This window comes from Artemia sp. Qi Xiang Cuo, chromosome 6 (assembly GCF_049724085.1).
Source record: "Artemia sp. Qi Xiang Cuo chromosome 6, ASM4972408v1, whole genome shotgun sequence".
NCBI lineage: Eukaryota > Metazoa > Arthropoda > Branchiopoda > Anostraca > Artemiidae > Artemia > Artemia sp. Qi Xiang Cuo.
Genome location: NC_142799.1, coordinates 40089980 through 40162068, shown reverse-complemented (window position 1 = coordinate 40162068; position 72089 = coordinate 40089980). Strand labels below are relative to the sequence as shown.

Sequence of the window (72089 nt, the reverse complement as noted above, 5' to 3'; positions counted from 1 at the left end):
GTAGGGGAAGGTTACATGGGTGAAATAATGATTTTGCTAAGTCTAGTGGTGAATATATGCAAACGTTACAGGCAACGTTTATGAGCCTATTATCATTTTGCATCATAAACTATATTTATGATGTAAAATGAAAATATAGACTATATATATATTTTACATCGTAGACTATATTACTCGTAACTAAAGTAGTTAAATATTATTGAGGATCAAAGAACATAATAAAAGTTTGATTTTTTAGACCAAAGGAGGTCTAAAACTCCCTTGATTATACTTATACTCAATATTATGTCCGCCAAAGTACAAAAAACAAGCAGCATGGTACAACAAATGTCTTTGTAACCAAAATAAAGATTTCAACGCCATCTTAGTTTGGCATTGAAATTTATTTCAGAAAATGTTTCATGATTACCAAGAGGAATAAGTACCTTTAATTATAACAACGCATGCGAATTGTCTGACAAGGTTATATCGTTGGAAACAATCAGAAAAATATCAATCCCAAAGGTGTATGCGTGATGCTTATTGACCTAAACGGTCTAAACTATATTGGCGTTGATCCACTTGGAACAGTTATTGCTTATGCAAAGGTCGTTCAATTTAGATTGGTTTAAAAAAAGACGGCAATTTGAAGTAATCTATAGATAAGTAATATTTCACTTCATTTCGTGTCTTGCTTCTTTTCCTTTTCTGCTGTCTTCCTTTAGCTACCGTCGCATTACATTATCATACAGAAAGGTAACAACATAAAGGTAGGAAAAACAAGAGGTATTGCACTTTATGCTGGTACATTTGTAAAAGTTCCGTTCGATTTTGGATCAAACACATGAAACACAAGGTTTGATGAGATGAAATAGAATTATGAACACATATGTGTCCTGAATTTTTTAATTATTAAACAAAAACTTCCTGGATATCAAATATGGTCTCCAAAAAAATTCCCCTCCTCTTTCCTATAAGATGTCCATGGGAGAGGATATCCGGTCTTAATCCTTGGAAAAGCTTAGTTTTATTAACAACGGAATTTTATTTTGAATTTGGAGATTAAGTACAAAATCAATGGTTTAGGATAAATTTACAAATGACACGACTTGAAGCAATTTTTATCACCAACCAGACATAAGAAATTGTGCATTGTGCTTGATACCACAGGGTCTTGTCGATGCAACCCGGATTTTGAAACCGAAAATCATTCTTCAGATTTATATTAAAATAAATGAATGCCTGCTCTAGCAAATTCATTGGGCTCAAAACCTTTTCAATGAGGTCTAATGAAGTATTTCCTCCAAAAATCTGTATTAAGCAGAAATTTAGCCAAATTAAAGCTGAATTCGAAGTTTTACTTCAGCAGTGCTATTACCTATCAGTAGTTACTATGTAAAGGGTGATATGGCTTCAATGCCAAAATAAAAAAAAAAGAAGTCACGTGCTAACATTCCAGTTTGATGGAACATTATGCCATTGATTGTACCAATAAAGAGTTAAAAAGGCATAATCGAAGACATAAAAATTGCAGGTAACCTATTTCAGGTATGATAATCTTGGTCATTATGCTGTGGAATGCCCTACTCTCCTAACTCACATAATCGTAGTAAAAAAAATTTACGATTCGAGGAACGACTGTCACAAAGGGAAACCTGACAATTCAAGAAATAGTCGCTACTACTATCACTGGCTACAGGATAATGGAGGGAGAAAAAATCAGCTAAATAAGAAAACCACTTTGGAAAGGAGCCCTGATAATAAGAAAGTATACCTATTAACACAATCACAAAAAGCACATGAAAAGTTAAATTAGAAAATATTAGAAATGGCTTCTTGATTCGTGTAGCAGTTAAACTTATATACAAAGTAATTTGACCAAGAGAAATGAAACTGACGATTCAGATACGTTCACGATATTATATTTCTATGGAGATTAATTAGCACGCCCATCAGTTTTGGTGAGAATAGAAGCCGCAAAGTTAGAGGGCACTGTCAAAAGAAAAACAGTAAAGATAGTTATAGTATACACTCTTAAGGTAGAAATTTCTTGGGGGGGAGACTTCGGATATAAAGGGAATATCCTATCCCTAGATATGACTTCCATGACAATAGGGGTGGGTTTAGAAAATCGGGGGAGACAAGAATAGTATTGTCTGAAAACCCAGTCCTTCACCTTACACCTATAGTGAACTCCACAACTACACACCCGTGGGGTAAGAAGACAAAGCATGAATACCCCATCCTTCATACCCACGCCTCTCATATCCCCACTCCCCAACTCCCATTATACAATAAACCTCAAAGATGGCAAGTCAAGCCCAAAATATTCAAGCCTGAATATTTTTAAAAACCAGACGTCAGACGATGCTATCGAACATCTTCATGGCTTATGATGATCGGAAGCTCATTGTAGGATTTTTCTGCTCAGCCTGGTAGAAACCGCCACCATGTTGGCCTAATAACGAGGTGACGTGGGTGACTTTCCATAGGGAAAGTGATGCAATAGAAGCAAATGGGGGAGAAGAGGAAAATAAGATATAAAAGTTAATAGTGGCTTTGATGGGTAGTTTTTATTTTAACTTTACACCAGGAGGAATGTGGCAGTGGCAATTACTCTTTGGCATTGACGTAGCTTGGGACTTATGGTAGGGGGGCTGGCTGAGGTAGCCGACCAGCTGATGGAAGGTCACAGCATGATGTCAATTTTTAGTAATCTAATTTAGGATTTATTAATTTTTAGTGAATTCGACAAACCTTGGAGGCTACCAAGCAATTTTATGAGAGCGGAATAAGTGACACCTCGTTATAACTATGCTATTCCCTACCCTTATACAAAGTGTAACGCCTTCCTATACTTTGCAGTAAAGTTCACAATTGCATGTCTAGTTAGACATGCTGTCATATCGATGTTCTCATTTTGAATGTCTGGACTGCAATAATTGATTTGTTTGTCGAAGGGCGGGCCAAAATTCTTGTCGCATTTGGAGAAAAGTTGATTTATTTCCAAGAAATTGGCCCTGTTCTTGGGTGAGGACTCCTCTTGTTACCCTCTTAAAGGCAAAACCTAATGTATAAAGGTCTTTATTACATATATAAATTTTAACAAACAATTTCTATCTTCAATTGTATCCTACTATTGTTGTTTTAGAACTTTCTGGTAGAGGACGCCTGTTTCTACATACTTTTGATGCGAAATAGGTTTTTTGGCACACTCGAGATAGAGTGAAGATTCTGCATGTTTTTTTAGCCCTTCGTCTAGTTTCTCCCTGTTGGTCACAAATATTTTGTGTTGGTCACAAACTCCTGTCTTAATGAAGTGCTAGCATAAAAAGCAGTGGTTCTTAATCTCCTCTGTGTTTTATTCCAGTCAGCTAAATTGTTGACAGTATTTGGACAAAAACATCTCAAATTGCTTCTTGTTTGTTATTAGCAGTTTCTGGTAAATCAAACGTAACTACTTCTGATAATACACCTAAATCAGTTGTTCGCCCTTTGGCAGCTGGATGGAGATATTTTTATTGTGCTCGTACTTCTTTTGCTTCTATTTCACTTCTCGGGGGATCCTCTTTCGATGTGATTGGTGTTGCTCCAAGCGATGCAGAAGAACTAGGACTTACATTTGGCACCTTTTCAATATCGACAGGTGTCGTTGAAATTGAGTTTTAATGAATGACCCAGATTTTAATATTCTTTATGATATTAACATTTTAATTTTAGACTTTAACATTTTAATGAGTAACTTAAAATTTCTTTATGTTTTACTGAGAAAAAGAACGCTGTATATAAACCTGACCCCTTCAAAACCAAACACCACTTGTCTAAGATTGCTAGTGCAACTAATGCTATTGGTCAAGATTTTCAAAATAGATAGCCAACTGAATATAATTAGGGCTGGTGATGGAAAACACAAAGGTACGGTAAAAAAAAAACTTTAAATCATAATTAGAGTAGAAACACTCTTAGGCCAATAAAAAAATTAGTACTTGTCGGTTAGTTAACACAAACTCGAGAATTTTGATCGCGAATGACGCGAACATGAGACAAGAAACTGGTCAAGCAACTTCTTTATACCAGAGAATTAGCTTTGGCTGGGATGGAAAATAAATTGTAGCTGCATTTTATTTAAGTATTTAGTTGGTATTTAGGTTAGGATAGGTTAGGTTACGTTACGTATTTAATATATACTATGCTTTACCCCCACACCCCCTAATGCGCAAATATGTTGCCCAAGTTTGTTTCTAAACTATTATATTTTCATCATATTTTGTTTTATTTCATTAGCATTCACCAGACTTCGCTTCTCGAGTGTGTATTATATAACCGACAACTACCAAAAAATCAAGCAAAGAAGTACTGTTTGACTGAGTGGACATCATCCAACCAGAGGTGCCAAATAAAATTATAAAGAATTTTATTTCAGCTAATCTTTTGTTTCCAACACAATTAACAAAAATGAAATGTAACTCCCCGTCCCGTATACCTATATGGTCCTATATTCATAATGAGGAGTTTAAAAAATAATTTTCTCGTATCTTCCTGCTCGCCAAAAATGAAGCGATAGACACCGACAGATTCAACCAAGGGTCATTAAATTCGGCAGCTCTAGTGATTCAAAAAGGCGCAGCCATTGAATAATCAAAAGTGATTGGAGGGCAACTAACCCCCTGTCGCGCCCATCATTACCCCAAACACATGAAATCAAAATTTATAGATAACCATTTGGTTCAACGTAGTTGAAAGTCAGGAAATTATGTCTTTGAGGATAAAAAAAAACCACAGCTTCCAGGACAAGGGTTGTAAGTTATGCCCTGAGGGCATACTCGTATAAGGTTTGTATAGAAAGGATGATCGTATAAACTTCAGAGGGGGCTCATTGGATTGGTAATCAGAATTACTAGTGCCTTTTTAAGATTTAGAGTAATCAAAGGGTGAATACCCACCCCCATCGTATTTTCCCGAAATGTATCTGATAGAAATTTTGAGATGGCCATTTGTTGGCGTAGAAACTTCAAAAAATGCTCATTCGATTGGAAATTGAAAGGGCTAGTGTTCTTTTTATTGGTCAAAAGTAATTGAAGGGTGACAAGCGCCTCCCCTTTCATGCCCATCAATTCCCAAAACACATCTAATCAAAATTTTGAGATAGTCATTTAATTCAGCGTAGTTAAAAGGTCTGGAAATCATGTCATTAAGGATGACACCCCTCCCCCCACAGCCCTCAGTGCAAGGTTAGTAAGTTATGCCCCGAGGGCATATAAGGTTTTCATTGAAAGGGTGGTCGTAATAACTCCGGAATGGGCTCATTTGATTGGAAATCAGATGTTCAAGTGCCCTTTTTGTGAGTATTAATTAAAAACACTTTTTCCACAAAATAAGTTTTTCAAAGAAAATTAGAGAACTCCATTAAACAAAAATGAGCAAAAATACATTAAAATAATCTACCAAGCGTGAAACTACCACAAATCAGCATCGATAAATAAATGAAACCCAAAACGATCAGAAATTACAATAAATAACCGAGTCAAACTCAAAACGAGCGGAAATTAACATATTATGGGCTCAAAACCCCTATGCCTGCCCAAGGCCAGAACATAATTTGCACTTTACTAAAAAATATAAAAAAAAGTTTTTTCTTTTTTTATTTTAATACGTCAAATAATATTATCATTTTGATTACTAAATATCAGTAAATGTATATTAAACTGACAATGCACATTCATTTGTATTTTTTTCAGTAAAGTGCGAATTATGTTCTGGCCTTGGGAAGACATTGTTGTTTTGAGCCCAACTTATGTTAATTTCTGCTCGTTTTGAGTTTGACTAGGTTATTTATTGTAAAATCTGCTCGTTTTGGGTTTCATTTATTTATCGATGCTGATTTGTGGTAGTTTCACGCTTGGTAGATTATTTTGTTTTATTTTTGCTAATTTTTTGTTTATTGGAGTTCTTTACTTTTCTTTAAAAAACTTATTTTTTGGAAAAACTATTTTTAATTAATTTCTGCTCATTTTATATTGACATTGTCCTTTCAGAGAAAAAGAAAATAATACTTTAAATCTTTTCGTTTTTTTTTAGAATTTATAGTTTGGCCTGCTATTTGTATGCTGGAGAAAAATTTTCAGCAAATTTTAACAACATACACCCTCTTAAAAATCTAGACACAAATAGTAGTGTTTAATTTAGTTTCATACCTCCTCCAGTTGATAGGAAGTAGAAAACTTGATATTATTCACAAAAAAATATGTTTACTTTCTTTGATGGCTTGTATGCACTTATGCTATTATCATTTGGTCAAATCTTAAGAGCAGAAGCAGCCCCGAAAGTTTGAACATTAAGATGTCGGTCGCTTTTAGGATAATGCTAATATGCTTAACCGGTACTTGGTATTAATACTGGGCATTTTGGTTTAATCTTAAGGCAATCTTTAGTTTTTAAACGTAAAGGCAAATGGGAAGGTGGGCGTGGGAAGGGGATTAGTTTTCCTCCAATGACTTTTGAATATTGAAAAGGGCATCAGCCCTTTCTATTTTCAATCGAATGAGCCCTTTTCGAAGTTCCTACAACTCCTTTGATACAAAGTGCCCTGGTCTAAAAAAAAAAAAAAAAAAAAAAAAAAAAAAAAATACATTATACCCACATCGATCTTTACTATAAGAATGTCAACCCTTCCAATCACTTTCGACTATTAAAAAGGCCACTAGGCCTTTTGAATTCCAATCGAATGAGTCTTTTTCAAGTTTCTACGAAAAAGTAACTTCATCCTCTAAGAGAGTTTCAGCCTCTAAGACCTAATTTCCAGAACTTTCAACTACGTTACACAAAATGGCTATCTCAAAATTTTTTTTTCATGTGTTTGGGAAAATGGTGGGCGTGAGAGGGGCGTTAGTCTTTCTCCAATCACTTTCAACTATTAAAAAAGGCACTAGCCCTTTCAATTTCCAATGAAATGAGCCCCTTTGAAGTTTCCACGACAACGCTTTCAATAAAAAACTTATATGCCCCCAGGGGATAACTTACAACCCTCGCCCTGAGGGCTGGATGGGGGGGGGTATCATCTTCACATACCTGATATCGAGAACTTTCTATTGCGCTAAACAAAATGGCTATCTGAAAAATTTTTATTGAATGTTTTTGGGGGACTGGTGGGCGTGAGGGGGGGGTTAGTTACGGTCCAATAACTTTCAACTATTAAAAAGGGCACTATCCCTCTCAATTTCCAATTGAATGAGCCCCCTTTGAAGTTTTTACGACAAATCTATCGTTAAAAACCTTATATGCCCCCAGGGCATAACTTACAACCTTTACCCTGGGGACTCTCAGGGGTTTGTCATCCTTAAATACATAATTTCCAAAACTTTCAACTACGTTGAACAAAATGGATATCTCTAAGCTTTTATTGAATGTGTTTGGGGAAATCGAGGGTGTGAGAGGAGGGTTAATTACTCTCCACTCACTTCTGACTATTAAAAAGGGCAATTTCAATTTTCAATCAAATGAGCCCCTTTTGAAATTTCTACAACAGCTTTCTATATATACCTTAAATGCCCCCAGGGCACAAATTACAACCCTTGCACTGAAAGCTCTGATGGGTTTTTATCCTAAAAGACCTAATTTCCAGAACTTTCGACTACGTTGAACGAAATGGATATCTCAAAATTTTGATTGGATGTGTTTGGGGAAACAGTGGGCGTGAGCTGTGGGTTAGTTGTCTATTTCAATAAAAACTTTATATGCCCCCAGGGCATAATTTATAACCCTTGCCCTGAAGACTATGGGGAGAGTGTCCTGCTCAAAGGTATAATTTCCTGAACCATAAACTTCGTGGAAAAAAATGGCTATCAAGAAATTTTGATCGGATATGTTTGGGGAAATGGTGGGCGTGGAAGCAGTATTTGTTGCCTTCCAATCACTTTCGACTATTAAAAAGGGCACTAGCCATTTCAATTTCCAATCGAATGAGTCATTTGTGAAGTTTCTACGACAACGCGTGCAGTAAAAGCCTTATATGCCCCCAGGGCATAACTTACAACCCTTGCCCTTATTGCTGTGGGGGAGTGTCCTCCTCAAAAACATAATTTCTATCTGGAAATCCAAAACACTGAATAAAATGGCTATCTAAAAATTTTGATTGGATGTGTTTGAGGAATAGGGCTGGGCGAGAAAGGGGGGCTTGTTGCCCTCAAATCACTTTCGAGTATTAAAAAGGGCACTAGACCTTTGAATTTCTAATCGAATGAGCCCTTTTTCAAGTTTCTACGACAAAGATTTCAATAAAAACTTATATACCCCCAGGGCATAACTTATAACCCTTGCTCTGAAGACTGTGGGGGGAGTGTCCGGCTCAAAGGTATAATTTCCTGAACTTTAACTACGTGGAACAAAATGGCTATCTCAAATTTTTTTTTGATGTGTTTGGGGAATTGGTGGGCGTGGAAGGGGTGTTAGTTGCCTTCCAATTACTTTCGACTTTTAAAAAGGGCACAAACCATTTAAATTTCTAATCAAATGGGCCCTTTTTAAAGTTTCTACGACAACGCGTTCAATAAAGACTTTATATGCCCCCAGGGCATAACTTACAAACCTTGTCCTGAGGACTGTGAGGAGGTTGTCATCCTCAAAGACCTAATTTCCAGAATTTAAAACTACGTTGAAAAAAAATGGCTATCTCAAAATTTTTATTGGATGTGTTTGGGGGAATGATGGGCGTGGTGGGGGGCTAGTTGCTCTCCAATCACTTTCGACTATTAAAAAGGGTACTAGCCCTTTGGATTTCCTATCGAATGAGCCTGTTTTGAAGTTTCTACGACAACACCTTATATAAAAACCTTATATGCCCCCAGGCCATAATTTAAAACCCTTGCCCTGAGGGTTGTGAGGGGGTGTTCTTCTCAAAAACGTATTTTCTATCTGGAAAACAACTTCACTGAACAAAATGGCTATCTCAAAATTTTGATTGGATGTGTTTGGGGGAATGATGGGCGTGGGGCGGGATAGTTGCCCTCCAATCACTTTCGACTATTAAAAAGGGCATTGGCCCTTAGAATTACCAATCGAATGAGCCTGTTTTGAAGTTTTTACGACAACGTCTTCTATAAAAACCTTATATACCCCCAGGGCAAAACTTAAAACCCTGCCCTGAGAGCTCTGGGGGAGTGTCCTCCTCAAAAACATATTTTCTAACTTGAAATCAACTACGCTGAACAAAATGGCTATCTCAAAATTCTGATTGGATGTGTTTGGGGGAATGATGGGCGTGGGGTGGCTAGTTGCCCTCCAATCACTTTCGACTATTAAAAAAGGTACTAGCTCTTTGAATTTCCAATCGAATGAGCCTGTTTTGAAGTTTCTACGACAACGCCTTCTATGAGAACCTTATATACCCCCAGGGAATAACTTAAAACCCTTGCCCTGAGGGACGTGGGGGAGTGTGTCTTCCTCAAAAACATAGTTTCCATCTGGAAATCAACTACGCTGAACAAAATGGCTATCTCAAAATTTTCATTGGATGTATTTGTGGGAATGATGGGCGTGGAGGGGGGGGGGGATAGTTGCCCTCCAATCACTTTCGACTATTAAAAAGGGTACTAGGCCTTTGAATTTTCAGTCGAATGAGCCTGTTTTGAAGTTTCTACGACAACGCCTTCTATAAAAACCACCTTATATGCCCCCAGGGCTTAACTTAAAACCCTTGCCCTGAGGGTTGTGGGGGAGTTTCCTCCTCAAAAAGATACTTTATATCTGTAAATCAACTACGCTGAGCGAATTGGCTATCTCAATGTTTGAATTGGATGTGTTTGGGGGAATGATGGGCGGGGGGGGGCTAGTTGCCCTCCAATCACTTTTGACTATTAAAAAGGGCGCTAGCGACTCCCATATCCAATCGAATGAGCCCTTTTCGAAGTTTCTACGACAACTCCTTCCATACGAAGTGCCAGGATGGAGAAAAAAAACTAAAAACACATTGTGCCCACGTCGTTCTTTACTTAGGCACCGCTAGCGCGCTGCCTATGAAAAGTGACCGGAATGCAACCACCCCCACGTCGTATTTTCCACAAATGCATTTGGAGGGGGCTCATTGGATATATAATCAGTGGTTCTAGTGGTCTTTTGAAGGTTTAAAGTGATCAGAGGGCAGATACCCCCACCCCCTACACCTCGTATTTTCTCGAAATACATCTGATAGAAATTTTGAGATGGCCGTTTCTTGTCGTAGAAACTTCGAAAAAGGCTCGTTCGATTTGAAATTGAAAGGGCCATTGCCGTTTTTAATAGTCAAAAGTGATTGGACAGCAACAAGCCTCCCCCCCCCCCCCCCCCACGCCCATCAATTCTCAAAACACATCTAATCAAAATTTTGTGATAGCCATATTGTTCTACGTAGTTGAAAGGTCCGGAAATCATGTCTTTGAGGATGACAGCCCCCACATCCCTCAGCACAAGGGTTGTAAGGTTTGCCCCCAGACAAAATCCCCCAGAGTCTGGGGGTAAGACTTGTAAGCTATGCCCTAGGAACATATAAGGTTTTTATGGAAGGGGTGGTCGTGTGAACTTTCAAAGAGGTTTCATTTGATTGTAAATGTATAGTTAAAGTTCCCTTTTAAGAGTCAACCATGATAGAAAGCCACCAGCCCCCCCCCCCCTCCCTGACATCTTTTTTTCCTAAACAGCTTTCAATTGAAATTGTGAGATAGTATTTTGCCACAAATAGTCCAAAAATCATATAACAATATCTTTAGGCAGAAGTGCATCCAAGATTTTTGTTCGGGGAGGGTTTTACTATTTTTTTTAGGGGGGGGGGTATACAAAAAACCTCAAAAAACGCATACAAAATTTGTTTATGTCCATTTTTGTTACGTTTTTACGAGTCAAACAAACATTTCGGGGGGGGGGGGGGTCAAAACGGGTAACCCCCCCCCTCCCCCCTGGATACGGCCTTATCTTTAGGGTGGACACAATCCCTCAGAGCCCATGGGTCAGGGTTGTAAGTTATGTTCCGGGGCATTTAAGGTTCTTATGTAACGGGTAGTCGTATGAACTACGAATCGAATGAAGCTCGTTTGATTGGAAGTCGGAAGTTTTAGTGTCCTTTTTAAGAGTCAAAAGAGAATGGAGGGCAATCAGCCGCCCCCCTCAAGCCTATCGTTCCCCAAAACATGTCCGATTGAAAATTAAAAAAAACTATTTTGTTCATCATTGTTGAAAAGTCCTGTAATAATGTCTTTGGAGATGTGAACCTCCCCACAGTCCCCAGGAAAAGGGCTGTGAGGTAGGCGTTTCGCTCATTGTTACACATGTTAAAGAGAAAGATATGTGTGTTTGAACTTTACTTTCCAAGAAGATGAAGGACATTCAGGTGAGCCTTTCAGAGAATGTTGAGAGGAGTGTCGAACTAAATAAAAACACGTTATGTGTATACGCATTGTCAAAAGGGTGTAACAGAGGAATAACTGAGTATATTAATTTGAAAAACTCAGGAAATGATAAGGATGATGATCAAAAAGGTGATATTTACATGCAACCAATACTTCTGCAACTACCACCACTATACTCCATTTACAATATTGAGGGGAAATTTGAACTAAATCAAAAGATGCTATGTGCATGCACACTGTCAAAATAGCGTATCTCAAGAGTTGATTTGGATATTAAGTTGGAACTTTCAGAGAATGCTTAAAGGGGAAGATCATCTCCCCAAAAGACAATGTGTGCACACACTAATGCTAATACTACTGTTACTGCGACATTTACTATTACTACGGCTACTACTACTGCTTCTATTGCAGCTACTTGTAAAGTTAAGAGCATTGAAATGAAAATTTCAAGAAGTATATGAACATACAGGTTATCAAAATGACATATCAGCAATATCATAGCAATGGCTAATTTTATTAAATTGAAACTTCCAGGACTTAATGAGAGGGATGTTCTACTGATCAAAAGGCAATATGTTAATACTGCTGCTGCTAGTAGTACTATCGCTATTCAATTCTATTACTAGTAATATCAATACTACTACTGTGACTACTATTACGACTATGCCTAAGGGCATGAAGGTGAAAGTTTCAAGGAATTTTTAGGTGGGAAAGTGAATTGAGTCACAACACACCTTCAGCATGCTGGTTGTCAAAGACGTATAACAGTAATATCTTTGGAGCAGTTTGGTGTGTTAAGTTGAAACTAACAGGGCTTGTTGTGAGGAATGGTGAACTAACCACAAGAACATATTTGTACCCTAATGCTACTTCTTTTATTCATACTATTGCTACTGTTACTATTATTACTACTTCTATTACTACTACAGCCACTAAAGCTTAGACTATCATAATTAATTTTACTGCTACTACTGCTACTACTACTGCTATTAAAACTAAGGTTATTAAGGCGAACATACACCAACTGTATGGAGCTAATTCCAAACACAGTATACCACCACAGATTGTCGAGCAGAATTATCAGAAATACTTAACGAAAGGTTGATGATATAAAGTAAAACTTTCAACGTGTCTTGAAGGAGAAGTTGAAGAAACCAAAGGTGCTCTGCACACACTGCTACTGAAGCTCAGACAAACAGGCAAACAGGCAGAAAGAGACAAAAACACATACAAACACACAATGTCAGACAAACAGGCATGCAAATAGACGTAGATGCAGGCAAACAGACGCTCAGACACACGGGTACAGAGAGCGAATGAGAGAGAGAGAAAGAGCTCTCTCTCTCTCTCTCTCCCTCTCTCTCAGTGCCTGTGTGTCTGAGCGCCTGTTTGCCTGTCTCTGCTTCTGTTTGCATGCCTGTGTGTCTGACTTTTGTCTCTGTGTGTGTATTTTTGTCAATCTTTATTTCTCTCTCTGTCTCTGTCTCACTCTCTCCCCCCCTCTCTCTCTCTCTCTCTCTCTCTCTCTCTCTCTCTCTCTCTCTCTCTCTCTCTCTCTCCCTGTGTCTCAGAGCGTCTGTTTGCCTGTCTCTGCGTCTTAGTTCAAAAATTTCTAATTCATAAAAAAACAAAGTTCGATAAGATGGGGGGGATGGGGGTCCTAGTGGTGAACATAGGGTCCTGGAGGGAAACAAGAGGACTCAAGCTCATGCGCAAGCCGTGGTAATGGAAAACTGGTGGTCTTAGGACCATTATATTGCAAAAAGGATACCTGGCCGGCTTTAGTCATTACAATTTTTGGAGATCGAAACAAGTTTCATTGGCCATCAAAAGAATATGTCTATCCAGCAGGCTTCTCAAATCACTGGTATGTATATTCTCGGAATGATGCCAAAAAAGGCACCCGGAAACAAATCACTGATAGTATTTACCATATATCCAACTACAATTGAGAAATCAATTTTGCAATTAACTTGTTATGATATAGCAATGCTTAACACCAGTTAGCTAATGGCCAGAAACAATGCATTGATTGCCTAGAATGTATTTCTAAGAACATAATATCATCAATGACTGGTTGGCTCAGTTGAATAACGTGTCGTTCTTTTACCATAGGAAATCTCGGGTCCCACGTTCGATTCCTACACCATTCATCAACTCCATGAAATCAATGGAAAAACTGCTTAAAAGCTAAATAATATATCGCTGGAAAAGAAAACACGTCGTCATCTATAACTATAGTTAACAATAGCACCATCTATGTCTTTGGTTAGTTATTTGGCATTCAAATGTATCCATCACGGGCAGACTTGCGCAAGATACCTTCAATAATCAATAATCAAATGAATGATCTTATCACCGGAAGCTGATTTAACGCTATGTGTATCATAGGAATGGTGGGATATGTGTGATCGGGGCTAGTTGCCCTCCGATCACTTTGACTCTTGAAAAGGGCACTAAAACCTCTGTTTTCCAATCCAAAGAGCCTCCTCTTAAGTTTATACGACCACCCTTTCCATAAAAATCTTATATGCCCCGGAGGCAGAACTTACAACCCTTGGTCTGAGGGCTGTTGTGGCGTTGCCATTTCAAAGACATAATTACTGGACCATTCAACTACACTGAACAAAATGGCTATCTCAAATCTTGAATAGATTTTTTTGGGGACATAATGGGCGTAGTGGGGGGATAGTTGTCTTCCAATCCCTTTTGACTATTAAAAAGGGCACTAGACGTTGCCATTTCCAATCGATTGAGCCTCTTTCGAAGTTTCTATGACAACTCCTTCTATACGAAGTGCCCTGGTCTAAAACCAAAAGGGGGGGTATCTACCCTCCAGACGCTTTGTATCTTAAAAAGGGCACTAGAGCTTATGATTATCAGTCCAATGAGCCCCCTCCAAAGTTTATACAACCACCTTTTCTATAAAAACTTTATATGCCCCCTGGGCATAGTTTACAACCCTTGCCCTGAGGGTTTTGGCGGGGTTGTCATCCTCAAAGACATAATTTCAAGACCTTTCAACTACACCGAACAAAATGGCTCTCTCAAAATTTTAATTGGATGTGTTTGAGAGAATGATGGGCGTGGGTGGGTCTTTTACCCTCCATTCACTTCTGACTATTATAAAGTGCGCTAACCCTAACAACTTCCAATCGAACAAGCCCCTTTTGAAGTTTCTATGACAACCCCTTCTATACGAAGTGCACTGGTTTAAAACTAAAAAGGGGGGGGGTAGTTGCCCTCTGATCAATTTGACTCTTAAAAAGAGCAATAAAACTTCCGATTTCCAATCCAATGAACCTTCTCTGAAGCCCATACGACCATCCTTTCCATAAAAACCTTATATACCCTTGGGGCATAATTTACAGTCCTTGCCCTGAGGATTGTTGGGGGTTGCCATCTTCAAAGACGTAATTACTGGAACTTTTAACTATATTGAACAAATTGAACAAATGGGGGGGGGGGGGGTTGCCCTTCAATTACTTTTGATTATTAAAAATGGCACTAGACGTTGCAATTTCCAATTGAGTGAGTCCCTTTCGAAGTCTCTACGTCAATTCCTTCTATATGAAGTGCCCTGGTCTAACACCAAACAAAAAGGGGGGGGGGGTGGTAGCTACCCTCTGATTAATTTGTATCTTAAAAAGGGCACTAGAGCTTCTGATTACCAGTCCAATGAGCCCCTACAGAGTTTATACGACCATACTTTCAATAACAAACCTATATGCCCCCAGGGTATAGCTTACAACCCTTGCCCTGAGGGCTGGAGGGGAGGGGTTGTCATCATCAAAGACAAAATTTCCGGACCTTTGAACTACATAAAACAAACTGGTTATCTGAAAATTTTGATTGGATGTGTTTGGAGAAATGATGGGCCTGGGGAGAGGCTCTTTGCCCTCCAATGACTCTCGGCTGTTAAAAAGGGAACTAACCCTTTCAATTTCCAATCGAATGACCTCCTTTTGAAGTTTCTATGGTAACTCCTTCTACGCGAAGTGCCCTGGTCTAAAAAAAAAAAAATAACAGATTGTGCCCACATCGCTCTTAACTTAGGCAGCGCTATAGGAACTGTGATATTTTTACTCTTGAGCTTACTCCTGTCTCTATTAAATATGCAGTACAGAAATAAGACTGTCAGGTTGCAGGCAATTCAGGAGACCTCGTAATATTTATTTTGCTTACATGATCGGAAGGACTGCGAAAAGATCTAATTCTTTCATTCTACCGCCTTTTGACCTAGCGCAGCCTAGGTTGTTTTGGATTAAAAGTAGCTAGTAGATTTTCCTTACACGCAAAATCCATTGTATCTAACAAAGAAGAAAGGAAATAAAGTGTTTGACACCCTTCTTGGTTTGGAAAAGGCTGAGTATTTATTTATGTTTGCTTCCAATTATTTATTTTTAGTAGCGAAAAGATTGGACGGATTTCAAACACAACAATTCTTGATGGTAAACCGACGAGTTTCTCATTTCTGATTCAATGGGCTGCAACACCAGTAGAGATATGTTGCCACCAGAAAATTTACCAGTCAACAAGAAAATTGCCTTAGATGAAATTCTACGATCAAATACTGATATGTGTTTGAAAGGTAAAATATAATTCTCATGACTACAAACTTCTATTAGCCAACGAGAGATCACAAAATTGTCTAAATAGTTTGTATTATATATACTTAATTAAACAAACAATAAAAAATGTTGAATCTAAAATTCTACTAACTATTATATTTTTAAACTAACTTTTAAAAAGGGAGATTCAATAATAATATATGCGTCAAAAGATTCAACTTTTAAGATGATTTCAAATATATAAAATTCCTCAAGATTAAAGCTACTCATCAAAAACTAAAACCTGAGAAATTTGCTTGATTTTCAAAAAAAGAGAAAAACGCCCCCAAGAGGGGCTGTAACTTTGATGAAAACTATACCGGTAAATTCAGCACACCATAGAAAATAAATGTAGAGGCTTCTAAATTTGATCAAGAAAAATGTGAAATTTTGTAGGTTTTTTCGAGAAGAAAAGAAGACGGATACGTGTTTATTGGTTTGTTTGTTGTTTTTTCCAGGGGTGATAGTATCGAACCAATGGTCAGAAGAAAGCTCTTTAGAAAGAACATGGAAAGTTCGAGTTGCCTTTTTGTATAGGAAAAGAGATTATGCCTCAGAAAAAGCTGTATTTTCGGTAATTTTGTGGCAGAAACAGACAGCTTTGGACCAAAGGGTGCCTAAGAATCATTGAGTGGAAGACCTGAGATAGCCAGTCGGTTTTAAATTATTCAAGAACTATATATTTAACTTTCAAGTTTCAGAGACGGTAGTACCAAGTGGTGGTGCATTCGTTCCTTAAGGTGCATGTAGACCATAGGAAATAACTGGTTAATACATACGTGTATTTTAAACATTTATTTATCCAAGTCTATTCTCTTAAGGATTGATAAAATTATGTAAAGTAGGGAAGAATAACGCATAGGATATTATTAATTATTGACGGTTGATCTTTGTATTGGTGGGAGGGAGTGTACTTGAAGCCTCAAAAATATGCTCCAACGGCTAAATTTCCTAGCTCTCCGAAAACCTTCGGGTAAATGAATAAGGGGTTTTGAGGACAGGGAGGTACAAATTAGTTTGCAATCCCTCCTGATTCTGTGGGAACATTTCTGAACTACATTTGTAATACTAGTACTAGGGGAGGGGGTATAACGCCCTCTGATTCCGGTAAGTCAAGTGCTGATTGCCGCAAGGCAATTGCTATCAGTGGTCTCTTATACTCAGTTCTTAATGACCTTTTTTTCCAGAAGCATTTCCCTGTACTTGCAGTACAAGATTTGTTAAAAGAATTTGTTTTGAAAACTGTGGATACGATGGATTCGTATTTAATTTTTGATGATTCAAGCTTTTTATCCTCCTATCAAGTATTTTGTTAGGTATTTGTTCTCAGGGATGATGTCATTCTCAAAGCATTGTTTTACTGAATTAATTAAAAAAAAAAAATCCGAAAAATAAGTTTTTCAAAGAAAAGTAAAGGCCATTTTAAACTTAAGCTCAGCAGATACAAATACCTGTCGAAATTCAAACTCAAAACGACCAGAAACTACTATTAAAGAATAAATGAAACCCAAAACGAATAGAAATTAAATAGAAAATCATAGCAAAAAAACATACAACAAATAATAATACAAATGAATAAGTATATCTTAAAGCGAGTATTGCTTAGATTTAATATTAATACCAAGCTTAAAAAGAGATAGAATATTTTCCTATTGAAGCATAAATAAACCCTAAAGCGAACATAAATTAAATAAACAATCAGCGCAAACGAATATACAATATACACTAATGTGAATGCTTCAACCAATTTTAAAACGAATGAAACTGAAATTGAATACGCAAATCAATCTTGAAATGAACAAAAATCACCACAAACAAGAGTTTGGGCATCACCTCCTTCTCTCACTGTAAAAGTCTAAGACTTACTGCGTCATTGGCGCTTTACTGAAAACCAATTTTATGAGAAATATTTTCTTTTGTACTTAATATTTAAAATAAACATTAAAATTATAGTAAAATTTTGGACTGATGAGCTTTCAGCAATTAATATCATTATACATCAAATATTCAGTTTAATTTATTAGCTCTTTTTAAAGTTGTTCACGACGAATATAGTTTCACTACAAACAAGTGTTTAGATACTGCCTTCTTCTTTAACTGTAAATAAAAATCAAAAGCCTACTGCGTCATTGGCGCTTAACTGAAAACGAATTATATTACAAATATTTTCTTTTCCAGTTCTTACAGCATTGAAAATAGAAATAAAATTACAGTGAAATGAATTCTTAGACTGATGGATCTTTCAAAAATTAATATCATTATACATCAAATATTTAATTTGATGTTGTTTATACTTTCCAACACTGTTCAAGACGCGTATAGCTTTCAGTAAAGCGCCAATGACACAGTAGGTTTTAGACTTTTACAGCGAGAGAAGGAGGTGATACTCAAACTCTTGTTTGTAGGGATTTTTGTTCGTTTCAAGCTTGATTTGCATATTCAATTTAAGTTTCACTTATTTTAAGATTTATTTATTCATTTTCATTAATATCTATTGTATGTTTGTTTGCATTGGTTGTTTATTTAATTTCTGTTCGTTTTAAGTTTCATTTATACTTCAATAGGAAATTTGTTTTTTCGTTTTAAGCTTGATTTTCATATTCAATCTAAGCATTACTCGCTTTACGATTTATTTATTGATTTATGTTATTACTTGTGGTATGTTTTTGCTATGATTGTTATTTAATTTCTGTTCGTTTTGGGTCTCATTTATTCTTTAATAGTAGTTTTTGGGCGTTCTGAGTTTGAATTTTAACATGTATTTGTATCTGCTGAGCTTAAGTTTAAAATGGTCTTTACTTTTCTTTGAAAAACTTATTTTTCGGAAAGTTTTTTTTTTAAATTAATTCTTGTTCGTTTTTTATTGCAAAAAGTTTCAAGTTTTTAAAGATTCCTTGTTTCAAAATCAAACTTCTTAAAAAAAAATCAAATGTTCATCAAAGTATCAAAACTGGTATCAAAGTAACAATATCAAAGTGAAAAAATGGGTTTTTGTCAACCTCGGAGTTTTTATTATCTGATGTTTGAACTATTTTTAACAAAATGGCTATCTCATTCTATTTTTAACAAAATGGATATCAATTTTTATCGGATGGGTTTGGGGAGAAAGGGCGTGGGGGGGGGGAGGCTAATTAGCCTTCGGTCTCTTTTGACTCTTTAAAAGTGAATTAAAACTTTCTATTTTTAATCAAATGAGCCCTCTCTGAAGTTTATACGAACATCCCTTCTACAAGAAGCATATATATCCCCAGAGTATAACTTACAACACCTGTCCCTTGGTCCTGGGGGGTTGTGTCGACCACGGAGTTTTAATATCTAATGGTTGAACTATTTTTAACAAAATTTCATCTCAAAATTTTATCGGATGGGTTTATCCATCCGATAAACCTAAAGGCGTGGTGGGCGATAGGGGATAGTTGCCCTCCGATCTTTTTTCACTCTGAGAAAATGAACTACAACTTTTAATTTTAATTCAAATGAACCCTCTCTGAAGCTTATGCGAGCATCCCTTTCATAAGAACCACATACGGTCCCAGAACATAGCTTACACTGCCTGCCCCCCCGGACCCTGAGGGGATGTGTCGACGCCGGAATTTTTGTTATCTGATCTTTGAACTATTTTGAAAAGAATGGATCTCTCAAAGTTCCTATCGGATGGGTTTGAGGAAAATAGGGTGTGAAGAGGAGGGGCTAGTTGCCCTCGGATCTCTTTTGACTCTTAAAAAGTGAACGAGAAGTTTCAATTTCCAATCACTTTTCATCTCCGAAGTTTATACGAGAATACCTTCCATAAGAACCATATATGCCCCATGAGCAATACTTACAACGCCTGTCCCGGGCCCTGGGGGTGGGGGGGGGGGTGTCGACACAGGAGTTTTTCTTATCTGACCTTTGAACTATTTTTAATGAAATGGTCATACGTAAAGGAGTTTTTGCTATATGATCTTTGAACTATTTTTAACAAAATCGCTACCTAAAATTTTAATCAGATGTATTTGGGGAAAAAGGGCTTGGGGGACTAGTTGCCCTTCGATCACTTTTGGCTCTTAAAAAAGGGCACTAGAACTCTCGATTTCCTATCTAATGAGCCCCTTTAAAGTTTATGCAATGATCCCTTCTATATAAAGCGCCTCTTGAAAAAAAAAAAATGGAGTGTGGGGGGAGGCTAGCTGCCCTCTAATCACGTTTGACTCTTAAAAAATGAATTACAACTTTCAATTTCCAATCAAACAAGCCCTCTATGAAGTTTATATGAGCATCCATTCCATAACAACCATATATGCCCTCAGGGCATAAATTACAACGCCTACCCCCGGGCCCTGGGGGGCTGTGTTGACACCGGAGTGTTTAGTTATCTAAACTTAACAAAATGTCTATCTCGAAATTTTTATCTGATGGATTTAAGGCGTGGAGGGAGGGGGGGGGGGGGTTAGTTGCCCTCCGATCTCTTTTGACTCTTAAAAAGTGAACAAGAACGTTCAATTTCCAATCAAATGAGCCCTCCGAAGTTTATACGAGCATCCCATCCATAAGAACTATATATCCCCTTAGAGCATTACTCATAACGCCTGGCTCCGGGCCCTGGGGGGTTGCGTCGACACAGGAATTTTTCTTATCTGACCTTTGAACTATTTTTAATGAAATGTGTATTATAAAAATTCTATCGGATGGGCTTAGGGAAAAAGGGTGTGTGGGGGGGGGGCTAGTTGTCCTCGGATATCTTTTAACTCTTAAAAGTTGAACTAGAACTTTCAATTTCCAATCAAATAAGCCCTCTCTGAAATTTATACGAGCATCCTTTTCATAAGAACCATATACTCCCCCAGGACAACACTTACAAGGCCTATCCCCCGGGCCCTGGGGGAGTTTTTGTGATCGAATTCTTGAACAATTTCCAAAAAAAACTGGCTATCTCAAAATTTGTAGCGGATTGGTTCGGGGAAAAAAGGGCGTGGGGGTGCTAGTTGCCCTTAACTCTCTTGACTCTAAAAAGTGAACTAGAACTTTCAATTTTCAATCAAATGAGCCCTCTATGAGGTTTATACGAGCATCCCTTTCATAAGAACCATACATGCCCTTAGAGCATAACTTAGAACGCCTTCCTTGGGCCCTGGGGGGTTGTATTGACACCGGAGTTTTTCTTATCCGACCTTTAACAAATTTTAACAAAATGTCTATCACAAAATTTTCATTAGATGGGTTGGGAAAAAGAAGTTGTGTGGGGGGGGGGGATAGCTGCCCTCGTATCTCTTTTGACTATTAAAAACGAGCTCAAACTTTCAATTTGCAATCAAATGAGCCCTCTCTGAAGTTTATACGAGCATCCCTTTCATAAGAACCATATATGCCCCAGGGTATAACTTACAACACCTGCCCTCGGGCCCTGGGGGGTTATGACGACACCTGAGTTTTTGTTATCTGACTTTTAACCAATTTTTAACTTAATGACTATCTAAAATTTTTATTTGATGCATTTGGGGAAAAACGGGCGTGGGGAGGGCTAGTTGCCCTGTAAGAAACTGAATTAGAACTTAGAATTTCCAATCAAATGCGCCCTCTCTGAAGTTTTTACGAGCATCCCTTCAATAAGAACCATATATTCCCCCAGGGCATAACTTGCAACACTTGTCCTTGAGCCCTGGGGGGCTGTCTTGACGCCGTAGTTTTCGTTATATGGTCTTTGAACTGTTTAAAAAAAAGGCTTTCTCAAAGTTCTTATCGGATGGGTTTGAAAAAAAGGGCGTGGCGGGGGGGGGGGGCGAGGTGATCTCCAATCTCTTTTAACTCTTAAAAATTGAACTAGAACTTTAAATTTCCAATCAAATGAGCCCTCTTTGAAGTTTATACGAGCATCCCTTCCATAAAACCCATATATGCCGCCAGGGCATAACTTACAACGCCTGCCCCCGGGCCCTAGGGGGTTGTGTCGACACTAGAGTTTTTGTTAGTTGATATTTGAACTATTTGTACAAAATAGCTGTCTTGAAATGTTTATTGGATGTATTTGGGAAAAAAAGTTTTTTTTTTTTTGGGGGGGGGGGGAAGCTTGTTACCCTCCAATACCTTTTGACGCTTAAAAAGGGAACTAGAACTTTCAGTTTTCAATTAAATGAGCCCTCTCTGAAGTTTATACGAGCATTCCTTCCATAAGAACCATATGTGCCCCCATAGGCATAACTTATAACCCTTGCCCTGAAGACTGTGGGGGGAGTGTCCTGTTCAAACATATAATTGCCAGAACTTTCAACTACGTTTAAAAAATAGCTATATCAAAATTTTGATTGGATGTGTTTGGGGAAATGGTGGGCGTGGAAGAGGTGTTAGTTGCCTTCGAATCACTTTTGACTATTGAAAAGGGAACTAGCCATTTAAATTTCCAAGTGAATGAGCGCTTTGTGAAGTTTCTACGACAACCCTTTCTATAAAAACCTGATTTGCCCCAAGGGCATAACTTACAACCCTTGCCCTGAGGGCTCTTGGGGGTTGTTATCCTCAAAGACCTAATTTCTTAAATTTTCAACTACGTTGAACAAAATGATTGGATGTGTTTGGGGAAAATGTGGGCGCGAGAGAGGGGTTAGTTTCCCTCCAATCATTTCGACTATTAAAAAGGGCACTATCCCTTTGAATTTTCAATTGAATGAGTCCTTTTTGAAGTTTCTACGACCAATCTTTCCATAAAAATCTTATATGCCCCCAGGGTATAACTTATAACCCTTGCCCTAAGGGCTGTGGGGAAGTGTCCTCCTCAAAAAATAATTTCTGTCTGAAAATCAACTACGCAGAACAAAATGGCTATCTCAAAATTTTGATTGGATGTGTTTGGGGATCTGTTGGGCATGGAAGGGATGTTAGTTGCCTTCCAATCACTTTTGACCCTTAAAGAGGGCACTAGAACTCTCGATTTCCAATTGAATGAGCCCCCTTTGAAGTTTCTACGAGAACCCCTTCCATATGAAGTGTCTCTAGGAAAAAAATAAATAAATAATAAAACATTGGAGCCGTATGGCCTTTACTATAGGCAACGCTACAGCGTTGCCTCTGATAAAACTCAAAGTTTGCTAAATTCATGAATTGAGAAATGTTATGTTGTCAAAATTTACATAAGATGTCTGGGGGGTATTTAAAAAAAGTGTTATTTTTGACATTTGAAATGTTTAATTATTTAAATTTGAAGTTTAGAGGGTTAGAAGGAAAAAAATGTGAAATGTTTTAAGTACGAGACAAGCTGATATTCTTGGAATTTGAAAGGCATAGTTATTTAAATCTGAATTACAGAGAGCTGAACAGAAAAAAAAATCAGTCATTTTTCAAAATCATAAATTAAAAAGTGTTATGTATTCCAAAAATTGACATCAGAAGTCTGTAATTAAAAAAAAGGTAATATTCTTGACCTTCGAAAGGATTAATTATCTAAATATAAAAGTCATTAGTCTAGTAGGGAAAAATGGGAACTTGTGAAAGTCATAAATTTGGAAGGGTTATTGTTATCAAAATTTAACTTAAGAAAACCGAAATTTTGATAAACTTATATTCTTGAAATTTGAAAGGTTTAGTTATGTAAATCTGAAATTCAGAGGGCTAGAAGGAATAAAAGGCAAAATTTGTTAAAATTATGAATTAGGAAGTGTCATGTGGGCAAAAAATGATACAAGACCTCGGAAAATTTGAAAAAAAGGTGATGTTCTTAAGATGTGAAGGGCTTAGCTGTTTAAACCTCAAATTCAGCAGTTTAGAAGGATCAAAATACAAAACTGTTTGAAATTGTTAACTGGGAAGGTTTTTGTTGTCATTAATTAAAACAAACTTTTTCCACAAAATAAGTTTTCAAAAAAAAGTAAAGAACTCGATTAAACCGAAAATGAACAGAAATGGAATCAAATAATCTACCAAGTATACAACTACAACAAATCACTATCAATAAATAAATGAAACCCAAACGGAATAGAAATTAAAATTAATAACAGTCAAACTCAAAATGAGCTGAAATTAATATGAGCAGGGCTCAAAACCCCTATGCTTTCTAAGAACCAGAATATAATTTGTACTTTACTGAAAAAAATTCAAATGAATCTACTGAAAAAATGTGCATTGTCAATTTAACATACATACGCTGATATTTATTCCTTAAAATCCTAATTATTTTTTGATTTCTTAAAGTTATAAAAGTGGAAACATTTAAAAGAATTTTTTTCAGTAAAGTACAAATTATGTTATGGCTTTTAGAAAGCATAGGGGTGTTGATCCCTACTCATATTAATTTCTGCTCGTTTGGAGTTTGACTCTGTTATTTATTTTAATTAATTAAGAAAACTTTTTCCACAAAATAAGTTTTTCAAAGAAAAGTAAAGAACTCCATTAAACAAAAAATTAGCAAAAAGGAGGGCTAGTCGCCCTCCAATCACATTAGACTATTAAAAAGGGCACTAGCCCTTTGAAGTTCCAATCGAATGAGCCTTTTTTGAAGTTTCTCCGACAACACCTTCTATAAAAACCTTATATGCCCCCAGGTAATAATTCCAGATAGATATTTCTATCTGGAAATCTACTAGGCTAAACAAAATGGCTATCTCAAAATTTTTATTGGATGTGTTTGGGGGAATGAGGGGTGGGGGGGGGTTTAGTTGTCCTCCAATTACTTTCGACTATTAAGAATGGCACTAGAACTCTCAATTTCCAGTCGAATAAGCCATTTTTGAAGTTTTTACGACAACCCCTTCCATATAAAGTGCCAAGCTCTAAAGGAAAAAAATAATAAATAGTACATTGTGTCAGCATCGTTCTTATATGCCCTCAGGGCGTAACTTAAAACCCTTCCCGAGGGTTGTGCGGGAGTGTCCTCCTCAAAAATATATTTTCTATTTGAAAATCAACTATACTGAACAAAATGGCTATCTCAAAATTTTGACTGGATGTGTTTGGGGAAATAATGGGCATGGGGGGGGGTTATATGCCCTCCAAACACTTTTGAATACGAAAAAGAGTACTAGCCCTTTGAATTTCTGATCGAATCAGCCCGTTTTAAAATTTATACGACAACGCCTACTCTAAAAACCTTATATGCCCCCAGGGCATAATTCCAGCATAATAGCCCTTTGAAGTTCCAATCGAATGAGCCTTTTTTGAAGTTTCTACGACAACGCTTTCAATAAAAAACTTTATATGCCCCCAGGGCATAACTTAAAACCCTTGCCCTGAGGGTTGTGGGGGAGTGTCCTCCTCAAAAAACATTTTTATCTGAAAATCAACTACGCTGAACAAAATGGCTATCTCAAAATTTTGATTAGAGGTGTTTGGGGGAATAATGGGCGTGGGGGGGACAAGTTGCCCTCCAATCACTTTCGACTATTAATAAGGACACTAGCCCTTCAAATTTCCCAATCGAATGATCCTGTTTTGAAGTTTCTACGACAATGCCTTTTATAAAAACCTTATATGGCCCCAGGGCATAACTTAAAACCCTTGCCCTGAGGGTTGTGGGGGAATGTCTTACTCAAAAACATACTTTCTATCCGGAAGTCAACTAAGTCGAACAGAATGGCTATCTCAAAATTTTGATTTGATATGTATGTGGGAATGATGGGAGTGGGGGGGGGGGGCTAGTTGCCCTCCAATCAATTTTGACTATAAAAAAGGGAACTAGAACTCTCAATTTCAAATCGAATGAGCTCCTTTTGAAGTTTCTACGACCCCTTCCTTACGAAGTGCCCTGCTCTAAAGGAACGTCAACTTCGTGCCGATGTTGGCACGAAGTGCCAACATCGTTCTTATATGCCCTCAGGGCATAACTTGAAACCCTTGCCCCGAGGGTTGTGGGGCAGTGTCCTCGTCAAAAACATGTTTTCTATGTGGAAATCAACTACGCTGAACAAAATGGCTGTCTCGAAATTTTGATTGGATGTGTTTTGGGGAATGATGGGCGTGGCGGGGGGGGGCTAGTTGCCCTCCAATCACTTTCGACTATTAACAAGGGCACTAGCCACTCCAATTTCCAATCGAATGATTCCCTTTCGAAGTTTCTACGACAACTCCTTCGATACGAAGTGCCCGGCTGAAGAAAAAAAACACATTGTGCCCACATCGTTCTTTACTTAGACAGCGCTGGCGCGCTGCCTATGATTTTTGTTTGTTTTGGGTTTCATTTATTTATTGATACTGATTTGTGGTAGTTGTATGCTTGGTGGATTATTAATAAGAACCATAAGAACCTTAATACCATAAGAAACTTAATAATTTAAAGCCCTTGCCCCAGAGCTCTGAGGGCTTGCACCAACCCTGGAAGCATTGTTATGTGTTCTTTGGACTATTTTAAACAAAATTGCCATTGCACAATTTCAATCAGATGCATCTGGTGAAAAGAGGGGTAGTTGGCTGGGGAAGAGGGGGGGGGGGTTGGTACGTGACCTCTGTCACTATTAATTCTTAAAAGGGAACTAGAACTTCAAATTTCAACCAAATGATCCACCTCTAGAGCTCATAAAACATCCCTTCTATAAGAACCTTAAATGCATCAGGGGCATAACTTACAACCCTCGACCTCAGGCTCTGGTGGTTTGTATCAACCTCAAAAGCCGTTTTATATGATATTTGGACTATTTTGAATTAAAGTATTATCTAAAAATATCTATTGTATAGATCGCAGGAAAACCCAACGTGTTTATGTGTATGTGGGAGGGGGGTAGCTGCGCTCTGATCACTTTGACTCTTAAAAAGAGTCAAGTGATATAATTACGAATCCAATGAGTCCCCTCCAAAGCACATACAAACAATCTTTTTATAAGAGCCTTATATGCCCCAAAGATATAACTTATCACTTTGACTCTTAAAAAGAGCACTATAACTTCCAATTTCAAATCTAAAAAGCCCCATCTGATGTTTATGCTACTTCCCATTTAATAAAAACATTATATGCCCTCATGAAATAACTTACAACCCTATCCCCAGGGTGCTGGGGGGTTGTCTCATCTTTAAAGACATTATTATATTTTCTTTTGACTAATTTGAAAAAAATTACTATCTCATAATTTCAATGTCATGCGTTTGGTGAAAAAAGGGGGTGTAGAAGAGGAGGAGGCTAAATGTAGTTCATCAATTTTGACACTAAAAAAGAAACTATAACTTCCAATTTTCAATCAAATAAGCCTCTTCTAAAGTTAAACAACCATCCCTTCCATAATAGCCTTAGATACCCCCTGGGAAGAACAACCCTTGCCCCTAATCTCTGGGGTTTGTTTCAACCCCAAAAGCCTTGTTATATGAAATTTAGACTATTTTGAATAGAATGGCTATCTCAAAATTTCTATTAGATACATTTCGGGACAATACGACATGTGTGTCTGTGTGTGTGGGGAGGGGGGATTACCAATTCAATGAGCCCCCTCTGAAGTCTGTATGACCACGCTTTCTATAAGAACCCTATATGCCCCCAGGGCATAACTTACAACCCTTGCCCTGAGGGCTGAGGGGATTTGTTATCCTCAAAGACATAATTTTCAGACCTTTCAAATACGTTGAACAAAATGGCTATCTTAAGATTTTGATTGGAAGGGTTTGGGAAAATGATGGGCATGGGGACAAACCTTATATGCCCCCAGGGCGTAACTTATAACTTTTGCCCTGGGGGCTGTGGGGGGTTTGATATCCTAGAAGACATAATTTACGGACCTTTCAACTTCTTTGAACAAACTGGCTATCACAAATTTTTGATTAGATGTGTTCGGGGAAATGGTGGGCGTGAGAGGGGGGTTAGTTGCCCTCCAATTTCATTCGACTATTAAAAAGGGCACTAGCCCTTTCAATTTCCAATAGAATGAGTCCTTTTTGAAGTTTATACGACAATGCTTTCTAGAAGAACCTTATATGCCCCCAGGGTATAGGGGAGAGTCGGGTACGTTGGGACGCGGGGCCGTTGAGACACGTGTACTTTTGACAGAAAACTTCAAGCTAAAAATCTTCCGCTACTCACACCTTAAACGCCATCTCTTGGACTATCTGTGGATGTAGTATAGTGGTCGCATGTGCAACTTTCTATCACAAAATTTAGGTAAGTAGTTTTTATGTGGTTTTATAAAAACATTTTTAGTTTGCGAAATTTTACAGTAATCTTAAGTAAGGAGCTTCTAGAAATTTGCTTATAGCCCATTAGGTAGAGAAATTTATGAGCTTTTCAATGGTATAAATTTTGTTGTGTTCTTCTGCCATCTAGTGGTTGATCTAATTTTTTTCTTAAGTTCGTACTGTTAGGGTACTCTTTGACACGTGTTCCAGGGTACACTGGGACAGGTTCAGTTCAATGCCTCCCAGGGTACCCTTGATTGCTTTAGCCTAGAGAACTTTCAAGAGTATGCTTCTTGTCTTATGTTGACTTCTTTTTTTCGTTTTTCTACTCTCGATGGGCCTTGTGTTATTAGGTAGCTACAACAATCCTAAAAAAAATTCCCAAAATCAAATATTTTACAATCCAGGTCAATTGTATCCCCCTCAACACGTAAAATAAATTCCACTAGTTTAAAATAAATTCCAACAATCATTTAAAAAATGAATTCAAATCTATAATCTAAAAATTCATAAGAATCCTATACTATTTCTACATTCCCTAAAATTTTACTCCATTCTTTTCATAAGATAAACTCCACTAATTCAAATCTAAGTCTTCAAATCTAAGACCTCAAATCTAAAACATACAATCTAAACGTTTTATAATGCCGAAAACAAGGAAAGCTGACCCGTCGCTTTACGCCTGGAGTGAGGAGGACATGAAGAAAGCAGTACAAGGTCGCCTTTATGGGATGCCACTTCGAGCAGCTGCTGAAGTTTACAATGTCAAGCGGTCAACTCTTAGCAGATATGCCACTGCGTTTCGTGACAGAACGGATGAAGAAAAAGAAGAGTTTAGTTACACTCCCGCCTATGACAACAGGCGAGTATTTACGATTGAGCAGGAGCTTCAACTTGAAGAGTACATCCTTCAAGCAGCCCGAATGCACTATGGTCTCTCCGGGAAGAGATCCACAGAGCTTGCTTGGCTTATGGCCAAACGAAACGGACTTGCATATCCGTCAAGCTGGGACAAAGAAAAGTCTGCAGGCAAAAACTGGTTGTATGGCTTTCTTAGAAAACATCCTTTGATTTCGCTTCGAGGGCCGGAACCTACAAGTATCCAGAGAAATATTGGTTTCAATCATGTTGCTGTTGACACTTTTTACAGGAATCTCGGAGAGTTGTATTCAAAATACAACATCCCTACTAGCCGGATCTTCAACCTCGATGAGACTGGGCTCAAGAATGTCCAGACCAAGGGTCAAAGAGTGCTGAGCCCGAAGGAAGTAAAGCAGCTTGGTGCTACGACTTCCCAAGAGAGAGGAAAGTGGTTACCATGGTGGGCACTATAAATGCCATGGGATGATTTATTCCAGCCATTCTGATTTTTCCACGAGCACGTTTTGTAGAAAGGCTTCTTGATGGAGCCTCCCCCCCCCCACAGACTGCTGAAACAGCAAGTGGCAAGCCTGGAAATGCTTGGATGACAAAGGATCTGTTTTTGCTGTATTTGGAGTACTTTGTATCGCATGTCCACCCATCTCCTGAGAATCCTGTCCTGATTCTGATGGACAATCATGAAAGTCACACCAGTTACGACGCAATTTTTTTGGCCAAAGAAAAGGGAATGCATTTACTTACGTTCCAGCCGCACACATCATCCAGGTTGCAACCTCTCGACGTTTTGGAGACCGTGGATTGTCAGTTTAATTGACATATACTGATATTTATTCCTTAGAGTTTTAATAATTTTTATTTGTGAAAGTAAAAATAGTAAAAACATTTATAACGTAGGAAAGACCGGCTATAACTGGGACTAAAACTCTTCTTATGGGTAATTCTCAAGTCCTGATGAAGCTACCTAAACACTTCAAAGACCAACTGATAGCATAAACATTTTAATTTCTCCAGAAATTTTCACTGATTTTTAGTGCTATTACTTTTTTTGAAACTTGCAAAAGTCTAGAGTCAGTCATTTTATCCCAGTTATCGCGATACCCTACATAACTGGGACATAATGACGGGGTAAACTGGGACATAATGTTTCTCAAGGGTAGGCGTATGTTTCTATAAATTTACGTTTAATGAATTTTACTAGATATTTGTTAAAACACGTCACTGAAAGACTCTTTCGGTGGAACTATGGAAAAAGTTCACTCAAATCACCCTGAAAAGAGAATTGCTTGGTATCTCTGTCTCTTCCTCCTAACGCAACTGACGTTCTCAGCTTAAGAACTACGCAGTTTTTCTCTCCTACAGATATCTCTTCAGTCCAGACGAATTTTTGCCCTCCATTGCGTTTTTCTTGTCCCATATGGTGATTTCTTCCCCCACTTCTTCGGCTACTTATCCTACAACGTAACACAATCTGATCTTGGATCTAAGCTTGACAAGGAAAAAATCAAAAATGCTAATTGAAAAGTCTTCTTCTTCTTTGTTGCTCCCAACATGAAGCAATTCATCAGAACTGTCACTATATTCGACAGGTGACACCTCACTAAGTTCTAAGTCTTGCCCGAGGTCCTTTCTCTTAACTTTTTCCCCTTTGTCTTGATTTCTTGCATCTTCACTTTTTTTAATCCTCTTTGGTTTTCTTAGTATCTACTTTTCTCTTTTTTTTCTTCTTGCTCCCTAGCTACTTCTTTGATTATCCCCTTCACGGGCGTGCTTGTGAGGATTAAGTTGCTGCCTCTTTTCCTTCCTTTGTTTATTGTTTTTCTAGGACTTGCCTTAAGAAGAGGTTCATCTTTTCCTGAAGAAAGGACTGCTATCTTCGAACAACCAGAAACATCACCGGTGGCCTAATTTTGGGGGGTCTCGTCTTCCTTCTCTTCAGAATCCGTGATCTCTGGTGCCGGCCAATAAGTTCATACCGGCCGGCAGAGATATATATATATATATATATATATATATATATATATATATATATATATATATATATATATATATATATATATATAACGATAAATAAAAGTTCAAATAGGGATAAAAACCTTTTAATAGACAGTGATGATAGAAATTCACAAAAATACCAGATATTTCGGTCACATATACAGTGACCGTCATCAGTAGTAAAACTGATGACGTAAAACTGAGTAGTAAAACTGAGTAGTAAAACTATCATCACTGTCTATTAAAAGGATTTTATCCCTATTTGAACTTTTATTTATCGTCATGGAAAGGCAGTGTGGTCTCCGGAATTATTATCTATATATATATATATATATATATATATATATATATATATATATATATATATATATGTGTGTGTATATGTGTGTATATATATATATATATATATATATATATATATATATATATATATATATATATATATATATATATATATATATATATATATATATATATATGTGTGTGTGTGTGTGTGTGTGTGTATATATATATATATATATATATATATATATATATATATATATATATATATATATATATATATATATATATATATATATATATATATATATATATATATAAAAGTCTATATATAGGGCGTAACTATACACCTTGTCATAACTGAGACACAATGAGACTGTGCTAGACATGATGTCCCAGTTATCACTATGCCAGTTGTCCGAGTACTCCCTGGTGGCAACGTTTTTGGACTTATTTGCTTTTCTCAAAGACAGCGCTAGTAAACTTTCAAACTCTTAGCACCTTCTAAACCTTGATGAATACACTATCACTTGAAAACCGTATGGATTTTCTACCTTCAGGCGTTCATGAATGGCCAAGCATTGAAAATTTTGAAGATAACTACAAAGCCACCATAAAAACTTACTTTTTCAAACTTGATGAAAAAAAAACTTTCAGTCATCTTTATTAAACTTCACTCACATGTGGGCTGTTAGATGGCAGTTCTTCAGTTGCATTTTCAGAATTTTATGGAGCCTTAAGACACTAAAAAGTTGAATATCCCAGTTGTAGAGGTGTCCCAGTTATAGCCAGTTTCCCTTATTCTGTTTTCATTACAAAACTTAAAGGCCTTTGCCCTGAGGACTGTATGTGTGTGTGTGTGTGGGGGGGGGGCTGTCATCCTCATAGACATTGTTTCTGGACCGTTTAACTACGCTGAACAAAATGGCTATCTTAAATTATGCTTTCTAAAAGCCAGAATATAATTTGTACCTTACTAAAAAAAATTCTAATGAATGTGCATTGTCAGCCTAATATACATATGTTGATATTTATTGCTTAAAATCTTAATTACTTTTTGATTTCTTTAAGTTATAAAATTAATAAAAAAACATTTAAAAAAATTGTTTCAGTAAACTACAAATTATAGTACAAATTATTTTATATCCATTTAATAAATACCTTACATACCCTCATAATTTAAATTAAAACTCTATCCCCAGGGGTATGGGGCGTTGTGTCATCCCTAGGGACATTATTATATGTTGTTGGGATTATTTTGAAAATAATCACTATCTCACAATTTCAATCAGATGTGTTTGATGAAAGGGGGGTTGTAGAAGAGAGGGGGAGGCTAAATGCCTTCCATCACTTTTGACGCTTAAAAAGGAACTAGAACTTACAATTTTCAACCAAATGAACCTCTTCTAAAGTAAAACAACCATCCCTTCCGTAAAAACCTTAAATACCCCATGGGCATATCTTACAAACTTGCCCTTAATCTATAGGGTTTTTTTAACCCTGAAAGCCTTGTTATATGATATTTAGACTATTCTGAATAGAATGGCTACCTCAACATTTCTATTAGATGCAGTTGAAGACAATAGGACACGTGTGTGGCGGAAGGGTAGCTGCACTCCGATCACTTTGACTTTTAAAAAGAGCACTAGAGCGTCTGATTACCAATCCAATGAATCCCCTCCGAAGCTTATATGACCAAGCTTTCTATGAAAATCTTATATGCCCCCAGTCCATAACTTACAACCTTTGCCCTGTGGGCTGGGGTGATTTATTATTTAATATTTGTTATACATAATTTCTAGACCTTTCAAATGCGTTGAAGAAAATGGCTATCTAAAAATTTTGATTGGAAGTATTTGGGGAAATGATGGGCCTGAGGGCAGGGGGGGGTCATTTACCCTCTGATCACTTTTGACCAATAAAAAAGGCACTAGTCCTCTCAAATTCCAATCAAATAAGCCCTTTTTGAAGCTTCTACGACAAAACTTACTATGAAAACCTGTATATGCCCCAAGGTCATAATTTACAACCCCTTCTTCTGAGGGCTATAGGGGGGGGGGATTTGTCATCCTCAAAGACATAATTTTCAGACCTTTCAACTACTTTGAACAAAATGGCTAAATTAAAATTTTGATCGGAAATTTTTGGTAAAATGATGGGCGTGGAGGGGAGAGGAAGGTGGGGTGATTCTCCCTCTGATTATTTTTAGCTATAAAAAGGGCAATAGCCCTCTAAATTTCCAATTGAATTAGCCCTTTTTGAAGTTTTTACGACAACGCCTTTTATAAGAACCTTATATGCCCCCAGGGCATACCCTACAACCTTTGCCCAGGGGGCTTGGGGGGGGGGTGTCATTCTAAAAGAGATCATTTCTGGACCTTTCAACCATGTTGAACAAAATGGCTATCACACAATTTTAATTGGATGTGTTAAGGGAAATGGTGGGCGTCAGAAGGGGGTTAGTTGCCCTCCAATCACTTTTGACTATCAAAAAGGGCACAAACCCTTTCAATTACAAATCGAATGAGCCATTTTTGAATTTTTTACGCCAACGCTTTCTATAAGAACCTTAAATGCCCCCGGGGCATAACTTATAACCCTTGCCCTCAGGGATTTGGGGGGTTTGTCCTCCTCCAATACATGATTTCCGGACCTTTTAATCTCATTGAACAAAATGGTTATCTCAAAATTATTATAGAGTGTGTTCGGGAAATGGTGGGCGTGGGGGAGGGGGGATATTTACCCTCTGATCACTTTCGACCAATAAAAAAGGCACTAGTCCTCTCAAATTTCAATCAAATGAGCCCCATTTGAAGCTTCTACGACAAAATGTTCTATATAAACCTTTATGTGCCCATGGCATAACTTACGACCCCTTCTCCTGAGGACTTTGGGGGGAGGGAGAGGTTTTCATCCTCAATGACATAATTTCTAGACCTTTCAGCTACTTTGAACAAAGTGGCAGTATCAAATGTTGATTGGAAATGTTTGGTGAAATGATAGGCGTTGATTCTACCTCTGAATATTTTAAACTATAATAAGGGCAGTAGCCCTCTCAATTTCCAATGGAACTAAGCCCTTTTGAAGTTTTTACGCCCTTTTGGAGTTTATATTAAGCTGACGTTCTCAGCTTAAGAACTACGCAGTTTTTGTCTCCTACAGATATCTCTTCAGTCCAAACGAATTTTTGTCCTCCATTGCGTTTTTCTTGTCCCATATGGTGATTTCTTCCCCCACTTCTTCGGCTACTTATCCTACAACGTAAAACAATCTGGTCTTGGATCGAAGCTTGACAAGGAAAAAATCAAAATGCTAATTGAAAAGTCTTCTTCTTCTTTGTTGCTCACAACATGAAGCAATTCATCAGAACTGTCACTATATACGACAGGTGACACCTCACTAAGTTCTGAGTCTTGCCCGAGGTCCTTTCTCTTAACTTTTTCCCCTTTTTCTTGATTTCTTGCATCTTCACTTTTTTTTAATCCTCTTTGGTTTTCTTACTATCTACTTTTCTCTTTTTTTTTCTTCTTGCTCCCTAGCTGCTTCTTTGATTATCCCCTTCACGGGCGTGCTTGTGAGGATTGAGTTACTGCCTCTTTTCCTTTCTTTGTTTTTTGTTTTTCTAGGACTTGCCTTAAGAAGAGGTTCATCTTTTTCTGAAGAAAGGACTGCTATCTTCGAAAAACCGGAAACATCACCGGTGGCCTAATTTTGGGGGGGTCTTGTCTTCCTTCTCTTCAGAATCCGTGATCTCTGGTGCCGGCTCGTAACTATACACCTTGTAATAACTGAGACACAATGAGAATGTGCTAGACATGATGTCCCAGTTATCACTATGCCAGTTGTCCGAGTACTCCCTGGTGGCAACGTTTTTGGATTTATTTGCTTTTCTCAAAGACAGCGCTAGTAAACTTTCAAACTCTTAGCACCTTCTAAACCTTGATGAATACACTATCACTTGAAAACCGTATGGATTTTCTACCTTCAGGCGTTCATGAATGGCCAAGCATTGAAAATTTTGAAGATAACTACAAAGCCACCATAAAAACTTACTTTTTCAAACTTGATGAAAAAAAAACTTTCAGTCATCTTTATTAAACTTCACTCACATGTGGGCTGTTAGATGGCAGTTCTTCAGTTGCATTTTCAGAATTTTATGGAGCCTTAAGACACTAAAAAGTTGAATTTCCCAGTTGTAGAGGTGTCCCAGTTATAGCCAGTTTCCCTTATTCTGTTTTCAGTACAAAACTTAAAGGCCTTTGCCCTGAGGACTGTATGTGTGTGTGTGGGGGGGGCTGTCATCCTCATAGACATTGTTTCTGGACCGTTTAACTACGCTGAACAAAATGGCTATCTTAAATTATGCTTTCTAAAAGCCAGAATATAATTTGTACCTTACTAAAAAAAATTCTAATGAATGTGCATTGTCAGCCTAATATACGTATGCTGATATTTATTGCTTAAAATCTTAATTACTTTTTGATTTCTTTAAGTTATAAAATTAATAAAAAAAAATATTTAAAGAAATTGTTTCAGTAAACTACAAATTATAGTACAAATATTTTACATCCATTCAATAAAAACCTTTTATACCCTCATAATTTAAATTAAAACTCTATCCCCAGGGGTTTGGGACGTTGTGTCATCCCTAGGGACATTATTATATGTTGTTGGGATTATTTTGAAAATAATCACTATCTCACAATTTCAATCAGATGTGTTTGATGAAAGGGGGGTTGTAGAAGAGAGGGGGGGGGGCTAAATGCCTTCCATCACTTTTGACGCTTAAAAAGGAACTAGAACTTACAATTTTCAACCAAATGAACCTCTTCTAAAGTAAAACAACCATCCCTTCCGTAAAAACCTTAAATACCCCATGGGCATAACTTACAACCTTGCCCTTAATCTATGGTTTTTTTTTTTTACCCTGAAAGCCTTGTTATATGATATTTAGACTATTCTGAATAGAATGGCTACCTCAACATTTCTATTAGATGCAGTTGAAGACAATAGGACACGTGTGTGGGGGAAGGGTAGCTGCACTCCGATCACTTTGACTTTTATAAAGAGCACTAGAGCGTCTGATTACCAATCCAATGAATCCCCTCCGAAGCTTATATGACCAAGCTTTCTATGAAAATCTTATATGCCCCCAGTCCATAACTTGCTTGGGGTGATTCTCCCTCTGATTATTTTTAGCTATAAAAAGGGTAATAGCCCTCTAAATTTCCAATTGAATTAGCCCTTTTTGAAGTTTTTACGACAACGCCTTTTATAAGAACCTTATGTGCCCCCAGGGCATAACCTACAACCTTTGCACAGGGGGCTTGGGGGGGGGGGGGGGGGTCATCCTAAAAGAGATCATTTCTGGACCTTTCAACCATGTTGAACAAAATGGCTATCACACAATTTTAATTGGATGTGTTAAGGGAAATGGTGGGCGTCAGAAGGGGGTTAGTTGCCCTCCAATAACTTTTGACTATTATAAAGGGCACAAGCCCTTTCAATTTCCAATCGAATGAGCCATTTTTGAATTTTTTACGCCAACGCTTTCTATAAGAACCTTATATGCCCCCAGGGCATAACTTACAACCCTTGCCCTGAGGGCTTTGAGCGGGGGTTTTTCATCCTCAAAGACATAATTCCCAGACCTTCTAATAACGTTGAACAAAATGGCTATCCCAAAATTTTGATTGGATGTGTTTGGGGAAATGGTGGGCGTGGGGGAGGGGGATATTTACCCTCTGATCACTTTCGACCAATAAAAAAGGCACTAGTCCTCTCAAATTTCAATCAAATGAGCCCCATTTGAAGCTTCTACGACAAAATGTTCTATATAAACCCCTTCTCCTGAGGACTTTGGGGGGAGGGAGAGGTTTTCATCCTCAATGACATAATTTCTAGACCTTTCAGCTACTTTGAACAAAGTGGTAGTATCAAATGTTGATTGGAAATGTTTGGTGAAATGATGGGCATTGATTCTACCTCTGAATATTTTAAACTATAATAAGGGCAGTAGCCCTCTCAATTTCCAATGGAACTACGCCCTTTTGAAGTTTTTACGACAACGCTTTTAATACAAAACCTGAAATGCCCCCAGGGCATAACTTACAATCTTTGCCGAGGGGGCTTGGTGGGTGGGGGGGGGGGTTGTAATGCTCAAAGACATAATTTCCGGACCTTTTAACTACGTTGAACGAAATAGCTATTTCAAAATTTTGATTGGATGTGTTCGGGGAAATGGTGGGCGTTAGAAGGGGGTTAATTGCCCTCCAATCAGTTTTGACTATCATAAAGGGCACAAACCCTTTGAATTTCCAATCGAATGAGCCTTTTTAAAATTTCTACGACAACGCTTTCTATAAAGTCTGAAATGCCCCCAGGGCATAACTTACAACCCTTGCTCTGAGGGCTGTGGGGGTTTTTCATCCTCAAAGACATAATTTCCAAATCTTTCAAGCACGTTGAACAAAATGGCTTTCTCGAAATTGTGATTGGATGTGGGCATGAGAGGGGGGGGGGGACAGTTGCCCTCCAATCACTTTTGACTATTAAAAAGGGCAGTAGCCCTTTCAATTACTTATCTAATGAGCCCTTTTAAAGTTTCTACGACAATACTTTCTATAAAAACCTTATATGCCCCCAGGTTATTACTTACAAATTTTGCTCTGAGGGCTTTGGGGGAGTTGTCATCCTCTAAGACCAAATTTTCAGATCTTTCAACTACGTAGAACAAAATGGCTATCTAAAAATTCTGGTTGGATGTGTTCTGGGAAATGGTGGGTGTGAGAAGGGGTTAGTTGACCTTGATTCACTTTCGACTATAAAAAAGGGTACTAGTCCTTTCTACTTCCAATCAAATGAGCGCTTTTTGAGATTTCTACGACAACACTTTCCATGAAAACCGTATATACTCCCAGGGCATAACTAAGTTGTATATCCTTGGGGTATATAAGGTTTTTATAGAAAGGGCTGTCGTAGAAACTTCAAAAAGGGCTCATTATATTGAAAATTGAAAGGGATAGTGCTCTTATTAATAGTTAAAAGTGATTAGAGGGCAATAACCCTCCCCCCTTCTTACGTCCACAATTTCCCCAAACACATCCAATCAAAATTTGGAGATAGCCATTTTGTTTAACGTAGTTGAAAGTTCTGGAAATTATGTCTTAGAGGATGACAACCACCCTCACAGCCCTTAGGGTAAGGGTTGTAGTTTATGCCCTGGGGCCGTATAAGGTGTTTATAGAAAGCGTTATCGTAGAAACTCAGAGAGGGCTCATTCGATTGGAAATCGAAATGCCTAGTGCCCTTTTTAATAGTTTAAAGTGGTCGGAAGGCTTATTAATTTTTTTTTCAAAATAGTTAAAAGTTCTGGAAATTACATCTTTGAGGATGACAACCCCCACCCCACAACCCTCAGGGCAAAGGCTCTACGTTATGCCCTGGGGACATATAAGATTTTTACAGAAAGTGTTGTTGTAGAAACCTCAAAAAGAGATCATTCAATTGGAAATTTAAAGGGCTAGTGCCCTTTTTAATAGTCAAAAGTGATTGGAGGGCAACTAACCCCCCTCCCAAGCCCACCATTTCCAAGGACACATCCAATCAAAATTTTAAGATAGCCATTTTGTTCAACGTAGTTGAACGTCTATGAAATTAGGTCTTTTAGGATAACAAGCCACACAACCCCCAGAGAAAGGGTTGTAAGTTATACCCTAGGGGCATATAAGGTTTTTATATAAAATGTTGTCTTAAAAACTTCAAAAGGTGCTCATTTGATCGGAAATTGAAAAGGCTGGTGCCATTTTAATAGTTGAAACTGATTGGAGGGCAACTAATCCCCCTCTCACCCCACCATCTCCCCAAACACATCCAATCAAAATTTTTAGATAGCCATTCTGTTCAACGTAGTTGGAAATTCTGGAAATTATGTCTTTGAGGATGACAATCCCCCCCCCCCACACACACACACACACGAACCTCTTAGGGCAAGGGTTGTAAATTTTGCCCTGGAGGCATATAAGGTTTTCATAGATATCGTTGTCGTAGAAACTTGAAAAAGGATCATTCAATTGGAAATTAAATGGGCTAGTGCCCTTTTTAAAAGTCAACAGCGATTGAAGGGCATCTTCCCCCCCCCCCCTCTCACACCCACCATTTCCCCAAACACATCCAATCCAAATTTTTGAGATAGACAATTTTTCAACATAGTTGAAAGTTTTGGAAAATAGATCTTTGAGGATGACAACCCCCCACAACCCTCAGGGTAAGGGTTGCAAGTTATGCCTCGGGGTTATATAAGGTTTTTATAGAAAACGTTGTTGTAGAAACTTCATAGAGGGCTTATTTGATTAGAAATTAAAAGGGCTAGTGCCTTTTTTAATAGTCGAAAGTGATTGAAGGGCAACTAACCCTTCTAACCATTATTTCCCCAAATACATCCAATCAAAATTTTGAGATAACCATTTTATACAACGTAGTTTAAAGGTCTGAAAATTTGGTCTTTGAGGATCACATCCCCCCACAACCCTCGGGGCAAGGGTTGTAAGTTGTACCCTGGGGGCACATAAGGTTCTTATAGAGAGTGTTGTCGTAGAAACTTCAAAAAAGGGCTCATTCGATTGGAAATTGAAAGGGCTAGTGCCCTTTTTAATAGTCGAAAGTGATTGGAGGGCAACTAACCCCCCTCTCAAGCCCACCATTTCCCTGAAGACATTCAAGTAAAATTTTGAACATTTTGTCAAAAGCAATCGGAGGGCAAATGCCCCCGCCCTCCTCCACGCTCATCATATCTCCAAAATTCTCCCGATCAATATTTTGATATAACCATTTTGTTGAGCGTAGTTTAAGGGTCTGGAAATTATGTCTTTGATTGTGACAACCACCCCCCCCCCCAGAGCTCTCAGGGCTAAGGTTGTAAGTTATGCCCTGGGGGCATATAAGGTTTTATAGAAATTGGTGTCTAAAAAGACACCAATTTCAATTTAAAAATTTAAAAATGGCTCATTCGGTTGGAAATTGAGAGGGCTATTGCCCATTTTAATAGTCAAAAGTAATCGGAGGGAGAATCCCCCCCACGCCCGTCATTTCCAAGGACATTTGCAATCAACATTTTGATATGACCATTTTGTTCAACGTAGTTGAAAGATCTCGAAATTATGTCTTTGAGGATGACAACCCTCCCTCTATAGCCCCAAGGACAAGAGTTGTAAGTTATCCCTTGGGGTATATAAGGTTATTATAGAAAGTTTTATCGTCGAGGCTTCAAAAAGGGGTCGTTCGATTGGAAATTAAGAGGGCTAGTGCCTTTTTTATAAGTCAAAAGTGATCAGAGGGCAAATGTCCCTCGCCCATCGTTTCGCCAAACACTTCAAATCAAAATTTGAGTTAGCCATTTTGTTCAACGTATTTGTTCGACGTATTGATACCCAGGGGGTATTTAAGATTTTTATGGAAGGGATGGTTGTTTAACTTTATAAGAGGCTCAGTCTTTTTCGCTGAAAAAGACTATGTCAACATAAAACGAACAGAAATTAATTGAAAAAACTTTTTCCACAAAATAAGTTTTTCAAAAAAAAGTAAAGAACTCCATTAAAGCAAAAATTAACAAAAATGAAATCAAATAATTGACCAAGCATACAACTACCACAAATCAGTATCAATAAATAAATTAAACCAAAGCAAACAAAAATTAAAATAAATAACAGAGTCAAACTCAAAACGAGCAGAAATTAATATGAGTAGGGTTCTAAACCCTTATGCTTTCTAACAGTCAGAATATAATTTGCACTTTACTGAAAAAATTCTTTTGAATGTTTTCATTTTTATAACTTTAAGAAATCAAAAACTAATTAAGATTTTAAGGAATAAATGTCAGCAAATTTATATTAAACTGACAATATACATTTTTTTCAGTAAATAAATTTGATTTTTTTCAGTAAAGCACAAATTACATTCTGGCTTTTAGAAAGCATAGGGGTTTAGAACCCTACTCATACTAATTTCTGCTCGTTTTGAGTTTGATTCTGTTATTTATTTAATCCATGTTTGTTTCGGGTTTCATTTATTTATTGATACTGACTTGTGGCAGTTTTATGCTTGGTAGATTATTTGATTCTATTTTTATTCATTTTTGGTTTAATTGAGTTCTTTACTTTTTTTTTGAAAAACTTATTTTGTGGAAAAAGTTAAAAAAAAAATAATTTCTTAAAAGAGTTGGCTCTCTTTATTCATATTGATTTGCTTAATGTTTCGCCGTATCTATAATAATCACAAAATGTTATGCGTTTTTTACCATTCTTCAGTTTAATTTAAAGCCAGCAAGGACTTTGTTTGATATAGCACATATCAAGAGTAATTTACACAAGGATCAAAGACATTAATAAAGTTTTGTTTCCTTTGTATATTAGTTAATATCTCTTACCGTGTGCCCATTTTATGGTATGCGTATATACAAAGCACGTACACATTTATCTGTGCAATAGGGCAGTACCAAGTATTTTGATTAGGGATGAAAAACATGCTACTTTGAGGCAAATAATATTACAAAGTGGATATTTTGTGTTGCTTTGACTCTGAAAGGGGAAAAACTCTAAACCAGGCCATCTTGGTTGCAGCCATGTTGCGCACCAAATGATATCATGAGAAGTACTGTCTAACATGAGGTTCGTTCTGATCCGACTCCTTCCATTTTCTTTCTCATTATGATGTTCCTAGTCCTATTATATTTAGAATATATTATGGTGCTTCTCCTCGTTATGACATTCTAAATGATTTTCCTTAAAACATAACAATTTTTTGTTTTAGCATTTATTTTTAATTATGCCTGTTAACCAAACTAACAGTTCTAATGGAAGTTGATTAGACCTCCCACGGATTAAGTGAGACTGCCACACTTGTGACCCTTTTATTAAGAAAATACAATAAATTATAACTCTATCCCTGTCTAATCTGTCGAATCAACCCAACAGTCAAACCAGTTAAAGAAAACCACAAAATGAAAATCAGCCACGAAGATCCAGTTCCAATTCTTAGTCCAGTATCAGTGTAAACACCACTTTGCTCTTCGTTGAAAAAATAGTCTAAAGCGTCATAGTGAAATTTACAGTCCATAGAATTGATAAAATCAATAACAGTTTCGATGGGTCTCTCAGCAATGTTGATCATGTTATTTTTTACAAGGATATATCGAATCGCTGCACAAGTAGTTGCATATCCAACTGACATCATACAGGCTTGGACAATTGAAAGCACTGACATAACTAGACATACACAAAAAATGCCAAGTAGTATCATTCCATCATCAGTCTTCCCTCCTTTAGCTTGAATAAAATAGTAAATTGCTAATAGCAAGCTAACAAAAATGAAAACTACCGGAACAAAAGTGACATATTCACAGTTTGAAACATTTGAGCCGTGTAATCCATAGTAAAATTCACTCGAATTTGTAATCGAATTTGTGCTCACTGACCCATATAGCAGACAATTATCATTTTGCAAATATCCTCTATATCCTCTCCAAGTTTCTGTAATAATTCCAACTGAGGTCGAGGCAACTATTGAAATTACGATTATACCAACAGACACAAGAAAAGACCCTTTTTGGAATGTTGGTACAGCCATCTAAAAAAAAGAAACAAACGGAAATTTGGATAGGTTAAATACAAAGTAAATAGTTCACAATAAAAACTGTTAGTAAGGAGTGACCTGGCCTAATAGCGATCGAAATTCTCAATATAAGATTTTTGGTAACAATATATAGATAAAAAAATCAGCTTTGTTATTTAAAGTGTTACGATTATACCAACAGACACAAGAAAAGACCCTTTTTGGAATGTTGGTACAGCCATCTAAAAAAAAGAAACAAACGGAAATTTGGATAGGTTAAATACAAAGTAAATAGTTCACAATAAAAACTGTTAGTAAGGAGTGACCTGGCCTAATAGCGATCGAAATTCTCAATATAAGATTTTTGGTAACAATATATAGATAAAAAAATCAGCTTTGTTATTTAAAGTTACCCATCAAATGCTACAAACCTGAGAAAATTCACTTAGCTTTCGAGAAAGGGGTAAACACCCAGAGGGCAAGTGATGTTGATGAATATCATACCATTAGTAGAGTAGTACCTACCATATTGCGTACGGCCATAGCAATTCCCATGCTATTCTAAGGGTTTATGTTCTCTTCCATGCTATTCTATAGCGCTATGTTCCTTCCATTGTCATTATAAGAGACCTCTACACGTGATTAAAACACGTTATGAAACTACGTGCTATATGCTTATGTCCCATTGGTACCATTCCAAACGAGCGGGGATTCCACACCTGTTCCTAAACATTGCAAAAAAGATAGCAGTATGAACGGGGATTCCCCACACAAGTTTGTTTCAAATCCAAGTTTTTTCAACCAGAGTGTTTTTTTCGAGCTGACACCTGTTTTTTAGGGAGCCAATCAGAGACAACGGAGGTAATTACTCCTCTCTCTCTCTCTCTCTCTCAGTTTATTGCTGCTTATAGTTCAGTTTCCTTGTAGCAGTGTGAGGGTCAAAAGCTGAAAAAATGTTCCATAAACCTCTGCTGTATTGGCAAACACTTGAAAACTGGTCATCATGTGGGAATTTTACAATGACTAATTATTATGATAAAAATTAGAGATTATGCAACCCGTGTAAAATGCATAGAGGATATGCTGTACAAATTAAAGGTTGTCATTCTTGTCGTGAAAAGGTGTGCGACTCATCCTAGAGGGCACCTATGCTCAGGTTGCCACTATGAGAAGTGAAATCAATGGGAGAATACATATCCCGGTATGATTGGAAAGAATCTTAAGCGTGATTTTAGCTTATTGCTAAGAGATTAGTATCGTCGTGGTTTTAGATTGTTCTGGGAGGAGGAGCCGGGTCAGCGATTCAACTGCTGGAACAACAAAAGAATATGGTTTCTACGTCATCGTTGTGAAGACAATGGGTGTTATGATTATAAGCCCACTGATTTTTATTTGGCTGTGACGGAATGTGATTCGCTGCTTGAGGACACTGTTTGTGACATTGCTTCAAATACGCAAAGTGAAACATGTGAATTCTATAGAATGAATGAGAATAGTATCATTGACTATACACAGAGATATGAAAAGAGTGAACCCACGCTGTGCTGTAGAAAATGTGACCCCGACATTACAGTAAATCAGGATCAGTATGCCTTGAAGTCGTATCACCTACCAACATTACTTGTTATTGACAAATACCTAATAGAAGATGAAATCTAAAGATAATAATATCAGTTTTATCATGTACATAAATTTCTATCATTTATTGGTAAACAATTTAAAATCCAAAATTAGAACGTTTTATTATTTGGTTACTATAATAAATATTAAGCATGCATTTAAGTACATTTTACACTAAAAAGTCATTCAATCAAGGTAAGTCAACGTAGATGTCGAGAAACTGCTTTTATGTGTAGCCACGACATCTGAACATGAAAAAGAGTAGTTCATGAAAGCCACATGTCATAGTCGGTAAATCCTGTACTCTTCGTTGATTTTGAATAATGGTTTTCCCACTACTTTCAATAAAGTTGCTGATGTATGGCGTAAAGAATTTATACGCTAGACCAAGAGGATCAAAAAATTCAATATTCTTCGCTGTTTGAAAGATGCATAGCCAATGGCCGGTCTTCAAAGTCGATGGTCTGCTATTAACAATGATTAGGGTATTGTTAACACTTGGAATTTTTTCCATGAAGTCCGAAGGTATGCAATAGGACTTGTACTGGGACATGTATGGATCCATACTAAATACGTTGATTATTTGGTTTGTGTTCATGGTGCACGGTCTAGTAGAACACTGCCGTAGGGTGTGATTTCCCAATAGGTTTCAAATTGACTCAGTGATATTAGTATGATACTCTCAGTCAGAGTATCGGCAAATGTACACTCTAAACGTACATTCCCTGTTCGTACTATGCTCATATCCTGAGTCCCCGACCAGTCCAAAACAATTACCCCATGATTTTTTGAAAACATTGAATCGGTTATTCCATTTTCAAATAGTTGAGAGTCATGATCTAGGGATTGCATGGTCAACTCGTACAGAGTTATATAGGATTTTTTGTCAAAAAATAGAGTGTACAGTGGAATACCATTCACTTTGCACACAAGGCTAGATAGACTGAAAAAATTAAAATCATGGGGGATTCAGTCCAGGATCCAACAGCACTGCCACTCTTTACAAAGGCCAAAGCCAATTTTGATGGGATTTCTCCATTGGTACATGATGAATCGCTATGGCTATGAGAGCCGGTGGCAGTGTGACGTGGATTGGTGATCGTAAGGGGAACAAGAAGTTTAATGTTGTTACCATTGGCTCTTAGCATTTGCACTGCCAGTGCAACAGAGCTCATAACTTGATGTTTTTGGACGTGGAGAATTGCCGATGTGAAAATGACATTTGCATCGGGTGCTGCAGGAAGTGTTTATCTCAAAATGAAATTAGATGGGGCCAGCTGTAACTTTAAGTCAATCTTGACATTGGGGGGTAGCCATTGGGATATATTGAATATATCATGATATAATTTTCCAACTAGATGATACTCCTGAGTCACTGCAGTAGCCAACTCACTGTATGTTTCAAGACCTGATCAATATTGAAAGTCTAATTTTTTTCATCTGAACTCCTTGTATCTCTTAGACGTCATCATCTTAAATTGTATATAAATTGCATAGTTTGATAAATTAATGCTAGTGATCACCAATGTTCCATTAATAAATACATTAATTTGTTAAAATAGATTGTGTAGAATACAGTTCTCGTAGGAGAGACCGTCAGCAGCATTTGGAGTTGTATTATCTGACTTTTTCTTCACCGCAACATTTAAATCAATAAATGTTGATGACAAATCAATGAAATAGTCTTCATTTGAAAATATTGAAAGTATATATTTTTCGATAGGGTTTGTTGGGATGAAATTGTTTATAGTAGCCACACTTGACACTGACATCAACATTTTCAGCATTGAATAGATTCAATGAGGAACTGATTGATGGATATGATTCCTTGTGGGGGAGATAAGTCATCTTAAGAGAAGAAATCCTTCTTTGATCTAACAATCTTTTTCTTTTTCTTCTTCTGCTTATTGGTCTTCCTTGTTTTATTTATCAGTCCTTGTTGGTGTCCTTGGCGTCCCGCCTGGATGGAGACTGATGAGTGAATGACGCGCACGAATCCTTTTCAAACCCTCCCCATTTTGCCGAGATTTTAATAGCTCACCAACGGCTCCTGCTGAAGATCTAATATTTTCCTTGACACTCTCCTTGAAATTCTTGCCCGACCCCCAGTCCTGTAGAGTGGAGGCAGCAATATTTGATACAGCAAGTACAATATATTTTCTGTCAAGGGGTATTGCAAAACGAAATAGCCTAGCAAACTAGCTACCAATACCATAGCCAGACATTATAATAAGACCCTTTTAGTACTTCAATCCATTACCTATTTGATGTGGATTCAAAGCATCAACAGAGCACTCAATATGGAGGCAGACAAATGAAATTCTTATATTGTTCCTTTTAGGTGATTGTGCTATCGCCAACAATGGGTCGAAAATGACAGTTAATCACTGCTAAGCCTTTTGTTATTGCTAGAGGATCGCCCAGTTCACTTCTTAGTGTTAACTGACAGAGTTCCAAATACGAAGTGTTTACAGGAACATACTGAAGATGCTTTATATTATCGTGATGAACTACTTCATGAGTTTTTTTTTCGTTCAAGAACACGTAGGAGGGTCCATTTGAATTACCGACTCTCGATGTTTCCACAAAGGATACATAGAGAAATATGCAAGAATCCGAGGCGAAACCAGGTGGATAATTAGTAAAAATAACTTGATCCATCCCGTAAACGGTGCCAGCATTTTCTCCATTGATCGTATTCTGTTTAAAGCAAAGAACGTATCTCATATTATCATTGAGAATAATTATTTCAGTGTCAATAGGTGAGGTAATGTAAATCCTATCGTGTTCCAATGAATAATTAAAATGTAATTTACCATTCCTAAGATATGAGATTTTTCTATTGACTGTGCGACACAACTCTGTCATATTATTAAATTCAATATGTTGAAGTTTGGCATGTAGCTATTTACTATATTCAAGTGCTTCAACTCAGTGATAGTCGGCAAAGCTTATCGAAAAGTATGGTTTAACTTTTTAATCATACACATGATCCTTTCTCAGGATGTCATAGATATTTTTGGAAATACAGTCGACAAGAACCACTTCATACGCACCGTCAAATTTGATGGCGGGGGAGAGTTTTGTCCAAAAATCACTTGTCGTATTCAAGTCGTTGTAGAGAGGATCAGAAACGTTGGATTTGAATGTTACGTGGTGACTAGTGGACTCTGCCAAAACCCTCGACAGTAATCGAAAAATAAATCTCAAAGTTGTATCCGAACAACTGATCAGGTATATGATTCCAGCCCCCTTTGTTAAGAGTCTTCCATATAGTTTCATTCTTACTTATCTCAATATTACGTTTACTTTTTTGTAGTTAATAGGCATAAAATCCAACAAGAATATCTTCATCTTTGGTATCACGCAAAGGATCAGTTGTGTGTGTAGTGTCTAGGATTTTTTGCCACTTTAAAAAGTTCGGTGGACCACAAGTAAATCCCATTTTAAAAAACATTAGTTTTCCTATGAATTCCAACAGTATCACCAACATTGAATTTATTTTTCTTCTTGACAATCGTTTCATTGGAATATTGTTTAAGAAAAGTATCAATTGTATCATGATCAGAATGATGAATTTCCGTTGGTGTTTAATTTGACAATGATCGATGAGGTCGTTGATTATAAATTAATATTATTTTATCAAGATCATGAATAAAAACCGTTGTATTTTCTAATGCACAATATCTTGAAATTAAAACTCGAAGAGTTTTTATTAATTGTTCGACCAATGCAGCCTTTATAATACCATGATCATACAGAGCAGTGTACTATATTTCTATAATGCTTTTGCAGTATTGGGGTTAAAAAATTCACTACAGTAATCCGTTTAAATTTTTTTTATATGAATTTTTTTTGAGAATACTTTCAGTGTCCTGAGCAACTTCAACGCCTCTCTTCGATCGCAATGGAATGGCATGGGCATAGCGACTAAAGACACTGATTGCAAGTAGAATGTATTTGTACGGTGTATTGTGACGTTGTTGATTCTCGTCTAGAGTCAGGAGATCTGCTTGCATTATATCCAATGGGAAAAAGGCTTTAGTTTTTTGATATTGATTGGCACAAAGTCTATGATTTCTATGCAGAGTATAACGTGATTCATTTTGTAGATAGTCTTGTACACTTTTAGTGTGAACATCAGTGACCTTGAAAAGAGTGGTTGGGGAACTTATACTCCCCGCCTCACCAATATTTTCATAAAAACCTTACATAACTTCAACAATTTTGAACGTGAACACGTTTTGTAACGTTCGCTACCCTTTTGTGTACTAGTTGTTGTGGTTGGTGGTGCTAATTGGGACATGATACGTTTTCGTTCTTACTTCGCCACCAGCATCATGAAGTTTTTTCCACTAGGTGAGCTGATATTGTAAGGGTGTTGTATAAAATCTTCTTCTTCTTCTTCTTCTTCTTCCTCTTCATGATTTATGTGTGTTGTTGTTGTTGTTGTTGATGCAAGTACACGCAATTTTTTTAGACTTTGCCTTATGACGATCATGCTTTTTTGGAAGTCTATTTCATTTAAAAAGTTGTATATATGAGCGTCAAATGATAATAGTCCTTTACGATCTGTAACCATATCATAGATTAAATCAAGTAGATTATAGTTCTTTCACTGAATTATAATTACTCTCTCATTGCTCTCAACTTGAAAAAGATCTTGACCACTTTCGAAGAGATAGGCTATGAGTCTTGTTATTTTTTCATCATAATAGTTGGGGCTTAGATTTCCCAATTTCGTTAAAAATTAATAATAATCCTTCTTCTTTAGTTGTGTTCCAGCAGACTATTTAGAAGATTATTATTTTTCTGGATCAGTACCAGTAGCTGTGGCCTTCACACGATAGGGCTTATGTTTGTCCACTCGGCGAAGTGCATCTTGAAGTAAAAGCAGTTTTTTATCATCCTCAATATTCTCGTTGTCAAGGAATTTACTCAGATTGTTCTCAAAGTGTTCCACGGGTGAGAGAGCGAGTTCTATTGGAGTCAATTTATAGTTTCTTGCTATTCTCTAGAGAAAATTGTTTAATAGTCCTGAAATTATCGGCAGCAAAAGGGTGAATAAGGTACCACCTGCCTGAAGAAGTTTTTTCTCTTTTAAATCCTTTACTTTTTTTTAGAGGCCCATGTACGTACAATGGAACGATTTTGCTTTGCCTTCTGCTTAAATACTTCTGGCAGTTGAACATTGCCCCCGGTCAAATTTAAACAAAGTTCAGATATTAGATTAATGAAATCATTGTCAATACCATGTTTGAGTATGGCTTTCCTAAGTGGAGGTTTCGAAGTGCTTAGAACTGAAAACAGATGTCCATTTTCATGTAGTTTCAACAGTGTCAAGATAGCGACTAATAGGTCTTTTTAGTGTTCATGGGGAGATATACTGTAATTTCATTGTCGAAAATATCTGTGACTACACGCAGATCCTCGGGTGTATTTTGATGAAGATCCAATAGGATATAGCCGTGGGGTTTATTAGTTGCCTGATTGTATGATGAGAGCAGAAATTTAGGGGCGCCTGGATATATTTGTTTACTGAGAGTTATTAGGGAACTGGAATCACGAACAACTCTGTAGATGATATAGTAAGTTCAGTTCAATGCAAGTGGTCGCATACATTTGCTCTGATGAAAGAGATTTTGAAGAACCAGAGTAACGGAAATCTATTCATGATGAGAGTGAACAGTGAACAGTTGCAGCATTTCCTGGGACCATTGTTCAATAGATTCAGCCAGATCGTCAATAATCAGCCAAGAGTTTGCTTCAATAATGTTGAACACATCAAGTCCCTGTATGAATTGTATATGCACCAATCCCGTCGTGGCAATTGCTTTTATTTTAGTGTATGACATCTTCCACACACTGTAATTATAGTAAATTTTTTTCGGCTTTTCAACAAACATTATATTCCAATTTTTTCTTAGTTTACTTAATAGCTGTTTTACCCGACATTAACGGCACAAATAGAAACAATCTAAATGATGCTTTAAATCTATAGATATTACCTTCAATTGTTAACCTGGACAAATAACTATAGACTCTAGTTGTCTAATTACTAAATAATTTTCCCTACTCCGTTCAAGAACAAAAAATCAATAAAGAATCATATTTCTCGTATTAAAAACAGCACTAGAAAACAAAGAAAAATACACTTTTTAAATTTATTTATAAAAAAAATGCACTAAGCACTTAAAATAATATCACTTTTTTTAATTTGAATGCAACATGTACAAAAGCACAAAAAAAATCTGCTCTAAGTAAAAAAAAGATAACTTTGGTAGTGGCGGTGCGCCCCCCACTGGCAGCCGCCCCCCCCCCCCGGGCCGCGACCCCCCCCCCAAAGGCCGCAAGGCCCCCCCAAGGTTTTGGGAAAAATTTACTGGACTTTACTCAAACCGAGACTTTCCCTATGGATAACACATTCGGCCCGGTCTGAAGTTCAATAGTGCCCAAAGGAGAGGGTAGTCACACCGTCTTGATAAACATGGACCTTGTCGGAGATGGTACTCATGGCAATTTTTTCTACATTTACAGTAAAGTTCCTGTAGTTGAGGGAACGAATTGCCAGCAATTTGGCTCGTGAAATTGTATTTTGAACAATACAATCCCTATAGATGTCCATGTTGAAATTCTTATCCACATAGCGCGTGGGTACTCCTTTGCAACGGTTTTTGATTTCCTTGATGTGTGTCTGCATAAAGTACACCTTCGGACTTAGAAACGTACCGCGGTAAATCGTGTCGCCTCTCATTTCTTATGTATAACATAAAGGATCATGTTGCATCCGAAGTGTCACAAGATATGGGTAAAGCCCCCTCTCGATAGGGTAGTCAATCTATGACCCGATCATTCAACCGTGCGCCAAATCATCAATTATATTTGGGGCTTTTACTTTTAACAGTAGAGAATCTGTGTCCCCGTAGCAGACCTCTACTTGCCCCTTCTCCGGCCACTGTACCCTAGCCACATTGTAGTAGAATTCCAAACTGAGCTTTTTAGAGATCTCCAAGATAGCACTGCCTGCAGCAATATTTTTATTCAGGACAATGCTTCTTTTTTTCTATTCAATAGTACCGTGTCCGGGCCAATGATTGTGAAGGAAGTGTAATTTGGATCGGCAATAATTCAAGCACATTGTTTGGGATCGGTCACAACGTCACAACGATTCCTATTGCGAACGTTCTCACACATTTTACCGAAAGCCGAATTCAAAATGAGCTTATAAATTTCTTTTTCGGCTTTCGTTTGTGCTTCAGAACGTTTTTGGACAAAGGTGTCAAGACACATTTTTAGAGTTGGTTTGTGGATTAACAGAAGTAATTGGCACGCTTTCGTGACGTTCAAAATATTTTTCTTCACCCAATCAAAGGTCATGTAGTTTAAAACTATATTTTTTTTTCGGTGACAATTCATCAATAAGTTTTTGTTTTGAAGATTACAACTGCAATCCGTCCACCTAGACTAAACACCTATTGCGAGGGCTCAAAGAGTCCCTAGTCACAGGTCTATTGATGCACGGGAATACAAAATCCTTTACTGAATCGTGAAGCTCGACTGGTATCTCCCCATCAATTTCAAAAAACCATCCAACCGGTCCATTCTCCTCAATACTGTCAATGTTGGGGAAATAGGGGGCTTGAGGGTCATTGAGCCATTTATAGTCACCGCAAGGTAGCGCATAATGGGACATGGCCGAGGGGTAGAGAGAATTCATATCAAGGAAAACTGCATCCGATTTTGTCCCCGTCTTCTCTCCAGTTGGATCAGTTTCCAAGATACGATCCCAGTGAAAAACGTATCCACCCCTCATTGACCTTTCGATGAACAGATGCTGATCAATGTCTGTGATTAGATCGATTTTTTCCCTACTAATTCTTAGGATGAGGTCCATCACCAGATGAGGATAGGAAAAATAAAATCCTAAATCAAGATTAAATTCCCCATTGATTTTGTCCGTATTTTTAAAAATAATGTCTAACAGAGTTAACACATCACTCAATAAATACAGCTTGCAGTAGTCAAACCCATTTTTACACCTTCCCTCTGCCCACACTTTTTTTTAGCGAAACTGTAATCATCGGGGGTGCACCTACGATCGTGTAGACTGTTGTAAAACAATTCAATCGAGGGAACAGTTTCCTCGGCGAATCTCTACATGGAACAATAATAATCATAAGGATATATGCCCTTGACCGTCAACAAATCATATAAATCATTTGGAAATTATTGCTTGAGAAGGGGGAAAGCGTTGCAGCCGTCATCGTTTTTCTGTACTTGAATTAATTCGCTCAATGATTTAGGGAAAAAACTGTAGGAATCTAAAAAGCGAATTTTATTCGTGTACTCAATGTCGTCTTCAACAATTTTCCACATAAATTCCAAAGCAAGCAACTTTTCCGATGATTTAGGAATGATTTTGTAGGAAAAGCTGTCTATCACCCATGCATCATCCACTGTTCCGTTTCTTTTAAGACACGCCACTACTGGTTGCCCCTACTTCAGATCTTAGTTGGAACTATGTCTAAGAAACTGGATAAAGATTTGCTCTTTGGTTTTATAAATACATGATGCTTGAGCCCACCCTTGAAAGTATCTTTTTCCCGCTGAATAGGGGTTAAAGCGAGGATTTTGATCCTGGAAAGCGTCTTTTGGGGCAAGAGCACTCCTACAAACCCAAAAAATTTTCTTCTTTTCTGATGTGAGTTTCTCTTTATCTGAAAATTATGCTAGATAGTTGGTTTTACACAACTATAAAACTGTAGTGTTTACTATGGATACTAAAGATATCAATATCTTCTCTACACTACGCATCTCAGCATAAGCCAAAGAAACAACTTCCAACTACATTTTATTATTAGAATCACGAAGAGCCTGTGCATAGGAACACGCAACTAGTTTGTGTTCCTTGACTATATTTGGCCTTGATGTGTCTGATACCTCCACCAGTCTTGAATCACAGTCTAAACATACTTTATTAAGTTGTAGGAGTGAATTATGGAAATTTTTAAATTTTAAAGTGTCTTTGCCTTCTACCGGCAATTCGATTCTTTGATTCCCATGAAGTTTACAATGCCTCATGTGATCTGAGAATGTTCGCTCAGTTGTAAATGCGGAAAGGTACATAGGGCAATTGAGACGATTCCCTTTCCGAATACCTTAAGAAAAGTCCACTTATTGCCGTAATGGGGAAAAAATGACCATAGAAATTCATATCTTTTGGAGGTTCGTAAATAACCCGAAACCAATTTTTAACATTATCTACCATCGGTGTCCTAACTGAATACAAAACTCCTTTTTTATGTGGTTTCTTTCCCCCATTTACAAATTCCGTGTCATACTGGAGAACAACCACACCTAGCCCAAGATTTTCATTCGCTTTTTCGAATATGGTTATCTCTCTCAAGGACACTGGGTATTTCCGCTCTAAACAATCAAAATTTAGTTTAGGAAAATTTTTTCCTCCTTTACGTGCAAGGCTATCGAGATTTTTCATTGTCGAATTTTTGTTTAATGTTTTATGGGTTGCTACTAAAAATTCATATTTAAAGCATTGTAGCCCTGTCTCAAAACCGAAACCTTGAACTCCTCCTGTATCCGACAAAATTGGGTGGCATTTTATTCGTGTACTACCTCTCCCCGCCCCCCTTAAAATAAAGTTTTTTTTAAATCTACTGAGATTAAGGTCCATGTGTTCAATGTATAAAATTATGGACCCACTTCCCCTCTCATTAAACGTGTCCAAAGTTGATATTAGTTTATTTACCCAGTTGAAAAAGTTGCTCTCAAATTCATTTAGACCAGGGTAAAAAATTTGATTGCCATTTGAAAAATGAAAATAAAAAATTTCCCAGGATGTCCCCTTTTGTAAATAAAATTTTTTATTAACTGTTGCTGTAACCCCCCCCCCCCCTTGACCCTCCCATTTCTGAATCGGAATCTCTATAAGTGCTCAAATTTTGTCGATGTAGCGATGTAGATTATTCACAGTGTCTTTTAAAATAATGCCCCTGTTAATGACGTTTACTTCTGGAGAGTTGAAATATATTCTATGTACTTGAAATTGACCTAGAGAAGACTCTAAAAAATAAAATTCACGTCGTTCCGGGGACATGACACTAGTTTCATGTCCTGCACCTATTTGTACAGGACCCAATTCACTGATTATAAAACTCGTCAAAAATATCCCCGGGAACATTAGGTCAAACAATTTGCATAAGACTGTCCATTTATATAGCTATAAATTGAAAATCCAGGGGAATATATAATGACATACCTTCAGTAACGTTATCTAGTGAGAGGTGAAAATGACCCTTGATAATTTGTAAGTCTTGAATCAGGAAATGCAGCTGTTTTCATAGGTTCCCCCTGAAACTAAAATATGAATGGATTAAGTTTTTTTTCTTTGACGAAAGCTTTCTCATAATAGCACACTTTTTTTTTATCAAACAATTGGTTTTTCTTAATTGTATTCGAATTTATCAAACAAATGCATAATAAATTAAAATTTTTTTGCTTATATCATTATTTATCAAAAAAATGCATAATAAATTAAAAATTTTTGCTTATAGAATTATTTACAAAACAATGCATAATAAATTACAAGTTTTGTTAATGACACACATACACACGCACACATGCGCACACACTCACACACACACACACACATGCACACACACGCTGAAATATTCTTACAGGTTGAAATTACGTTTCTAACCCCTATATATATTCCATTAGCCTATAAGTAATTATGTCTCTGAAGTCAGATAGAAACGCGTTGCGGAAACAAATTATGCGACGTCAGAATTTCTACTTCAAAAATTCTTCTCATACCTTTTGATGGATTAAGTTACACGAAATAATTTAAAGATATTCAAAATCAGCATTAAAATACAATTCGGTTGATATGTATATTGAAAAAATTACAGCACCCGGATCAAACATAAGAAATAATAATATGGAAATAAATATACATCATTCAATCATTACGTCATTATTGAATTTGCACTATTCATTATACTATCTCAATGAATTATCGAGTAGACGCGGCGCATGCACCGCTCACACACACACACACATGCGCACACACTCACACATGCGCACACACTCACACATACACACACACACACACACGCACACACGTTCACACACACACACACAACACACACACACACACACAACAATCATTACGTTGTTATTGAATTTGAAATATTCATTATACTAACTCACTTATTTATAGACTCGACGCAGTACATGTACTGCTCACACACACACACACACACACAACAAACATTAATTTGTTATTGAAATTGCACTGTCAAATAAAAAATCACCAAGAATTATAGACTCGACGCGGCGCATGTACCGCTCCACACACACACACACACACACACACACACACACACACACCACACACACACACACACACACACACACACACACACACACACACCTACACCTACCCACACATACACATACCCACACTCTCATACATACACTCACCCACACACACACACACACACTCTCTTACACATTCACATACACACTTTCACACACGCACATACACACATACACACATATATATATACACATCCACATATAAATATATACCAGCACACAAATACACACTACAATCAGTACGTCGTTATTGAATTTGCACTATTCATTATACTATCTCAGTGAATTATTGAGTAGACGCGGAGCATGCACCGTTCACACACAACCACACACACATACACAACAAAATATGAAAATCATTATGTCGTTATTAAATTTGAAATATTCATTATACTATCTCCATTAATTATCGGGTAGACAGAAAAATAAGTGGCGCATGTACCACTCACAAACACTCCTTCAAATTGACTTGGGAAAAAGAATCATTAGCGAGAAATAATATTTGAAAACTCACATTTAAATTTGCAGCTTGCATATTGAGAGCTGTAGGGGCCACATCATTCTCGCCTTGCATTGGTCGTGAAGGGTCCGGCAATGCTTGATAGGGGGTGACCTCACAATCTTGTGCAGCAGCAGTAACGTTATGAGCAACCATCCATTATCTTTTCAGCTTTCTACCCGGCTGCATAGGGGTTGGCACGGGTGGGTCTTTGGCAGGCAGCGCCGGTCTGGAATGGATGTGAGTGGCTCCCAATGGACCACCTATCTCCGCTTATTGTATTGGAATAACACCATTAGCCTTAGCTCTCTTTTCGGGGGGAGAGTAATTGTAGGAATCTTCCTCCTTAAAAGGAAGAAGAAAAATATAGTAGGGAAATAATAATAACCTACCTTTTACAGATAAATTGTCCTCTTAAGTTTATTCTTATGTTTCTAGTGCTATAACTATAAGCACTTTTAAACTATTTAAAAAGAAAAGCTTTTAAAGTGAAATTTTGGAAAAGTTTTAGTGTGGGGGGAAGGGGGATTTCAAAAATATCTCCACACACTGTAATTTGCCCTATAAAGTCGATTCTGATACTTGTATCACTATATATTTATTAGAAATATATAAGTATTTAAAAAGGCTTATAAAGTAAAATTTATAGTAAGGTGGGACGGTAGATCTCAAAAACATCTCCCCATAATAAGATTTTACGTATAAATACGAGTATGAGATTTGTAAGACTCTATATCTTTAAGAACTTTATAAATAATTAAAAAAAAGTTCTAAAGTAAAATTTTTGAAAAGTTTTAGTTTGGGGGGAAGGGGGTTTTCAAAAACATCACCCCCCATAATATAATTTGCCCTATAAAGTAAATTCTGATATTTGTAGCACTCTATATCTATTAGCACTTTAGAAATATTTAAAAAAAGGTTCTAAAGTAAAATTTTGGAAAATTTTGACTTTGGGGGGAAGGGGGATTTCAAAAACATCCCCCACATAATATAATTTGCCCTATAAAGTCGATTCTGATATTTGTAGCACTCTATATCTATTAGCACTTTAGAAATATTTAAAAAAAAGGTTCTAAAGTAAAAATTTTGAGTTTGGAGGGAAGGTGGATTTAGAAAAATTTGTCTGCATAAAAAATTTCCTCCTCCCTCCTCCCTTACTTTCCATGCGATGAAATGGTTTTTTTTTCACATTGTAAAACCTTCTTAATCATTGAATACAATTGAAAAGAGAATGTATTTCCTCTAATTAGACTAGAATACAATTTTATCTCTTTGTCAAGGAACATCCTTGTTGCTAATTCATTAAGCATATGTCGTTAATTTATGATAGCAAGAGCGTGTGAAATTTGATTCCCAAAACTGTCACTTCCTTTGTAACACCGAAACTTTCCATTTAAGCAGGTAAAGAAAACACATTTTTAATTAGAATGAATGAGGAAACTGGAATTTTTTTTGAACAAAAAACTAAAACTACAGAATTATGCTCGTAATAAAGCAATGGAGGGGGAAGTTTTTGTTTTATATAATATAAAAATAGCATGCTTTGCCTTTTCTAGCAAGTATACTCATCATATTTTAAGGTTTGTATTGTTGGGGGGGAGAGAGGGGCTAAGTCCCCCTGAAATTTCAATTTACTGGTAAAATGCTTTTATCTGGAAATACATTAAGAAATTCAGTAAACTATACTCACATTGAAAATAAAAATATCCATTGTTTCAAAGTTAATAATATTCAGTGTACTATGCTCGATATGTTAAAACATAATGAAAATTAAATTCTAATGCATGAACATTTTATACGGAATTTCAATGACGAATTGTTATGCAAAGGAAAAATCATATGTAAGCGATTCTCTGATTGGCCCCCTAAAAAACAGATTTTGGCTCGAAAAACACTCTGGTTGAAAAACTTTGAGCTGAAATAAATTTATGCGCGGATTCCCCATTCATACTGCTTTCTGTTTTGCAATGTTTAGGAACAGGTGGGGAATCCCCGCTCGTTTGGAATGGTACCAACGGGACATAAGCAAATAAAATCTAGTTTCATAACGTGTTTTAATCACGTGTAGAGGTCCCATAGAATAACAATGGAAGGAACATAGCGCTATAGAATAGCATGGAAGAGAACATAAACCCTTAGAATAGCATGGGAATTGCTATGGCCGTACGCAATATGGTAGGTACTACTCTACTACCATTAAACTTAGCACATCATTCAACCCTATTCACATAGGATAAAGTCTAAACTCAAACGTGTAAGAGGTTTGAAGCTCCCATGCACGAATCAGTTATTCAGAACATATTTTACGAACAGGCTAAAAACCCGAATTGGAACCTGATTTCATCGCGTACATTCAGCTTGTTGTCTGTAAGAGCCGTCAACTACCGCAGTGGCGAAGTAGGCTTAAATTTCTGTACCAGTAGGCATCTAAGTGTGATATTTTTACAGTACAAGGAGAAACATTTAATTGCCACAATGTATTGAACGCATTTAATATGCATTTAGTGTTTTATATGCTATAAGGAGGCTAAAGGTTTAATTCTAAATGAATAAATAAAATTGAAAAAGTAAAAAAAAATTATAATAAATAAAATTGAAAAAGAAAATTTGAATAGTGTAATATGTATTTTCATTTCAATGTTGTAATAACTGGAAAAGAGAATATTTGTAATATAATTCACTTTCAGTGAAGCACCAATGACGCAGAAGGCTTTAGATTTTTAAAGTTAGGAAAGGAGGCAGTAGTGCAATCAGGAAAACGCATATAATGAAAGCCCTACTTTCAGCTCAAAGACCTTCCTTGATTTTGATTTCCAAATCTTTTAGAACTGCTTCAAACGAGGAGCCACCATTTCTGGCCGAAATGGCGGCCATTTCTGGTGACAGAAGCCGTCATTTCTGGTGTACTCCCAATTGACTATCGGGCTATAAAAATATCCTTGTTACGATATTTTAATACAATTCGTCCTAATGTCTGGCCAAACTTCTCCTCCCCCTGTATTTCCATTATTTCGCCATTCCGCTGGGCACAGTACCTTTACTGATGAACTTGCTGCTCAATGTTTGGGCACAGAAATTATAATACAAAGGAATGCCACTCCCTCTCTTTCTGTCCCCGCACCGTTTTGAACAATGCAATATATCATAATTGGTATAATAGGTTTGAGAATTCCGTCAGTAGCTGGACGATAAACTTTGTGCAATAAGGATGATCTCTTGTATATTAAAAGTTTTAGCACGTCTCCTTACTTAACTAAATTTATAACTGGACATAGCCACCTAAATTATTTCCTACACAGAATTAGGAAAAGTGACACTCCACTCAGCTCGTGTGGTGGTGTTGAAAATTGCTATCATGTCCTCGTTGAATGTAATAATTATTCTTTCCCTCGCTCGCTTTTGATAAATTGTTTAAATGATTTGTTAATCTTCTTTCCTTTTGATTTGTATTTGCTTAGTGTTTGTAAACTTACTTAGTCTCTAGTGATTCAATTTCTTACTGATACGGTCCGATTTGATCGATGTTCATAGTTGATTTCTAAAGTGATATGCTTATTATTTAGACCGTGATCCTTTTTTATTTTCCTTTCTGGTTTGTTGTATTTATTTCTCTCTTTTTAGTGTCATTTTACAGTTTTTGTAGTTGTAGATGTGAAATATCGGTTTCCGGTTCAGTCACTAATAAATTATTAAACAGTTTGTGGTAACAAACTCTAGGTGAGGAGCGACCCGGCTCAATAGTAATCGAAATTCTAAAAATTGAATTTTGATACCAATAAATAAATCAAAACAATCGATTTTTATGCTGATTCCAAATATATAAAATTCGTTAAGTTTAGTCTCACTCATCAACGGTTACGAGCCTGAGAAAATTTTCCTGATTTTTGAAAAAAGGGGGAGATAGCTCTTAAAAGTCAAGTGATCTCAATGAAAATAGCAACATCAGATTTAGCGTAACAGAGAACCCTACTGTAGAGGTTTCAAGCTCCTATCTGCAAAACTGTGGAATTTTGTATTTTTTGCCAGAAGAAAGATCACGGATGCGTGTTTATTTTTTTTTTTTCAGGGGCGATCGTATCGACCCAGTGGTCCTAGAATATCTCGTGAGGGCACATTTGAACGGAAATGAAAAGTTCTAGTGCCCTTTAAGTGACCAAAAAATTAGAGGGCAACTAGGCCCCCTTCCCTGCCCATTTTTTCCCAAGATCGTCTTACCAAAATTTTGAGATAACAATTTTGTTCATCTTAGTTGAAAAGCCCAATAACTATGCCTTTGAGTATAACATGACCATCCCACAGCCCCAGGGGAAAGGTCTGTAAGTTATGGAATTTGCCCATTGTTTGCTATAGTATTTGTTATTGGGATGTAGGCATACATTTTCGGGTGGGTGGGCGGGGGGGGGGCAAATTTTCTGCTGGGGGTTTTCCACGGGGGGGGGGGCTGTTACGCTAAGATGGAGCATTAATGAGTGTTACATAATACTTTTTGAAATTTAATTTTTTTCCAAAACGTTGTTTTTTTCCAGGACGTTTTTTTTCAAGGTATTTTTTTCTTTTAAGACGTTTTTTTTCTTTAGTTCTTATTTAATTGAGAATGTTTACGGATGACGCATTCTCACGTGACATGTCTCTTCAGAGCCCTTGGGGGGATCCCCGCTATTAACTCTGGAGGACACACACGCGGGGTGTTACATAATACTTTTTGAGCTTTTATTATCTTTCAATGCATTTCTCTCAGAGGACCCTTATGTTCTAATGATTTATGTCCCAATTAGGAGTCTAAAGACCATTCTCATCCAATAGAGTTGTGCCTTCACCAAGACTATAAACACTTTCCAATATTCTATTTCGTTTAATACTTTTCCACATGTTAGCCATTAGCACGCAATGGCAATCCACATGTCCCATTCGATTAAACGATTTCCATCCCTTTCCACATCAGACCACAAGCGTCCCCAGTCCTATTGACTTGTGCATTATTAAAAACACCTGCCAGTTTTTCCCAATGTTCTAATATGATCTAGACAAGTTAAGTTACACAGCATGTGATACGTAGTATTGCCATTAATTTTTCATTGCGTAAATTATTACGTATTGAAGCTTTATCCTGGAACAAGGAATCTTAAAAAAAAACTCAGGCTCTTGTAAATACAAAACTTCTTAATAAAAAACGCTATAAAATCATGATGTCACAGAAAAAGCACTTAAGCTCAATAAATGGAAATTATTGACATTACTCGTAATTCCACCAAAATTCTACCAAAATTCTACCGTAATTCTGCCCAAAGCAACTGATACTAGTCTCTTAAATGAATACATAAACAAATCATCTGCAGAAAATTTTGACTTCACTCGTAATTCTACCCAAATTCTACCATAATTCTACCGTAATTATATCCAAAGCCACTGATACTAGTCTCTTAAACGAATAAATAAACAAATTATCTCCAGGCATTATTGACATTGCTCGTAATTCTACCCAAATTCTAAAAGTGATTTGTTTATGTATTCATTTAAGAGATTAGTATCAGTAGCTTTGGATAGAGTTACGGTAGAATTTTGGTTGAATTCGGTAGAATTACGAGTAATGTCAAAAATTCCTGGAGATAATTTGTTTATGTCTTCATTTAAGAGACTAATATCAGTGGTTTTGGGTAGAATTATGGTATAATTTTAGTAGAATTTGGGTGGAATTGCGTATAATGTTAATAATTTCTGATGATTTGTTTATGTATTCATTTAAGAGACTAGTATTAGTGTTTTTGGATATAATTACGGTACAATTTTTTTAAAATTTGCTAATATTATGAGTAATGGTGTTTTTATCAATAAATTTTGTATTTACAAAAGCCTTAATTTTGTTTAGATTCCTTGTTCCAGGATAAGGCTTCAATACGTAATAATTTACGCAATGAAAAATCTAATGGCAATGCCACGTAACACATGCTGTGTAACTTAACTTGTCTAGATCATATTAGAACATTGAGGAAAACTAACCGGTGTATTTAATAATGCAAAAGTCAATAGGACTGGGGACGTTTGTGCTCTGATACGGAAAGGGGTGGAAATCATTTAATCGAATGGGACATGGGGATTATTATTGCGTGCTAATGGCTATCATGTAGAAAAGTTTTCCTCGAAACAGAATATTAAAAGTTTTTCATAGTCCTGATGATTAAGGCGCAGCTCCATTGGACGGGAATGGCCTTTAGAGTCCTAATGGGGACAAAAATCATTAGAACACAATGGTCCTCTGAGAAAAACGCTTTGAAAGAATATGAAATCTCAAAAAGTATTATGTGACACCCCACGTGTGTGTCCTCCAGAGTTAAAAGCGGGGATCCTCCTACGGGCTCAGAAGAGACATATCATGTCAGAATAAATCATCCGTAAATATTCCCTATTACGTAATAACTAAAGAAAAAAAAATGTCTTGAAAAAAAATGCCTCGAAAAAAAAACCATCTTGGAAAAAAATAACGTCTTGGAAAAGAATTAAATCACAAAAAGTATTATGTAATACTGATGTTTACGCCGTCATCACGTCGCTTTCCACGTTTGCACCACCATTACGTAACTCCCGCGTTTGTGCTGTCATTACTTAACACTTCATGTGTGCGCTGTCATTAGGTTACTCCCAATAAATTTACCAAGTTACGTAAGATTGTGTCATTTTCGATAATCTACCACGTGACGCAAGATTGCGTGACCCCTCAACTCTAATTACGTAACAATCAAATGTAAACATTTCCTGTGATGTAACACCTGCTGACCAAAGAGAGGCCCCTTCAAAATGAGGGTGTATGTCTTCCCAAATGACCTATGCAGTAACACCTGCTGTCTGTCATGTTATAACGGATGTTCTCGGAGTTCATGGTGTGCCCAAATACAGGGCCTAGTCGGAATCGTTTCTACGGGCCTTGTCGGGGGAAGTATTGCCCCACAACTTATATGCGGAATTTTAATTTTTTTTTCTCCAAGATGGAATTTAACTGATTCGGGTTTTTTTCAGGGGTGACCATGTCCAACCAATTGTCCTTGAAAACCGAAGAACGGCTGAATCCAATGCAAATTAAAAGTATTAGAGCCCCTTTTAAGTAGCCAACAAGATTTTGCCATAGCAGAGTGATGTTTTCTGCTATTTAGTAGCATGAAACTACAATTTTAACCCGAAGAGGGCCAAGTTGTTATCGATTGAAAAGATTGCCAATCGATTTAAAATTATAGAAAACTACATAATGAACTTTCCAGTTTCAGAGGTCGCAATGCCGCGTAGTTGCAAATTCGTTCCTAAAGCGTCATATAATTCAGATAAAATAAACGTTAAATAAAACCATTTATTTTAAAGCTTCATTTCTCTAAGTTGATTAACTTAATGCTTGATAGAATCATGTAGAGAGATGTATAATGGCTCATCAGCTGGGTCGGCCGGTCATTGTATGGGTGGAAGGGGGGAACGGATATTTTTAGCCAAATATTTTGACCCTCCGCGAGACGCCAAAAAAATATAGAAGAGGGAGGGGTGAGAGGTCGATAAGTTTATCTCTAATCTTCTTCATTAAGATTGAGCCTGAAAAAAGGTGCTACAGGATGATAGATCCCTATTTACTGCTGAAAAAGTTTTCTTTGTAATATAAAAGATTACGGTCATATTTTTACCAGCACAAAGGGTTGACAGGTAGGCATCTGTTACGCAATCAAGTGTTACCATAAACTTTGTTTTTATCAACAACTGAATGTAAATACTGGGTTTTATATTTATTTTTTTTATACGATAATATATTATTTAACGAATTGTTCTATTATTTTCAAATTATATTTTTCAACAAATTATTATATTATATTAATTATTTAATTATTATATTATTTTCAACGAATCAAAGATATTATATTATATTTATTTCATCGATTTGCAAGTAAGGAGTGACTAGGCGTGCTCATTGTAACCAAAAGAGAAAAAAAACCGTCTTGATTGCAACATATACATTAAAATCATTTAAAATTGTGGTTTGTACTTACTTACTTGTACTTGTAGCAGGACTTAAGAATCTCCGCTCTCCCTGGCGTCCAGTAGCTTCGTCATTGCAGTAAGCCAAGAGTCTTGGCTTTTTGCAAGTGGCTCAATCAGATCGAGCCAGGACTTTTCGCATTTTCGTCAATACATCTTGAAGCCACTGATTGGGTTTTGGTCAGCCTTGATGCAGGCGAGCCACGTTTTCTTTTTTCCCCCATGTCGCTTTTACCATCCCGAAAGAGGATCGTACATCTGAGGGCCTTATTGACAAATGTGTGGTGTGGGCGGCGAAGTGTATGGCCGAAGCGTCGGAGTCTTCTTTGCTTAATTATAGTGGCCAAATCAGAACGCTGATAGCAGATTTTGCGGAGTTCGACATTGCTGACAAGATCACGGAGTTTAATGCCAATGACTCTCCTTAGACATGAATGGTCAAATATGTTTAGGGCTTGAATGTCGGATGCTTTCATAGTCCATATCTCACAGCCGCATAATAAGATAGACTGAACAAGGGCCTGGTAGATTCTTATTCTTATCTTCAGACGAACATTTTTCTGGTTCCATAGAGAGTGATTTAGCTGGGTGAAGACTCCAGTCGCTGAAGCAATTCTTGACTGTATTTCTGATGTGCATCCTCCTATTGAGTCTACCAGAGAGCCTAGGTACTTGAATTCATATATCTCGTCTATGGGCGACTGTTTTAGTAAAACTGGGGGGGGGGGGGGTTGAGATGATATACCAGACGCCATTACTTTTGTGTTTGGGGAGCTTACTTTCAGGCCAACCAATAAGGATTCTTCAGATACCTTTGATAGCACAGATTGGGCTTCTGAACGAGATTCAGCTAACAAGCAAATATCGTCGGCGTAGTCCAAATCGCTGATCACAAAATTGGGTCTTACTTCAACGCCTGAAAGATCGTCATTGCTTTGGTCATAATCCAGTCGATCACGAAATTAAACAAGACGGGAGACAATATACATCCCTGTCAGACACCAAAATCAATGTGGAACATCAAGGAGAGTTCTCCACCGATCGTAATTTGGGCTCGCGCATGCTGGCAGTATGCTTGGATAAGTCTGACTACCTTGCCTGGTACTCCATCCTCTGTCATGGCCTTCCAGACTCCATCCCTTAGAACACTATCAAAAGCTGTAATAAAATCTATGAGTAGAGACACTGTTGGTTTCTGGTGTTTTGTCCTGTTTTCAAGGATTTGTCTTAAGACGAATAGTTGGTCAGTTGTTCCCTTGCCTGGGTGGAATCCCGCTTGAATGGGTCTTGTCTTTACTTTGCGCTGAACACGAAAACAATTGTGTTGCACTATGGCAAATATTTTTGCAGTAATGCTATATGAGAAATCCCACGATAATTGCTGCATTTTGTCTTCAACCTTTTTGAAGACTGGAAGGATGATAGAGTCTCCCTAATCCTGTGGAACCATCTCTTCTTCCTATACAGGACAGGTTAGTTTGTGAAACCTGCTGACAAGTGCTGTCCCTCCATACTTGTAAAGTGTAGCTGGAATGGCATCAGTACCAGGGGCTTTCTTGCCGTTAACTCAATTGATTGCTTGTTGGACTTCATTTAACGTGGGGGAAGCCACATTCACGTCATTGTAAATACTGCTGGGTGAGTTTGGCTCCTGAAGGTCATCAGGGTTACGACTTGGATTATGGCAGCGATTATAATCCATTACTGTGGAGAATTGGTGCTGGTTAAGTAGCTTGTCAAAGTGCTCCTTCCAGCGAATTATTATTTCGGTATTATTCGAGAGTAACTTGCCGTTTTCATCTTCGACGGATGTGCTAGTAGGCTTATGTGATTTACGCCTGATTGATTTTAGGAGCTGATACATCTTCCTGGTGTTCGATTTAGAGGCAGTGGCTTCTATGTCTTCAGTAATTTTCTCCCAGTTCTGGATCTTATCATTCTTAGCTGACTGGTGGCATTCTCTTCTCAGGCGTTTGAACAACTCCGATTTTCTGTTCTATATCTGTTGCTCGTGCTCAGCCATCTGAATTGTGCGTGTTGACATCCATTTTTTGAATAGTCTTTTGCGGTATCTTATAGTAGCTTCTGCAGCATCGTGGATTGTATAGCGTATGGTCAACCACTCTTTATCCAAACTTTGAGTTTGCCCATCGTTCGCTTACACTTGGAGAGCGTCAAAGCGACTAGACAACTCTAAGCAGAATGCCAGAATGCCTAGGATAACCGAAGCGATTGGTATCAAGTCTTCTTGGAGGTTTCCTCTTGGGGCGTGCTGCAAGTCGTAACTTTAGATATAACTTGACTAAAAGATGATCCGATTCATATTTTGAACCAGTATCTGCTCCAATGTACGATCTACTATTCGTAGCCAGTGATTTCCATCGGCGGGACATGAGGATGTAATCAATCTGGCTTTTTGCTCTGCCGTCTCTAGAATGCCATGTGGCTCTGTGGCTGGGCTTGTGTTTGAATAAGGTATTAGTAATGACCAAATCATTTGTCATGGCAAAGTGAAGAAGTCTTGATCCCCTGCTACATCTAGCTCCAAGACAGAAGTGGCCAATGGCAGACTCAGCATTGGATACTTTTCCCCTGATTCTGGTGTTAAAGTCGCCTCCAATAAAGATGAGGTCTCACTTTGGGACTTTCTTAAGCATACAAGTTAGAACTTGGTAAAAAATATCTGCTTCGCTCTCCGGTGCGTCTCTGGCTAGAGCATAAACTACAATAACTGATATGTTGAATAGGTGGCCTTTGGATCGCGCTCTTGCTACTCTATGTGAGATAGGTTTCCACTCTAGAAGTGACTTCCATGATAGGGGCTTAAAATGATGCCCACTCCACCATACACAGATCCATCAAGGGATCCTGAGTTGAAAAGGGAGAAAGAAGTGTCGTCCAAAGGAGTTCTAATCTCTGAGCCTTCCACAATGCTATTGATTCAAGTTTCTGAAACGCACATTATGTCTATGTTGTAACGCAACAATTCCCCAGTAATGAACGACTGAGTCGTTAGGCATTTCATCGAGCAGACATTGCAGCACCCTACACTGAGGGGTTGTCTATTTTTCCGAAGTAGTACCTCAGCTTGCCCATTTTTCGGAGAAGGCACTGAACCTTCAACGCATCGCTTGCCGGGGATGCCGTAGTATGGGCTTCCCAATTTTTTGGAGAAGGTGATGATGAAACATTCAACGCATCGATTGCCGGGGATGCAATAGTATGGGTTGGACTCTTTACATTGACTTGCATTTGGACGTTTCGTGGAAATATATTTAACCATGCAGGTATCCACTCCCTGATGGCACCCTCTGCCGTTTGGCCTAGCAAGAATTAGGATTGGCAATTCCAGCCGTTTCCACCTGACTACCACGATGAGGAAACCGCAGTAGTGGTTTGTGTACGACGTCCAACAAATTATTGAAATTATATGGATTTATATAAATTTTCGTAGAAAAAAAGTAATTCTCGACACAAATAGGTTTTATTAATCAACAGGTTTTGGATTTCAACTGTATATTGAAATTTTTTGAATATTATATTGAATTTGACTATTGTGCCATTTAAATAACATATTAAATGAAAATTTAAATCAAATGTTAGAATTATGAGAGAAAAAAACAGAAGCTAAGTGTCTTGTTGAGCTGAAAAAGATATATAAAAACAAAGGGAATATATATTGACTTAAAAAAGGAAATGAATCTAATTTACGTGTCTTCGAAGTGTACACACAGTAATTTTTGTGCGTAGCTGTGTTGGCCCCAGGTGGCTTGGTTGTGCGGTTAGTTGTTATTAGTAGTAGTAGTTACTTGAGAGTAGCTCTGATATTTGCACTGGTAGCTATTTTTACAATGAGAACCCAAGTTAAAAAAAGTCTTCCCTGTATTTGCCACAAATTTGCTGCTAACTCTAAATATCAAAGTAAGCAAATTTATCAGACAGAAGAAGACGTTTTTAAATGTATTTAAGTCCTTTTTGGGGACACGAAGGAACCAAGAGCTTCCCAAAACTAGGGAAATTTCCAAAATACCGCACGTTTCAAATGGGCTTAAAAAATACTAGACTTTAAAAGTATGGACAGTGCATAGAAAACTGACTAAAATGTAACTTCAATTTGCCACAGGATTACTTGAGAAGGGGACATTTAGCCAAAAGGTTTTATCAAACAGTTCATACTATCGGATTTTAATTAAGGAGATACTCAGCTCAATAGTAACCAAAACTCAAAAATGTAATTGATAAGAGGGGAAAAAAATGGGGTTTTATGCAGCTTCCAAATATATAAACATCCTTAAGTTTAATGTTACCCATCAAAAGCTACGAGCCTGAGAAGAAATAGGGATTTTGATGGATTTTGAAAAAAGGGAGCCTGTTTTTCAAAAAAGGGAGGAATACCCCAAAAAGAAAATGAATCTTAATGTAAATTGCACCATCAGATTCAGCATATCAAAGTTTCAAGCTCCTATCTGCACAAATGTGGAATTTTGTCTTTTTGCCAAGAAGACAGATGACGGATGCGTGTTTATTATTATTGTTATTATTTTTTTGGATCTAGGGCTCTTTATAAGTGACTTTAAAGATTGGAGGACAACTAAACCCCCACCCAAGACCCAACTTGTCTTTTATTTTGTTTTCGAATGCTATGATTAGCGATAAATTTGACAAAGAATTTCATCTTCTATCAGGTAGTTGTATCGGCATCAACTACAAACGCAAAGTATTCAACCTAGGCGGGCAAAATAGATATAGATAATGATAAGCAGTCTTGCTACCATAAATTTATAAACCCTGTGAAAAAAATGCCAAAAAAGCTGTTAAGCTTGTCACAGGTTTTTCGGACAAAAATTTTGGGAGGGGTTTGTCGTTAAGCCCCTTAAGCCTTTCACCTGAATATGGCCTTGCCTGTGACCCTTTTTAGAGCCTATTTTAATTGTGACTATTTTCTGATGTATTAATTGTTAGAAAAGTTTATTTTGGTTACTATTGGGCAGATTCGCTCCTTACAATTGAACTGTTATCATGAACTATTGATTTTGCTATACAAAAAACTAGATGCTACTTATTATTAGACGGATTCAAAAATTACCAATTAACGTCCAAAGTTTTTGTTTTAACCGTAAGCTATTAGTTACTATGATATCAAAACACAATAAGGCTATTGAGAAGGATATAAAGCTCTGAAAACAACTCTACAAAATCCTAAAATACTTTTATTAGTAAAACCGTTTCAGTTTATTTTACCTCCAATCCCTCCACCAAATGTGCAGATATATAGCGCAAATAATATTTTTTCCATTTATTTTGCCTTGCATCACTCATTTTTCAACTTAATACCCGTAAATGGAGTCAACGTTGACGAAATAAAGAAACAGAAAAAAAGCATGGGAATTATATAATTTGGGCTGTAATGAGTGGAAGTGATTTCAACTCACAAAAACGTAGGAGGGGCTAAAAACGTATTTTTAATGTTTACAGTGGACAGATTAGCCGCTTTTCAGTATTTTCTATGAAAATAAAAAAAGACCTTTTTTCAATAAAAACTTACTCTTTTCGGCTTTTTCTCCGTTTTCGAAAATCAGGCTCCTTTTTTTCAAAATCCCTCAATCCATTAAAATCAATTTTTATTTTCAGGTCCGTAGCTTTTGATGGGTAATATTAAACTTAATTAAATTTATATATTTGGAATTCTCATAAGAACCCAATTCTTATAAATTCTTATCAAAATTCCATTTTTGAGTAACGGTTACTATTGAGCTGAGTCACTCCTTAATTACAGTTCGATGCTATGAACTGTTTGATAAAACCTTTTGGTTAAATGTTCCATTTTTTAATTAATCCAGTTGCAAACTGGAGTTACATTTCAGTTGGTTTTCAAAGCCAAATATACACTTTTATAGTGTAGTATTTTTAAGCCTAGTTGAAATATGCGGTAGTTTGAAAAAAAAAATACCTAGTTTTGGGAAGCTCTTAGTTCCTTTATGTGCGCATAAAGGACTTAAATAGATTTAGAGGTGTTTTCTTCCTTTTGATGCATTCGCTTTCTTAGATGGCGTTAGCAGCAAATTTGTGATAAATACAGGGAAGATTTTTTTTAACGCTTTGTGGTTCTCATTGTAAAAATGACTTTCAGTGCGAACATCAGAGCTGCTCTCACGTAAGGTCTTTCATTATTAATTAGAAATAATCTGAATTTGGAAGGTAAAATATTTTTAGCATTAATATTGTCAAGGTTAGGATAGCAGCTTTCAACTGCTACCTCAGTTTTCTAAGATTAGGGTAGCAGATTTCCTAAATACAGCCTCACAAAAAAATGCATTTAAGAAATTGCCCATAAAAGTCTTATGAAAATATAATGTTTGCACATAAATTTCTGTGTGTGCACTTCATAAACACGTAAATTCAACTTATTTTCTAAGGCAAAATAGCCTACATTCCCTTTATTCCACATCATCATATTCAGCTCAAAAATGCAATTAGCTTCTGTTTTTTTCTCTCATAATTCCTACACTTGAATTGAATTTCTCATTTAACATGTCACTTTAAACCACACAATAGTCAAATTCAATATGATATTCGAGAAATACCGATGTACGGTTGAAATCCAAACCATGCTTATTAATAAAATCTATTTATGTCGAGAATTGCATTTTTTCTACTAAAAAGTATAAAAAATCTTAATAACTTCGATAATTTGTCTGAATTCAAGCATGAGTCACAGTTTTGACAAAAATTTGGAATTTGACTTGACCGGTTAAAAATCATCAAAAAATTTTGTTGGAAATCAAATTAATTTTTTTCAGTGTACTTCGTTTAACTGCTGATTTCTACCAAAAGAACAACAACCATCAATAGGTGTCATATTATCTGGGAGAAACTTGCTGTAAATTGCTGTTTTTGTGAAGTATTTGAGTATTTATTCGGTGTTTATTGATGCTTCAGAAACTAGAAAGGGAAACAGAATGATAAAAACTAGAAATTAGACTGAAGGTCAAGAAAATTGAACAAAGCTGATGATAGAAGCCCAATAAAAAAAAAACTAAAAATTCAACAAAAAATATGGGAATCCAAAAATCCTGCATGTATTTTTGTCAATAAATTGAAAATTAAATAGTGTAAGAGGACGTCCAACTAGTTTATTGTTGAGCAAGTTGAAAATTCGATTTGGGTATTTGAACCCTACAGTTTTGTTTCTCAATAAATTGGAAATTCAATAATGATTAGGGAAATCTATCAGAAGAATAATAATGATAAGAAGAAATTTTTGAACGTCTATCAGCACTGGTTTAAAAATTATACAAGGGCCAGACAAAGATTTCTGCAAACAAATGCTCAAATGATGGGTGTTACTGAGCGTTAGTTAAATTGGATTGAGCTAAATGCCTTCAAAATCAACAAGGATTTAGTAAAACTGGGTTTGAATCAAATTTAGTATAATATGGTTCAGTTGAACAGGGCTGGGTTAAAAGGGAGTTGGTTTGAATGGGTTCAAGTTGCTTAGGGTTGAACTGAACGGAGTTTGAGTTGTATGGAGGTTGAGTTAAATAGAGGTTTAGCGCGGGAATATAAGTTTTTAACGAGAAGAAATTTTTGAAAAAAATAGAGGTTTTTATCGAGAAGAAATTTTTAAGCTTTTATTAGCACTGGTTAAAACTTATTCAAATGCCGGCCACAGATTTCTGCAAACTAGTGCTCAAGCAATGTTTGTTACTGCTTAAGGTAAATGGGATTAAGTTGAATGGCTTTAACCAGGTTTAAGTTGAAAGTTGGGATTAAGTTGAATGA

The 72089-nt window shown here is 37.0% G+C and overlaps 2 protein-coding genes across 2 annotated transcripts; both read right to left on the bottom strand.

The window, feature by feature from the left end:
* Positions 1–64423: 64423 nt before the first annotated feature.
* On the bottom strand, positions 64424–65062 carry LOC148951223 (uncharacterized). The gene has a single exon (XM_089091033.1). It carries the CDS (start codon positions 65060–65062, stop codon positions 64424–64426), a length of 639 nt encoding a protein of 212 aa, XP_088947159.1.
* A 239-nt stretch (positions 65063–65301) lies between these two features.
* Positions 65302–65694, bottom strand: LOC148951222 (uncharacterized). Its single transcript, XM_089091032.1, has one exon. The coding sequence runs from the start codon at positions 65692–65694 to the stop codon at positions 65302–65304; it is 393 nt and encodes a 130-aa protein (XP_088947158.1).
* Between the last annotated feature and the right edge of the window lie 6395 nt (positions 65695–72089).

Excerpts from the sequence above, each read along its gene's own strand:
- LOC148951223 (XM_089091033.1), bottom strand. The coding sequence starts at position 65,062 with ATGGCGTCTGGTATATCATCTCAACCCCCCCCCCCCCCAGTTTTACTA.
- LOC148951222 (XM_089091032.1), bottom strand. The coding sequence starts at position 65,694 with ATGCAGCAATTATCGTGGGATTTCTCATATAGCATTACTGCAAAAATA.